Below are 71,810 nucleotides of genomic sequence, written 5' to 3'. Positions count from 1 at the left end.
CGGGCTGCAATCCGATCACGGTTTCAAACCGCGTCCTTTATTTTCTGCCTCATTCCTTTCGTTTTGCGTTGGAATCTGGCGCTGCTTGGTAGGCTTCCGAGGGAACACGAATCACGATTCCGACGCTGGAAGAAACGAGTGGCGCCCTGGTGCAAGTGTGTACTAGGCACAGTCAGGACTCCTCGATTTCGGTTCATTTTCATGTTCTCTACGTTCGGCTCGTCGTTGTTTCTAAACAATGAAAATTCTTCCGATTTTTTTCCGTTAGCCCATTCTGTGTGGATGCCATCAACAAACGCTCATTTTCAGCTGAGCAAGTGTCCCAAGACATCCAACCGCGGCCGCATGGAAGACGATTAATTTGGTGTTTGCACCACGGAATCTCCATCGAGGCTGCCTTCTTTTCGTTGCATTTCGGGCAAAGCACCTTCCGGGGTTGGAGTGTGGTGCCTTCTCGGATGGCCTTTGCTCTCTTGTCTTCCTTTCTCCGGTCTCAGCGCGGTTTCGTACCGCGGGCAAGACCACGCTGGCGTAACCGCGTCTCATCCTCACCCCCTTGGTATTTTGTTGGGCCTTGCGAACCTGCCCCAGTCGGTAGTTAGTCCTCTGGTCCTCTGGTCTCAGGTCACAACGGGAGTCGGTGCCAATGAAGAAGTCCCAGTCAAAAGCTTCTAACCCCATTGGGCAGCTCTACCTCAGAGCTGCAGTTCGGACACTTCTTAATTTCTGGGGTCTCTGTGGCGCCTGCAAGCAGCCTTTCCATTATTTAAGGTGCACGCGCCAGCACTAACGGTTTTTCCAGCCCACCTTCAGTGGTCTGTGAGTGTCAGCGATTTGCCTGCCCAGCCGACCTCTGGTAGGCTGTCAGGAGTCTCAGGCTGCAATCGGATAGCGAGTTCAAATCACGTACACCATTTTCTTCCTTGGTACTTTCCTTTTGTGGGAGGAATCCAGGTCGGCCAGGAAGGCTGAGGCAGAATTAGACACGAACCGGAGTAAAACGCTTTAAAAAGCCTTTGGCGTATCGGTGCGAGTGTGCAAAGTAATGACGCCCCAGTGTAGTGTCGTTTTTCGCGTCTTCTATGATCAGGTCATCGTCGCCCCTAAATGCTGAAAATGAGTCTGATTTCTTTCGTTAGCAGATTCCGCGCCAACTGCAGTTGGCCAATGCGCGTTTTCAGCCGGACTAGTGTCCCAAGACCTCTGACCTGGACCATCTGGAAACGTCAAATTCCGTGTTTACACCGATTATCCGTCGTGACTGCGTTTCTTTTGTTGAGAAGACATTTTGTGGACAGGATGTTCCATGTCGCCAGTGCAGTGTCGTCCTGGCTGGTCTCGCTGGCCGCCCATTTCTCCGGTCATCGTCCCTCTATGGCTTCATGTGCACTGGTCTGGCTGTCAAGAAGGAGGCTTCTGCCTGCCTGATAGCAGCGCACTCGCACCCTCCCGGTGTTAGCCCAACCTTGCATTCTTGGGAAAGTTCCTGGTTAGTCCGCCCTCCTGCTTGTGGGCACAGAGGGAGCCAGGTCAATGAAGTCCCAGGCAGAAGCATAAAAGCTTCCAGAAGTAGATCAGCTATGGAGCTGCCTCCGGTCTTTACTGGAGGGGTCGCTGCTGCTTCCATGACTTAGCCCCCAAGCGATTTCCGACAAAGCCCTCGCTTTTGGTTTACCCAACCCACCTGTCCGCAGTTCATTCCTCCAAGCCAAGTTATGATCAGCTGTCAGCAGCCCTGGGCTGGAATTCGACGGTGATTTTGTTCCACGGTGGTTTCATTTTATCGCCGGAATCAGGCTCTGACACGCAGGCTTCGCAAATTCATCTGATTTCTTTCGTTTACGGATTTTATCCGAAGTTCTGTCTGGCAAAAGAATGGTTTGAAATGGACAAGTTTACCAATTCATCCAACCTCGGCCCCTCCTGAAAGACTACGAATACCTAGGGCCAGAGGAGCCTGCAGAAGGCGCTGCTGTCTTCCCGGTGCAAGTGCTGCTCGAGCGACGGAGCCGACTTTCTGGTCCCTGCAGGTGAAGCAGGCCTGGGATTTCCCCCTTGTGGTGCCAGATGCCTAACTCCTCTGCTTCCCGTCTTTTCAGAAGACCTTGGTCCATGGCCTCTTCCTTTCTATCCAATCCTAGGAGTGATCCTCTCTGACAGAGGTGAGCCAGCAAGCCCTACTCCCTGAGCGCCTTCCACAGGAGACAGGAGAAATCCGCGACTCTTGGGAACACGGGATGACCCTGCAGAAGAAAGGTCACAGTGGAGATGAGGCATCGGACCTGTTCCAGAGCGCCCCACCAGGGCGGCGAGAAACTACGGGACACCGATAGCTGAGAAACTAACAGGAGCACCTGGGAATGCCAGCGGCCTACCGACCGCGAGTGGGGAAGAAGACTGCCAGTTTTGTTAGGTCTCCTAGAGCGCATTCATTGCCCAATACCCTGTATGCTCCATGTCTGCTACACACCGGTATTTGGCTGCAGGCGCTTCTCAGCGTTGTAGAGCGACCTCTGTGCTAGAGAATAGGCTCCTAAACTTCCGCAGCGGGTATTTTCAGTACAGTCCACGGCTTCCAAAAGAAACACACACAGAGATGTATGTACCTTCGATGGTTCCTGTCAATTTTTTTAAATAAATTAATTATTTTTTCCAGCCCTCCATGTCAATTCTTTTTGTTTTTTTCGAGACAGGGTTTCTCTGTAGCTTTTGGAGCCTGTTCTGGAACTAGCTCTTGGAGAGAGACCAGGCTGGCCTCAAACTCGCGGAGATTCGCCTGCCTCTGCCTCCCGACTGCTGGGATTAAAGGTGTGTGCCACCACGGCCAGGCTGTCTCACAGTTTTTAAAGGCACTAATTATAGTCTGGTTCATCGCTTTCTAGGATTCTTGGAAAGGTTGGGATAGGGGCAGTTCCCATTAAAACGCTCGGTCACTTTTGTTCCAAACTAGTGCCAATGCCCTGCTGTGTATTGGCAAAGAGGGAAGGACTGGTATAGCCTGGCCTGCTGGGCACCAGAGGCCTCCAGGTCAGGATGCAGCCTGGAGTGTGGTTGCTGAGTTACAAGAGGACCTGATTATAAATGACAAAGCACAAGTATTTTGTTTCCTGGATTGCTGTTGGTCCCAGTATTAAATTTCTGTATATGCCACTAATGATGGCTTCAGTCTGGAAACCACATTACTCTGAACTCAAAATCAAAGGCTCCTGGCTCCCTGGTGCACAGTGGCCAGACATTTCTGGTCAGAGAGTGGGGGGGACTCTGGAGGAGAGTGACTTCTCAGTGTGGAGATATCCGTGTGCTAATGGCCACCGGTGCCTCTTGGGTTGTGCCTGAGAGTCTTCTCAGTTTCATTTTATTTTTTATTTTTAGCTTAATGGGTTCACTTCCCCTTTTCAGAAGTAAAAATTGTCAGTAGCCAGGGGAAATCTTGGCCCCAGCACCACTAGGAGGCCTGATAGCATGGCTGTTTCTCAATCTCTCTGTGTGCTTTCAGCAGGGCAGATCAACAGCCTGTGGAAGAAATCTACAGAATTCAGGTCCCCCCATGTGGTCCACTGTCAGCAAGATCCTCGGGCAGTAACCCACAGGAGCCCCACCCTCAGTATCTATATTTTGTAGGAGCTTCTGCATCTTCTAAGTCTTAGTCATCCTAGAGTTGCCCTTTTTGCTGCTCTTTGAGTCATTTTTTCCGGTTTAACAATTTGTGGGGACCCACAGATGTGAGTCTTCTTCCACCTTGACTAGAGTTCAGAGTGTTTGAGCTTATTTTTACTTATTTACTTACTTTCAAAGTTGTTAACAGCAGGTGTGTCTACAAACAAGATATCCTTACCTAGGGTGTGGTTACTTGGTGTTTTGGACATTAAGACAGCCCATAGAGATGGATGTGGTCCACCCTGTAATCAGGGAATTCAAACCTGTTCCTGGTCCTTCATTATTACACAGGAGGTTTGACATAGGGACTGGCTTTCTACAGGATACTTGGACTAGAGTGTATTTGCTGAATATCCTGCCCAAACCATCAGAATGTTTAACTCAGGAAACAGTGACCTGAACAAGCAAGAATTGTTCTGGCTCTCCTTTGTGTTGTGTTAAAGCAGTCTTTCGACATCTCCCCCCTCCCATTTTTTTTTTTTTTGGTTTTTTCAAGACCATTTTTTTTTGTATTGGGATATATAAGCCTACAGAAAACTAACGCAGGTGGATTCAGGATTCAGGATTCAGTATTCACTGAATTGCCTTCTTGGTACTATCCTGTGTCTTTGTTTTTCTTCTGTATCTCTATCTATTCTGCCTAACTCTTAGAATCTACACAACCCTACTATGGAACATACAAACCGGTTGTAGCTGGACCCCGACAGATGTCACCCCAAGTGTGGTTTACGACAACGTTACAACTCAAACTGTTTCCTCTGATTCTACGTACTACCAAGACATATATATGTCCAACTATGTTCATAACAGCATAATTTGTAATAGCCTGGAAACAACCTAGATGACCCTCACTTGAAGAATGGATAAAGAAAATGTGGCACATTTACACATTAGAGTACTACTCAGTGGTTTAAAAAAAAATGAGGGGCTGGAGAGATGGCTCAGAAGTTAAGAGCACTGGCTGCTCTTCCAGAGGTCCTGAGTTCAATTCCCAGCAACCACATGGTGGCTGTCAACCATCTGTAATGAGGTCTGGTGCCCTCTTCTGGCCTGCAGGCACACACACTGACAGAATATTGTATACACAATAAATAAATAAACATTTAAAGAAAAGAATAAAATACATTTTTTAAAAAATAAATCAGTAGTGTTCTCTTATTCAGCAAGGTTGGGGAGAGAAACAAGCCTTTAATCCCAACATTCCAAAAGAGAAGGAAGGTAGATCTCAATGAGTTTCAGGCTAGTAGAAAGATTCTCTCTCAAATAACTAAGCAAAGACCACATGTCCTCTGGAAGAGCAGTCAGGGCTCTTAACCACTGACCATCTCTCCAACCCCATCTGTCAGTCTTTTAACAATCCACAGAAGTGAATCTTAAGGAAGTTATACATTTGAAACTTTTACTTAGATCTTAGGAAGGATTGGGATGGGTTGCACTGTTGGAGGAGGTGTGTCACTGCAGGTGGGCGTTGGGGTTTCAAAAATCCCGCACACGCCTTTAATCCCAGCACTTGGGAGGCAGAGGCAGGCGGATCTCTGTGAGTTCGAGACCAGCCTGGTCTACAAGAGCTAGTTCCAGGACAGGCTCCAAAACCACGGAGAAACCCTGACTCGAAAAACAAACAAACAAACAAACAAAAATCCCGCACAATGGCTGGGTGGTGGTGGCGCACACCTTTAATCCCAGCACTCGGGAGGCAGAGGCAGGCGGATCTCTGTGAGTTCGAGACCAGCCTGGTCTACAAGAGCTAGTTCCAGGACAGGCTCCAAAACCACAGAGAAACCCTGTCTCGAAAAACCAAAAAAAAAAAAAAAAAATCCCACACAAGTCCAGTTTGTCTCTGTCTCTCTGTCTCTGTCTGTCTCTGTCTCTGTCTGTCTGTCTCTCTGTCTCTCTGTCTCTCTCTGTGTGTGTCAGACCAGATCTAACCTCTCAGCTAGAGTGCCATGCATGTCTGCTTGCCCTCCCCTCCCCATCTTTATGGTCATGCACTCTCTGAAACTGTAAAGAAGCCTCCAAGTAAATGTTTTCTTTTATACGTTATCTAGGCAATGGCATCTTTTCACAGTAATAGAAAACTAAGACACATCCTAAAGCTATCTGTTGAACATACTGATGATGTCACTGTGAGTCTGCAAATACAGGACAACCTCTATAAAGGTGACTTTGCTGAAACAAAATAAAACCACCTGAAATTTTCAGCAGGGGTCACTGTTGCGTCGGCAATCACACAGCCTTATTTATTTAAAACAAGCTTTATTTAGTAAAACACAAATCAAATATCACTAGAAGATAACATACTGATATTGGGAGTGGACTCGAGGTCCTCTGACAGAGCAACCAGGACTCTTGACTGTTGAACCATCTCTCTCCAAGCCTCATAAATTCTTAAACCAGCCAAAGAATTTGGCCAGATTTTTACCTGTCCTTCCTTCCCTACAAAGTTATAAATTAAACTTTTTATTGACATGCATTTATTAACATGTGTTATTCAATTAATAAAACATGGTTATACCCACAATAGCCTTTGAATCCTGTTTTATTCTATTATACCATTAAAATGTAGGCAGTTTTGCTTGTTTTCTTATTTAGAATAAGGTTTCATTATTATGTAGACCAGTGGGTAGCCAGATACTCACAGATATGTATAAAGGTCGCCTTTTGTCCTCACAGCTTACTCCCTGTCCTGATAGCTGTTCCCAAATTACCACTCAGAGGCTTATATTAATTATAAATGCTTGATCTATAGCTCAGATGCAGTCAGGACACCGCGGTTCCGTTCGTTTTGGGGTTCCTCTAGTCTCAGCTCGCTGTCGTTCATAAACGCTGAAAATTCGTGGGATTTCTTTCCTCAGCAGACTCAGTGTCTACTGCCATTGGCAAAGGCACGTTTTGGCCAGGGAAGTGTCCAAGACATCTGACACCGCCCCTGGAAGACGATAACATCGGTGTTTGCCCGACCAAATCCCCACTGCAGCAGCATTTTTTGTGTTGCCCTGACTAAAAAGCACTGTCCACGACTCCAGCACTGGGCTGTCTACTGTGGCCCCTTTCTCTTTTTTCCTGGTCATGGCACTGCTGAGTGCTCTCTTGCCTTGGGAAAGACAAGCAACCAGGCCGCCCTGACTGCTTCTCACTTGCCCCTGGGTAAATGAAGAAGTCCCAACCAGAAGTCAAAAATAAATAAATAAATAAATAAATAGCCCTTCCTAAACAGTCTACAGCTCAGCTTCTCAGCTTGCCGGCTACAGACCAGACACTTCTTCACCTCTGAGATCCCTGTGGCGCCAGCACTCAGCCTAGCAGAGATTCTCCATGCACAACACCAGGGCTAGCAGTTTTCCCCGCCGATTATCCACACTCCACGCGTGTACGGGATTTGTCACCCGAGCCAACTTCTGAAGGGCTGTCAGCAGGCCCGAGCTGCAATCCGACTGCAATTTCTAACCGCATCCGTGATTTTCTGCTTTGGTCCTTTCGTTTTGGGCAGGAATCAGGCTCTACAAAGTGGCTCTTCCGCGGGATTCCACCACGGTCCCGAGGACTTGAGCAAAACGCTGCTAGAAACGGCTGACGCCCGGGTTTGAGTGTGCACCAGATGCGATTAGGACGCCGCGATTTCGTTTCGTTTTCGAGTTCTCTACACTTGGCTTTTATATCAACGCTGAAAATTCACCCGATTTCTTTCGGTAGCAGATTCAGTACCGACTGCCGTCGGCAAAGATACGTTTTTGGTCGGGCAAGTGTCCCAAGACATCCCACCTGAGCCTAATTGAAATGGACAAATTTGTTGTTTTTTCCCACAACCTAATCTCCATCGCGCCAGCGCAATGGTTTTCAGGGACATCACGGGTCAGGACTCGAGAGTGGCTTTCTCTCCGACGGCCGGCCGGCCGGCCATCTATCTCCTTTCACCGGTCACGGCGAGGCTAAGGTTCCTACGAGTGCCCTCCTGCGGGCAAGACGCCAGTCCACGCCTGCCTGACCGTTTCTCACGCTCACTGGAGCCAATGAAGACACGGGCCGGAAGCAGAAACGATTCTGACGCCAAACGCAGCTCCGCCTGCCAGACTAGTACAGTCGCTTCCAGAACACCGCCAGCCGCCGAGGTCGCTGTGGCGCGGGCACTCAAGATTCAAAATGTACTGTTTGCTTATTTTTGTAAAAAACTTATTTTGCCAAATGGTGTTGGCAATGGCCTTAAGTCTCAGCAATTGAGAGGCAGAAGCAGGTGAATCTCAGCCTATTCTTTTTAATATTTGTTTATTTATGTATTATGTATACAGTATTCTGTCTGAGTGTATGTCTGCAAGGCTGAAGAGGGCACCAGATCTAATTACAGATGGTTGTGAGCCAACATATGGTTGCCAGGAATTGAACTCAAGACCTATGGAAGAGCAGGCAATGCTCTTAACCACTAAAGCCATCTCTTCATCCCTCAACCTATTCTTTTTATTTTTTATTTTTTTAAATATTTATTTATTATGTATACAATTTTCTGTCTGTATGAATATCTGCAGTCCAGAACAGGGCACCAGACCTCATTACAGATGGCTGTGAGCCACCATGTGGTTGCCGGGAATTGAACTCAGCACCTTTGGAAGAGCAAGCAATGCTCTTAACCACTGAGCCATCTCTCCAGCCCTCAACCTATTCTTTTTAAAACAGATTGTTTCCTGATACTTAAATATTATTTTCTTTTTAAATTATCTCTGGTAAGAAATCATTGCCTTTACTGAGTATACCCAAAGGATATTAACGTCATTTCATTAGAATAATAACAAATAACAATATGTTTCATTTCTTTTCCTTTTTGTTTGTTTGTTTCGAATTGAAAACAGGGTTTCTCTCTCTGAGTGCTGGGATAAAAGGTGTGCTCCTTCAACCATGTCCTGGCTTGTTTCTTTTCTTTCTTTGTAACTTAAGGAAGTATTTTAAAGAGACCTATTTTCTTTCAGTTTATATGTAGGAGTGTTTTTCCCGCATGGATATCTGTGCACATTGTGTGTGCCCGGTGCCCACACAGGCCAGAAGAGTATTTCAGATTCGCAGGAAAATGTGGGTGCTGGGAACTAACCCTGGACCCTCTGCAAAAGCGACATATACTGAAACCTCTAAGCTATCTCACTCCAGACCCTCCAAGAGTATTTTAATTTAGTTACTTATTTGATGTGTACTAATGTTTTGCATACATGTGTTTCTGTGTACCACATGTGTGCCTGGTGCCTGCAAATCCTAAAAGAGGGTGTCTGATCTCCTGGAACTCATCAAAGAAGAGTCTCAGCATACAAATAACATATATGAATTTTAAAAATCAAAACTATGAGATGTAGGATATGAAAATAAATGTTGATTAAATACATATAAATCTATAAGTTAAATTTCCTATTCATTATGGTAATGGCAATAGACACAGTGGTAACTAACATCCTACAGCATGTTCAGCAGGTAACTTTAGAGTCATTTGGAAACCCAAGTTGGGGCTTTTTGGGGGTTGACTGTATTCAACAAACCTCAAGACTATTTGTTGCCTGATTATTTCAGATATATGCTTTTAACATTTTCTATAAAGGACAAAATAAAACTGGATTTAGAATAAAAGCATGTCTGTCTTAGTAAGTTTGTTGGCACATGGCCTTTGGTCTCAGCACTCTGAGTGCAGAGGCCAGCCTGATCTACTAGCAAGTTCCAGGACATACTTTCTGTATTTGAATAAAATTACTTTGGATGAAGATGGTTAAAAGTAGTTTTAGATGAAAACCAAATGTCTGCAGTCTAAATTACATCCTAAAATAAAGGATTGTTTTAAAAGAGAAACAGAAAAAGATATTACAGAGCTTTACCAAAATGTATTTGAAAGTTAGGATTTGAAAGTAGGACATGGTCAGGTTAGCAGGGCTTACCAGGGAGCAAGCTAGGATGTTATTGTGTCCAGAGAGTTCTCTGTAGCCTCTAGAGCACTCCAGACCCAGTGGTCATCTCTAGCCTAGTTCTGCATCTGCAAGTGTGGCCTCAGGAAGCCTCCTTTGTTTGGGTGGAGAGGTCCATTCTCAAGAGATGCTTGTCCCTGCTCCAGGTTACAGGATCTTGCCTCAAGGTATTTGCCTTCCCCTGGGGATGTTACTGGAACACTGTGCAGATCTGAAAAACTGAGACAGGCACACACTGAAGACAATGAATACTCTCTGGGTTCTGAAGTGCTGGTTTGTGGATGGGAACTCAAGTCCAAAGGACAGGACTTGAATCAACACAGTGAAAACTTACCCTGTTCTTCCTTGGCCTTAGGGATCTCAGTGAGAAACTCATCCTTCTCATGAAGGCTGACTTTTTCATGAAATCAACCTTTCAAATGAAAAGTCAGTCTTTTAAATAAATTCCTAACCTAGCTATGCAGTAATGCCCCATGATTTTGGTCCCAGCACTCAGGAGGAAGAGGCAGGAGGATCTCTGTGAGTCCAAGTCTGATGTCTAGACCAAATTCCAGGACAGCTAGTGCTACACAGAACAATCCTGTCAAGAAATAAATATCTAACCTGTCAATCATTATCACTAAAAGTCAATTTTAAAGTGTCTAAAACATTGAGGGTAACACCACCCTGTCCTGACTCCATGTTGATTTTACACAGACAGTTCTCAGCCCTCTCTATGCCACCCTTCAATGCCCACACATTTGAGATTTCCATGGCTGTGACTATGGTCCACATGTATTCACCAAAACAATTAAAGTAAACCAAAATATCACAAAACTATGGACAAGAAAGTAACTGACATAACATGTCTGGAGTGAGCATTTTAATATTACCTTGATCATTATTGAATGTTGATGTTAATTAAATATTGTTTCTGAGGTTTTTCCCATTAAAAACTCTGTACGCGTAACTTGGATTCCAAGAGATATTTCAGAGGAACAAGATTCCTGTTTATTTAGTCATCAATAAAAAGGACTTAATGCTTTTAATTGCCTTAATTAGTATGGTTGTCAAACATTGCTTTGTGAAGTTACTATTAAGCCAATCCTTAAATGAATTTTTCAACGTGTACAAAAAGATTATCATTTCAATAAAATGTCAATTTAATGGAGAGTCAATCCTTCAAAAAAAAAAAAAACCTTTAAAGAAAAACTTGAGCCGGGCGGTGGTGGCGCACGCCTTTAATCCCAGCACTCGGGAGGCAGAGGTAGGCGGATCTCTGTGAGTTCGAGACCAGCCTGGTCTACAAGAGCTAGTTCCAGGACAGGCTCCAAAACCACAGAGAAACCCTGTCTCGAAAAACCACAAAAAAAAAAAAAAAAAAAAAAAAAAACCTTGATCTGTTTCATAAAAAGTGAGTTTTTGGATGAAGAGTCATTCATTTCCAAAATCCCAAGCCCTATACTAAAGTAGATCCTTCCCATCCAAATCCTCCTTTTGCTCCAGGGGTGCAGTGTCCTCTGGGCCTGGCTGCCTCTTTATAAGGAGAACAAGGATAGATTTGCTGACCTGGAAGTAGGAAGCTCATGAGGCCTGAGCTTTAGACAAAAAAAAAAAAAAGAGGTAAGAAAGGAACCCTGATAGTAGCCTGGCAGTGGTGGCACACACCTTTAATCCCAGCACTCAGGAGGCAGAGGCAGGCTAATTTCTTAAATTAGAGACCAGCCTGGTCTACAAAATGAGTTTCAAGACAGCCAAGGCTACACAGAGAAACCCTGCCTCAATAAACAAACAGCAGCAAACAAGCATGCGTGGAAACAAATCCCAACAACATAGAACAAAACAAGGAACGTTCAGAGCATGAAAAATACTCTTCCCCAGCAAAGAGCCCCAGATTGGCTATCCAATGCCAAATGCTCAGCCTTGAACACATATACATACAAGTGGCATTATACAGACTAATCAGTTTTAATGTCTGTGTTTAGGAATACACACATAAACACACATGTATGCACACACAATAACACACATATATTTGTAACAAACAAAGAAAAAGGGCGTTATCATTGGGATAAATAGAGAGGGATGGAGAGAAAGACAGTAATTAAAGTACTAAATTCTAATTTCAAAAAGATACAAAAGTTTTAAACGTCAATATATTTGAGCCAAGCTTGATAGCACACACTTTTAATCCAAACAGCCTGGAAGCAGAGGCGGGATGATCTCTGGCAGTTCAAGGCCACCCTGTTCTACACAGCTAGTTCCAGGACAGCCATGGCTCTTTAGAGAGACACTGTCTGAAAAGAAGTAGATAAATGATAGGTGATAGACAGACAGACAGGCAGACAGACCGACAGACAGAACCAAATTCTTTTTAAATTCAGTGTTTAACTAAAGCCAGTTCTTTACATAAATGCTGGGCAGTCTTGAAAGAAAGCTTGTTCAAAAGTCACCCTTTGAATAAATGTTCATCCTTTAAATGAGGTGCTGTCCTCTTCCTAGAAAGTCTGTCGTTTAATGAAGGCCATTATTCTAATAAAAACTTGATGTCATGCGAGTAGCTCTTTTAAATGTGGTGTCCATGATTTGAAGAAAAGCAGTTTCTAAGGCCTCACGCACTACACCTTAAATCAGCGTCCTGTACTTTCACTGAAATAGAGCGATCTTAATTAACCAAAAGGTAATGCTCTCTAAAGTTTGTAAAACTGGAAAGAATAAAATGGGGCAAAACCATCCATGCAGATGCCAGAAGTCATCATTACAAAACATATATATTTTTAAAAAGGAGCTTCAAAATCACTTTAAGATGAAAACTAATCATTTTTACTGGAAATCTGTCCCAAGATAAAGGACTTTCCCAAAGAGGAAAAACACATAAGGGCACAACCAAAAAATGAACTATGTCACAGAAAAATTTATAAAATTTTAAAACTCAGGCGTTGGGTGTGTCGTCCAACACTTACCTGGTACCCGCATTTCAAGGTCTACATCACAAGGATTACTTAGTTTCTGCCAGGATCAGGCCCTGAATCAGGAAGTGGGCCTCCCAAAGATGAGATTCTGCTGCCTTTTAAACTCAGTCTGTGCTGCTTTTTCCTTTTGAAAGCTTAGTAAGTTTTTCCAGTTACTGCCAAATTCCTGCTGGATGTTGAACAACCCAGCTTGGTGAAGAAGAGGAAAGGACTGGCATAGCCTGGCCTGCAGGAACAGAGGCTGCCAGGTCGGGATGCAGCCTTGAGTGTGATTGCTGAGTCATAAGAAGACTGATTCCCAGTATTCCTCATTGTCCGCTATGTTCAGCTAGTCCGGATTTATCCCATGCTTTTTCAGACCTAGGCCAGCTGGCCTTGGTGAGATCCCAATAGAACATCCCCATTGTCTTAGTGTGTGGGTGCACCCCTCGTGGTCCTGAGTTCCTTGCTCGTGCTCCGTCTCCTTCTGCTCCTGATTTGGACCTTGAGATTTCTGTCCGGTGCTCCCGTGTGGGTCTCTGTCTCTGTGGACAATGAGGAATACTGAGAATTCAAGAACAATTGCAGTGGGTTTTTGATCCTACTGCACGTACTGGCTTTGTGGGAGCCTAGGCAGTTTGAATGCTCACCTTAGGAGACCTGGATAGAGGTGGGCAGTCCTTGGGCTTCCCACAGGTCAGGGAACCCTGATTGCTCTTCGAGCAGATGGGGGGGGGGGGGACTTGATCGGAGGAGGGGGAGGGAAATGGGAAGCGGTTGTGGGGACGAGGCAGAAATCCTTAATAAATAAATAAATTTTAAAAATAAAAAAAAATAAAAAGTGAAAAAAAAAAAAGAAGAAGACTGATTCCCATGAGCCTGCTGAGGCACACACTTTTAATCCCAGCATTCCAGAGGCAGAGGCAGGCCGATGTCTGTGAGTTCAAGACCAGCCTGGTCTACAAGAGCTAGTTCCCTGACAGTCAGGACTATTACACAGAGAAACCCTATCATGAAAAACAAACAATCAAACAAAAAAGACCTGATTCAAACAGACAAATCATAAGGATTTTGCTCCCTAGATTTCTATTGTTCGCACTATCCCATTTCTATATTCGCCCCGAAGGATGGCTCCTGTCTGGAAGCCACATTCATCCAGGCTGGAGAACAAAAACTCCTGGCTCCCGCGTGATAAAGATGCCAGATTTTTGGTAGATGGGTAGTAGAAGCCTTGCCAGCAAGGAAAGGCTGGCAACCTCCAGATTGGGCCCATTTCTCTCTGAAAATGGCCACAGTTGGCTCTTGGGCTGTGCCTGAGATTTGTTTCAGTTTTCATTTAGACTAGTGGGTGCACTTTCCTTTGCTGAAGGAAAGCGTTTTTTTTTTTTTTTGGGTGCTAGGGGTCATGCTTTCTAGATTTCTCAGTGTGTTTTCAGCAGGGCGCTGGCCTTGGCAGACAAGCTGCTGAGGACCCAGTTAGGATATCCTTTCTCTACTGACTGAGCAAGGACTGATTCTCCAGGCAGCACCCCCTCCCCTCCAGGGGCTAAGCTGCCAGGCCAGTCCACCCTGAGACAATCCACTGTAGCCCCACCTCTCTTCTTCCTGTCCTCAGCCCTGGCCTGACTTCAGTTTGTTTGCTCAACTGCTTACTGAGTGAGTCACTCCTCTTCCTAGGGCGTGTTTGCTTCCTGTTTGTAGCACTGATAAAACTGAAACCACTTTCTCTGAGCTTTCTTGAGTCCAGGAGGGGGGTTTGCAACAAATACTTAGCTAGTACTTCATTTATTTAGTAGATTGTTAAGGGCAGAGCCTCCGCACAGCAAGTTATGCCTCATCACACCTGGGCTCCTAAGGAAGCACAGCTGCTCTAAACTTTTTTGATTGTTTGTTTGGTTGTTTTGGTTTTTCGAGACAGGGTTTCTCTGTAGCTTTGGAGCCTGTCCTGGAAGAGGCTGGCCTCGAACTCACAGATATCTGCCTGCCTCTGCCTCCCGAGTAGTGGGATTAGAGGCCTGTGCCACCCGTGCCCAACTCCTAAACTCTGTAATCTAGAAAAACTGAAACAGAAACTGTGTGACTGGGGATTCAGGGCATTGCAGTTGTTGCCTCCCGCTACTGTGAGCTGTGTTTGTGCTAGGGAGCTGAGTTATGGCTCTGCTCCTTTGATCGAAGAGGCACAAGGACAGAGACCCAGCTGTCAAACTCCAAAGTCATACCAGCTGCCTTTCATGCTCATCCTAGATGTTTCAAAGTTTTATGATATCTAATGTTGTTTACAGAGCAAAGGCAGTGATCCCTGAACTCCACCTTCAGAGGAAGATGAGGAGGGGCGGCAAATTCCAGGCCTTTCACTTCATGACAGAAAGTACCAGGCCAGCACTGGCCTCCCAGACTTACTCTGGAATTTTTCATAAATACTGCATTTCATGTAGAATTCCAAAAGACCCAGGATAACCACGCTGTCACTAAACACACACATGCACACATGCACACACACACAGAGAGAACAATGCGGAATGTGTCTCCACATCTGGTCTCTGGGGCTTTATAGAGCTATAGTAGTACAAACAGCACACACTTCACTGACAACCGGACACTTGGCTAGACCTAAAGTTCCATAAACACGCACTTGTCAAAACTGGACTTGATTTTCACAATCATACAAAAAATAGACTTTTATTTCCAGGACAAGTTTTCTCGGGGTAGCATCCACTACCCTGAAAGAAGCCGACCTTGACCTCAGAGATTCACCTGCCTTTGCCTCTGGGATTAAAGTCATGCATTGCCACTGAACAGCAAAAACTAGCTTTTGAGAAATGACAAAACCTTCAACAAATGGTCCCTGGAAACTAAATACCACAAGTAGGAAGCAAGTAGATCCCTCTCGGTGTTTCCCTGGGGGACACCAGTTCACACACACCCATTCTTCCCATGAACTCCAAAACTCTATAGGTGGCAGATAAAATAACCCAAAGTGCAGGATCCCTCATGGGCTAGCACTTGCTGAGCAGGGCTTTAGCACTGAAGAAATAGTGCTACCGATGGCAAGAGGGATGTCATGAAGCTGAGAACCTCAGGTCCAGTATAGGAAATGGTCAAATGCCCACACAATGGGAAAACTCTCTGATGACTTTCATCTGGCAGAGGATTAGTGTCTACAACACACCAAGGACTCAGATTTTAAAAAATATTTTGTAAGAAACTCTTTCTCTTTACTAGTTCTAATTTCTATGTGTGTTGGTGTTTTGTGTGAATGCTGGTCTGTAGGTGGACGTCAGAAGTCCTGGACATGGAGTTACAGACAGAAGGAATCTGCCATGTGTGTTCTAGGAATTGAACCTAGGTCCCCTGTAAAGGCTGCTGGTGCTCTCACCCACTGAGCCATCTCTACAAGCCCCAGAATTCATTTGTTAAAGAAGATAACACAGAACCATTTCAGAGTATAAAACGCCCAGCAAAGGGAACAGCTGAAGTCCAGCATCAGCAGGCCAGAGACACTGGACAGGAGAGGTGGGGTCAGCCTCTAAACACACCCAGGAGACTTCTCTCAGGAAGCAAAGTTGAATTCAGGTTATTGTTCTCTTTTTTTTTAATATTTATTTTATTTATTTATTATGTATACAATATTCTGTCTGTGTGTATGCCTGCAGGTCAGAAGAGGGCGCCAGACCTCTTTACAGATGGTTGTGAGCCACCATGTGGTTGCTGGGAATTGAACCCAGGACCTTTGGAAGAGCAGGCAGTGCTCTGAACCACTGAGCCATCTCTCCAGCCCTTTTTCTCTTTTTTTTAATTGTCTCTTGATTGTTCTTTTATCCCCTTTATACCACTCTGGACAATAGTTTCTAACCAAAGAAAGATATCCTCACAACCACAACTCATATTTTCCTAAAACAGTATCCTTAAATTAAAAAAGATTTATTTTATTAATTATGTATACAGATTCTGCCTGCAGGTACCCCTGGAGGCCAGAAGAGGGCACCAGATCTCATTATAGATGTTTGTGAACCACCATGTGCTTGCTGGGAATTGAACTCAAGACCTCTGGAAGAACAGTCAGTGCTCTTAATCTCTGAGCCATCTCTCAGCCCCCTAAAACAGTATTTTTACACAAGAAAAACTCACAGTATGATCATAAGTTATATATTTTTTTCAAGAGCTCAAAAGTGGTTAAACATTTTTCTTAGTATTAATTTGCATTAATTAACACGTGTAATATCAACTTCACCCCAAAGCAATGATTCTTCTATTAACCATTGACAAATTTTAAGCAAGTCAAGCACCTTTCAGCCAGGTCTTTTGACTGGCAGGGAGCTTTCTGTGGCTCCAGTGTAGCAGATTCCTGTCCTATTGCCACTCTACCAAACCGTAAACAAGTGGTCTAGCTAACCATCTAGTTTTCTTTCTTATTTATACACAATATTTCATTTAAATTTCCTTTGGCAACTTTATTTTCTCAGTGTGCTTATCAGATCCTGTGATTCTTTCTGTAAGCTACATGGCCAAGGAACTCAGACCTAACCTTGAGTGTTGGGGTTTGGAGACATAATTGCTTTCTTTGATTGTCAACCCACTTTGCCACAGAGAGAATTTGTGTCTCTACAATGCCTAAAACTTCTTGTTCTGACTCTCCATCCTCGGAAAAACTCACACATGGAAAAGAGGAGGGTGTCTTCTTTCTGTCTCTTGTATTTTTCCTTGAAGCAACTGGCAGAGCAGCCTAAACCATGGGATATCTCCACGTGGGATGTCTCCATGCCTGAATTCCAACAGAGTTGACACATCTCCCCTCCCCCTTGCCCATTTGCTGTATAACAGCTTCTGAGGAAATAATAAAGGGCGGTTTGATCAGAAATAGTATCCTGCCATCACTTCTCCTGTCTCTTGATCTTCCATTGCTCTCCCCTAGGCTTATCAGGGACCATCTTTTCCATCCTGCTGGCCTGGATACCCCCTTCCCTTCTCCCCAGCATTAGTTCTCCTTTGCTCTCTTGATGACCACCACTGCCGCTCTGACTGGGATAACATGGATCTCAGTGGTATTAGCGCCTCTCTCAGCTGGCTAGCAACGGTGAACATAACAGTTGTGCTGCTGCCTCTGCCAATGACATGATCACTTTGCTGGACCTTTTGTTGTTTGGGTCATCCCATGTTCTCTTCCTTGATAAGTGACTTCTGCATCCTGGAGAGCACCAGCTGCCTGTCCAGAGGACCCAGGTTAAATTCCCAGCACACACTTGTCAGCTCACTACTGTGTAAATCCAATTCCAAGGCATCTGACACCCACACACAGACAAGCATTCAGGCAAAACACTAATACACATAGAAATCAAACGTAAGTGAGACAAAGAGTTTCTTTAAAAAGATTTTTTAAAGGCTGAGTGCTTTGTGGATTGTAGACACTAATACAATACCAGATGAAAAGTTATCAAAGAGTTTCTTCTGTTCGGTGGACATTAGACCACTGCCTTTGCTGGACCTGAGAATTTCAGTTTCATGATGTCCCTCTTGCAGTTGGTAGCACTATGTCTTAGTGCTGAAGTCCTGCTCAGCAAGTGCTTGCCCATGAGGGATCCTGCGAGTTTGGGGTACTTTTTCATCTGCCACCTTTAGAGTTTTGACTTCCATAGGAAGAATTGATCTGTGTTGAATGGTGCCCCTATAGGGTCATACAGAGTGAGAGCTAGGTGCATTCTGCTTGTGGCTATTCAATTTTTAAGAACCATTTGTTGAATATCATTGTGTCATTTCCCAAAAGTTCATTTTTCATTTTTTATTATTTTATTGATTTTTATTGATTTCTATATTTTTCTCTGCTCCCCTCCCTACCTCTTCTCCTCTGCTTCACACCTCTGGAAAGGTCCCCATGCTCCCAACTTACCCAGGTGATCTTGTCTTTTTCTACTTGCCATGTAGATTATAGTTATGTAAGCCTCTCAGAGTGCCCTCATTGTTGTCTAGATTCCCTAGGGTTGTGATTTGTGGGCTGGTTTCCTTTACTTTATGTTTTACAACCACTTATGAGTGAGTACATGTGATAATTATCTTTCTAGGTCTGGGTTACCTCACTCAAAATGTTTTCTAGCTCCATCCATTGCCTGCCAAATTCACCTTAACCATGACGTCTTGATATATGGTATCTGATGCAGACGGGTCCCCTTTCCTGGGCTCCAAACTCGCCTCCACAATCATCTCTGCCCTCTGACCTGGACCCATAAACATTGTCAGCTCTGAACCAGAACCCGTTCTGGGTTCGGAACACACAACTGTCCTTGGCTCCACACTCACCCCATTCACCTGTTGAGGTTTTGAACAGGTTGTCAGATCTGGACTCAATCTCTTTGTGGGATCCGGGCACGCCCCCTTGGAAAGCAGCAGATTCCAACAGTTCTATGGAAGCCCTTTCGCCCCGGTCGTCGGATCCACACTCTCCTCCTTGGTGGTCTGCAAGGGAACCTCTGCTCCATTGTCTCCATTGCTTGGGCAGCACTTGGGCGGGGAGGACAGCAGTGCCTGCACTGGGGCAGGAAGCATATCCTGCTACAGGCTCCTCCAGGCCTGGGTATTTGTAATCATGAAGGGAGGCGGGGTCAGAAAATGGCGAAATTTCAGAAAAGAGACCGCGGCCTCTTGACGTAGAGTATCCGGGTGCAGACTCGCCCCCGTCGTCCCGATCGCCGGCTCCGCACTCGTCCCCTAGGTCATCTTCTGCGGACCCGTACCCACCATACGCTCCAACCCTCCACCACACCCCGGACCGGTACTCGGCTGCTCGCTGGCATCAATCGTCAGCTGCAGACTCGCACCGGTCCACGTCGTCGGTTTGGTCGTGCGGATCGAACCCCGCAGCAGCCTTACATACAGAGTTTGATTCAGGTCTCTAAACGAAAGGACAGTGGCAGAAAATCACGAACGCCCTTTGAAAATCACCGTCGGATTGTGGCTCGGGCGAGCCGACGTCCGATGGGAATTCGGCTCCGCGCACGAATCCGCGCACTCGCGGACAGCGACACAGTGGTCGGGGAACCCCTTAGTGCTAGCTCCGTGCCCCGGGAATCGCCTTGACGCTGAGTTCCGGGGCCACAGCGACGCCAGCGGCCGGCGGTGCAGCCGGCATGCTGAACTGCGTTTGGCGTCAGTAGCGTTTCTGCTTCTGCCTGGGTCTTCTCCTTTGACTCCGGTGAGAGTGAGAAACGGTCGTCCCGCGGTGGACCCGCCGCATCGTCCCGCGGTGGATCCGTCGCGTCGTCCGGGCGTCCGGACGAGACTCGTCACAGTTGTCCAGCGGTGGACTCGCCGCATGGTCCCACGGTATCCCACACTAGACCCGCCGCATTGTCCCGCGGTGGACCTGCCGAGTCGTCCCAAGGTCCGGATCGGACCCTTTATCGTTTTTCGGCGGTCCTGACGGGACACGCTGAGTTCCGGCGCCACAGCGACACCAGCGGCCGGCGGTGCAGCCGGCATGCTCAACTGCGTTTGGCGTCAGTAGCGTTTCTGCTTCTGCTTGGGTCTTCTCCTTTGGCTCTGGTGACAGTGAGAAATGGTCGGGTAGCCCTGGCCGGGCATTTGACCGCAGTGGGGCCACGCGGAGGGTCCTTAGCTGCGTCGCGACTAAAAAAGGAGGCGACGAAAAAGGCCGTCGGAGACAGGGCCATACTCGAGTCCTGAGTCCAGAATGTCCCCAACACCGTTGGCGCTGGGAATGCACCGCCGGCGAGAAGGAGATTCGGCGCGGGGGAGGGTGCGGGGGTGGGGGGTTGCGCAAACACCGAATCCGTCGTCTTCCACGCGGTTCTAGTCGGATGCCTTGGAACCCTTGCCCGACCAAAACGTGTCTTTGCCCACGGAAGCTGGCACTTAATCTGCTACGGAACGGGATCGGGTGAAGTTACAGTGGCGTGTATAGAAACCACAGAGAACCGAACGTAGAGGACGCGAACACGGGAAAGAAACCACGTCCTCCTGACCGCTATAGGGTGCGAACTGACACCATGGCATCAGAGGGTTCTTGCACTGCACCGTTTGTCTCCCGTCGAAGGGAACGCGGTAGGGATGGAATTCCGCAGCAACCGTGGAAAACTGCAGGATGGGGCGCTGTGCACCGCAAAGTGGCACTTGGTCCAGTGCCTGACTCTCAGGGACGCTGGCTGCAAGGAAGTGGCAGGCCTGCAGCTTTGGGTTTGAACTGAGGACTGGCATCAACAGCCTTTCTGCTATTGGCTAGCACTTCCTCATCACTCCTCCCCCCCCCCCCCCGCCTCCAAAACTCCACAGCACACCAGACCCCGGTGGTGCCTACCCACCGCTTTCACCTGTGGATCTGAGGACAGACCACCCTTTTCTCCACACCAGCCTTTCCAGGAATCCTAGAAATATGAGCTTCGGGGTGGGTGTGGTCAGTACCTTTGAGAATTGGCGCGGTTACAACCAAGTAAATTACGTTTATGTATTAAGTAATTAAGAATTGACACTGACCACCGAAAACACATTGATGTGTTTATTTTGAGAGGAACCGGCTGCACTGAAGACAACCTGGCTAGGTTTTAGGCAAGGATCTTCTTGGCATAGAGCTCACTTTGAAATGCTGGAAATCTCGCGGAGCTCTCTAAGGGTCCCTGCTCTGGAACACCGGTGTGCAGCAGCTACACAGCACAGCAGGCAGCATATTAGGCAACGAACGCTCTCCGGAAATGCACCCGTCGTCGGCATCGTCGTCGGCGGCGTCGTCGTCGGCATCGTCGTCGGCGTCGTCGTCGGCGTCGTCGTCGGCCTAGGCGTCGTCTGCAGCCTGGAACCCCGTCGTTGGCTCCATCCTCGCCCCCACCGTCGGCTTTGGCGGACCCGCACAGGTCGGCGGCGGCGGCTGCAGATTCGCACACCACGTCGTCGGCTCCGGCCTCGGCCTCGGCCTCGCCCGCGTCGATGTCGGCTCTGCACTGGCCCCCGTGGTGGTCTGCTCCAGAACCGGTGCTCCGTCGTCGTCTCCATCGCTTGAGCAGCACTTGCAGCGGGAGGACAGCAGAGCTTGCACTGTAGCAGGCAGCAGAGCCTGCTACAGGCTCCTCCAAGCCTGGGTATTTATAGTCTTGAAGGAAGGCGGGGTCAGAAAATTGGGACTTTTCAGAATAGAAACCGCAGCCACTTGACCTAAGGTATGGTGTACAGACTCACCCCCTTCGTCCCCGTCGCCGGCTCCGCACTCGTCCCCTCGGTCGCTCATCTGTTGCGGACCCATACCCACCGTACGCCCCCGTCCCCCAGCACCTCGGACCGGTCCTCGGCTGCGCGCTGGCCCAAATCCTCGGCCGCGGACTCGCACCGGTCCACGTCGTCGGATTGGCCGTTCGGATCGAATTCCGCAGCAGCCTTACATACAGAGTTTGATACCGGTCTCTAAACGAAAGGACAGTGGCAGCAAATCAAGGACGCCGTTTGAAAATCACCGTCGGATTGCAGCTCGGGCGAGCCGACGTCCGATGGGAATTCGGCTCCGCGCACGAATCCGCGCACTCGCGGACAGCGACACAGTGGTCGGGGAACCCCTTAGTGCTAGCTCCGCGCCTTGGGAATCGCAGTGAAGCTGAGTTCCGGCGCCACAGCGACGCCAGCGGCCGGCGGTGCAGCCGGCATGCCGAGCTGCGTTTGGTGTCAGTAGCGTTTCTGCTTCTGCCTGGGTCTTCTCCTTTGGCTCCGGTGAGAGTGAGAAACGGTCGTCCCTCGGTGGACCGGTCGCGTCGGCCCTCGGTCCGTACTGGACCGGTCCGCGTTGTCCCGCGGTGGACCCGCCGCATCGTCCCGTGGTCCGGACAGGACCCGTCAGCGTCGTCCCCGCCCCGTCGCCTGGCGGTAGGGACTGGAAACCTCCGCGTCGACCTGTCTGGACAGTGGGACGACGCGGACCGGTCCCGTCCTGATCGCCCGAAGAGAGGGACGGGTCACGTCCTGACAGCGGGACGACGGGGATCGGTCCCGTCCTGCCGACGCGACGAGTCGGCTGCATTGGATACTGGACTAGAGGTTGCGGTTTCTTTTTTGAAATTTCGCAATTTTCTGACCCCGCCTTCCTTCAAGACTACAAATACCCAGGCTGGAAAGGGCTCTTCTGCCTGCCCTTGCGCATGCGCTGCTGTCCTCCCGGTGCAAGTGCTGCTGGAGTGATGGTGTGGATGACAGAGCAGCGGGTCCCGAGCAGACGACAGAGGCAAGTGCAGAGCCGAAGATGGGGCCAATTCCGGAGTCTTCTACTGGGACAAGTCCCATTTCGACCACGGGACTACTGGGAGGAGTCCGTTCCTACGACGGGACGATGGGGACAGGACCCATCCCGACGAAGGGACGACGGGTACTGGTTCCGTCTCAACCACGGGACGTCGAGGTCTGGTCAGGTCCCGACCACAGGACGACCGGAACGACGAGACGACAGGGACCATTCCCGTTCCGACGACGGGGAGAAGGGGACCGGTTCCATTACGAGGACGAGACGACAGGGATCATTCCCGTTCCGACCATTCCGGATCCCATGTCTGCGGAGAGTCTGCAGCAGACCGAGCGGCGGCCGTGGCCGGAGCCGACGACGTGTGCGAGTGTGCAGCCCACGAGGGCTCCGAGTCCGGAGCCGGCAACGGGTTCGAGTACGGACCCGAGGACGGAGGTCCAGTCTGCAGACGACGTCGTGTCCGAGTCCGGAATGCATTCCTTGCCTAATACTCTGCATTTAGTGTGGCTGCTGCTAACCGGTGTCCCACAGCAGAGCGCCTTAGAGAGCTCCAGGAGACTTTCAGCGTTTGAAAGTGGGTTCCGTGACAAGATGATCCTTGCCTAAACCTCTTCAGTCGTCGCAGCCGGTTCGGTCTTCAGTGCAGCCGGTTTCTTCCAAAAATAAACACGTCAATGTGCTTTCGGTGGTCCGTGTCAATTCTTAATTACTTAATACATAAACGTAATTTACTTGGTTGTACCCGCGCCGGTTTTCAAAGGTACTGACCTGACGACACCCCGAAGTCGACGTTTCTAGGATTCCTGGACATGCTGGTATGGGGACCACGTGGTCAATCCTCAGGCCCTTGGGTGAACGGGGTGGGTAGGCGCCGCTGGGATCTGGGGACAGGGGCCATGAAGAAGTGCTAGCCAATCAATAGCAGAAAGACTATTGATGCCAGTCCTCAGCTATGCCTCCAAGCTGCAGGCCAGTCAAATCTTTGCAGCTGGGGTCACTGTGAGGCAGGCACTGGACCAAGTGCCACTTCCCTGTGCCCTATCGTGCAGTTTCCCAAGGTTGCTGAGGAATTCCATCCGTATCGCGATCCCGACGATGGGAGACAAATGGTGCAGAGCAAGAAACATCTGCTGCCCGCGCGGGCCAGTCCGCACCCTATAACGTTCAGGAGTCCGCGGTTTCTTTCGTGTTTGCGTCCTCTACGTTCGGTTCGTTCTCCTTTATATAAACGCTGTAAATTCACACGATTCCTTTCCATAGCGATTCAGTGCCAACTTTCGTGGGAAAAAAAAAACCATTTGGTCGGGAAAGGGTCCTAAAACATTTTGGTCGGGAAAGGGTCCTAAAACATCCGACCCTCACCGAAAGAAGACGATGGATTCGGTGTCTGCACCTCCGAATCTCCGTTGTCCCTGCGTTCCATTCCTCGCGCGGAAGGTTTTCGGGAGACTTTCAGTTGTCTGGACTCGAGTATGGCCTTGTCTATGCCGGCCTTCTCCTTTTATTCTCTTTTAGAGGTCGCGACGCAGCTAAGGTTCCTATGAGTGCCCCTACTGCGGGCAAGACGACAGATAAAGCCTGCCTGACCTTTTCTCACTCTCACTGGAGCCAATGGGGAAGACTCGGGCAGAAGCAGAAAAGCCTCTGAAGCCAAAGGCAGCTTGGCCTGCCAGCTGCATTCCGGACACCTCTGTACAGCCAGCCGCTGGGGTCGCTGTGGCCCAGGCACTCTGCTTGGCAAGGATTCGCATTCTGGGTGCTCAAAGCTAGCTTTGGGTTACTTGGCCCCTGTGGCACTTTCCGCCAGGGCGGTGTTTCTTCCACCTAGGCGACTTCCAATCCGGTGTCAGCTCGCCCATGCTGCAAATGGACCGCGATTTTCAAACCGCCTTTGCGATTTTTGGCAAGTGTCCATTCGTTTTGAGAGTGGGTGCACGGAGCTAGCGCTATGGGTTTTCCGGCTCCTGCTCCGCTGTCCGCGAGTGCCACGATTCATCCACCGAGTCGATGTCAGCAAGCTCGAGCTGCAGTCCAACCGCGATTTCAAACCGCATCCGTTATTTTCTCCGTAGCTTCTTTCGTTTTTCAGACTGAATCAGGCTCTGCCAGGCAGGCTGCTGCGGGATTCCACCTGAACCACGAACCGCAGTCACGACTACCTGAGCAAACCGCTGCGAGAACTGTCTGAGGCCCCAGGGCGAGTCCACACCAGATGAGGTCTCAGGATGCCCCGGGTTGAATTCGTTTTTTGCATCCTCTACACTCGGCTAGCCACAGTTTGTATAAACGCTAACATTCACCCGATTTCTTCCGGTAGCAGAATCAGTACCGACTGCCATAGGCCAAGATACGTTTTGACCGGTCAAGTGTCCTAAGACTTCCGACCAGAACCCAATGGAAAAGGACAAATTTGGTGTGTCCTCCCCACCCGCCCCCCGGCAACCTAATCTCCATCGCCTGACGGTCCTTTCACTGCACCAAAGGTTTTCAGGACATCACGGGTCAGTACTGGAGAATGGCCTTCTCTCCGACGGCCGGCCATCTCTCTCTTTCATCACTCACGGCGCAGCTAAGGTCCCTAACGAGTGCCCCTACTGTGGTCAAGACGCCGGACCACGCCTGCCTGAGGGCTTCTGGATCGCAGGGCAGACAGGGAAGAAGTCCCAGTAAGCAGCTCCGCCTCTGAGCTGCAGTCCGGACTCGTCTTTACCGCTGGCGTCGCTGTGGCGCTGGTGCACGAAGCCAGCGCTAGGGGTTTCCGGGGTCCTGCTCCGCTGTCTACTAGTGCCAGGATTCATCCACCTAGTCAACTTCTGATCGAAAGTCAGCAGGCCGGGACTGCAATCAGACTGCCATTTTGAACCACATCGGTGATTTTCTTCACAGCTTCTTTCGTTTTTCAGACTGAATCAGACTCTGCCAGGCAGGCTGCCTTGGGATTCGCCCCGAGCCAGGAACCACTAACCGGACGATGTGAGCAAACATGCTGAAAGAGATGGCTTTGCCCTGTTGCAAGCGTGCAGTGGTGCAGTCAGGACGCCGCGGTTCTGGTTCCTTATGGGATCCTCTATTGTCAGCTCAAGGTCGTTTTCTTTAGATAGCCGATACCGAAGCGAAGCCGTCGGCAAATGCTCATTTTTTGCCGGGCAAGTGTCCCAAGACTTTTGACCCTGGCCCCCTGGAAGACGACAAATTCGGGGTTTGTACCAGTGAATATTTGTCCCTTTCGCTGCGCCACGGTTTTCGGCGACAGCACGGTCCAAGGCTCGAATATGGCTCTCTCTTGATGGCCATCTCCAGCTCGAGGTCCTTTCTCCATAAGCAGCGCTGGTAAGGCCCAGGCTAAGGCTCCTACCGCGGCCAAGAAACCAGACCATGAAAGTCGGCCTCTGAGATTTGGTCTGGCCTTGAGAACCTCTCTCAGTCCACAGTTGGTTAGACAGCCCTGGGGTCCAAGGTGGTGGGTGGGAAGAGGAGCAGATGCAGCTAATGGGGAAGTGTGTGCTTGCAGGCAAAAGCTCTTCAGACAACATTCCACAGCTCACTCTCCTACCTGAGGACCCAAACATTTTTCACCTCAGGGAGAGACAGAACTTGGCCTCTGGGCTATTCTGATACCCAAAGCCAGCTCTATGGCTTTCTGGACCCATGTTCAGCCAGTATTATAGCTTCCTTCTCTGATTTCGGATAGGCTGCCAGCAAGCTTGGACTGTGTTCCTTTTGTGATGCCCATGGTTAGTGCTCTCAGGAACTGCTGTCTGGAATTGCCATTCCCTTGTTGTTCTTCCTGGATCCACCACAGGCCAGTTTTCTTACCGCTGGCAACACCCTGGACCACGCTGACCTGAGGGCTTCTCTCTCACACTCTGCGGATTTTGCTCTCTCTTTGTGATCCAGGACAAGTGCATAGTTATTTTGCCAGCCCATCTTTCCCATCATTGGGAGGGAACAGTGGGAGCTGGGGCTCTTGAAGGTGGGTATCAGAAAGCTATATAGTTCATAGAGAGAACCTTAACTCCACCCCCAGCTGCAGGCAGTTTCTTGATTCACTGGTATTTATTTGGCTTGGCTATCAGCATCCCATGGAGTAGTTGAATTTTCAACTCTGTAATTTAGGAAACACTGTGTTAGGTTTGTATTTTTTATGATTTTTAATATTCTAAATCATCTGGTTGGTATATGTATCCACCTGGATTTGGTCGAGGCTGATGTTGGTCTTTTTAGTTTGTATTTTACCTGTCTCTGGATGTCTGAATAGCACTTGCATGTCCAACGTTCTTGAAGGCCAGAGAAACAACAGACCCCAGAGATACTTAAACAATGATGTTATTTGCAGCCTCATTTGCAAAAGCTATGTGATATAACCAAGGAAAACATCCAGCAATGTGAAGACTGTGTGGGGAACAGACATGAAAGCATTGTTGCCCTTCACCAAGAAGAATGAAGTCATGTGGTCTGCAGAGAGACACCTGAGCCTGGAGATAATCACACCAAAGTGATGGGGGAGAGTCCATGATGGCAGAGAGAAGCAATAGCTGAGAGAGCTCATATCTTGATCAGACACCAGAAAGTAAGTAAAGGGAGAGGGGAGTGGAGAAAGGCGGGGGGGGGGGGGGCAAAGAGAAAGCGACTGGGGGGAGGTGGGAGAACCTACTCCTTAAGTTCATAATCGGGGTCTTTTGAGATCTGAACTTTCATACACAATGATATATTTCCTCCAAAAACTTCACACCTCCGTATTCTTACAAAAGTACCACCAACTAGGAATGAAGCATTCAAACATGAGCCTTAGGACCGCCTTCAGTAAAACCATCACCAGATGAGTTATGAACAAAGGACCCAAATACTTTACCAGTGACAAGGCACCCCATGCTGATGCCCTAGCAGTTGAAATGAGGGTGTATATGTTGGTGGGTGCAGTGGGCAGACCACCACATCTGGGCTGCCTGGATCTCATGCTGCCAAGCCTTCAGGCTGTGAGGATGGGATCTGTCCCCTTGAGATTCTGCTGGGGCAGCATGAGACAGAAATGTTCTGGTCACATGGATGGAAGGTTTTTCTTTTAATTTGTGACCAGAAGCAGACTATTGATTGCACAGCGCAGAGATCTTTTTGGAGGGATTCCACATGAGGCTCCTTTAGTTCACAGAGCTCACCTTAGTAATCTCAGAGCCAGAGTCCAGGAGTTCTCTTCAAGATGACTTTTCTGAATGCCCAGCTGCAGCTCCTCTCAGCCCCCTTCTCTCGCCTAAGCTTCTCTGATCTCTGCTTGAATGGAGGACATTGTCATGAGATTTCAAAGTTCTTCATGGAAGATCACTCCAGAGTGCTTTAGGATCTGTTGATGGACAGGTGATCTGTGCTCTCACTTGCTGACAGCCCAACCCTCCCCATTCCTTTGTGAGTTCAGATTCCATCACACTCAAGAGCACTAGAGAGCTTGGGAAATCCCATTCATAGGTGAAACTACCCAACACCCATTGGCTTTAAGACACATCTTCTTCTGCACAGTTCATGTCGGAGAGATGAGACTTATGGATGTCCACTGAATAAATCGAAGGTAAGAAAAAAAATTTCCTGTATGGTGTTGCGCATCTTTTTATTCCAGCACTCAAAGGGGAGAGGCAGATGGATTCTCTGAATTCAAGATCAGCCTGTTCTACAAAGTGAGTTCCAAGACAGCTAGGGCTGTCACACAGAGAAACCCTGTCTCAACAAACCAAAAACAAACTAACACAATAATAAATTAAGAAATGAAATTAATAAGCAAAAAAGATCCTAGGTACTTTTGACTCAGTGCAGCGATAAATTCATAAGTACTCATTAATACTTATGTATTTGGAGACCCATGAAACAAATTTTACAAAACCTTAAAATAAGTTGAGCACAACATTAAGAAGTACACCACCTTGAAGAGAAATAAAGCAGAATAATTGAGATATTTAAATACTTTATGGAACGTACTGTTTGCTTAATTTATTTATTTATTTATTTATTTATTTATTTTGGTTTTTCGAGACAGGGTTTCTCTGTGGTTTTGGAGCCTGTCCTGGAACTAGCTCTTGTAGACCAGGCTGGTCTCGAACTCACAGAGATCCGCCTGCCTCTGCCTCCCGAGTGCTGGGATTAAAGGCGTGCGCCACCACGGCCCGGCCTGTTTGCTTATTTTAAAAAAAAGAAAACAAATTATTTTGCAAAATAGTGTTGGCAATGGCCTTTAGTCTCAGCAATTGAGATTCAGAGGCAGGTGAATCTCAGCCTATTCTTTTTAAAACAGATTGTTTCCTGATACTTAAATGCTATTTCCTTTTTTTTTTTTTTGACAGGGTTTCTCTGAAGTTTGTGGTGCCTGTCCTGGAACTAGCCCTTGTAGACCAGGCTGGCCTCGAACTCACAGAGATCCGCCTGCCTCTGCCTCCCCAGTGCTGGGATTAAAGGCATGTGCCACCACCGCCCGGCCGTTATTTCCTTTTTAAATTATCTGTGGTAAAAAAAAAAAAATCATTGCCTTTACTGAGTATACCCAAAGGATATTACAGTCATTTCATTAGAATAATAACAAATAACAATTTGTTTCATTTCTTTTCCTTTTTGTTTATTTGTTTGTTTTGAATTGAAGACAAGGTTTCTCTCTCTGAGTGCTGGGATAAAAGGTGTGCTCCTTCAACCACCTCCTGGCTTGTTTCTTTTCTTTCTTTGTAACTTAAGGAAGTATTTTAAAGAGACCTATTTTCTTTCAGTTTATATGTAGGAGTGTTTTTCCCGCATGGATATCTGTGCACATTGTGTGTGCCCGGTGCCCACACAGGCCAGAAGAGTATTTCAGATTCCCCAAAAAATGTGGGTGCTGGGAACTAACCCTGGACCCTCTGCAAAAGCGACATATACTGAAACCTCTAAGCTATCTCTCTCCAGACCCTCCAAGAGTATTTTAATTTAGTTACTTATTTGATGTGTACTTGTGTTTTGCATACATGTGTTTCTGTGTACCACATGTGTGCCTGGTGCCTGCAAATCCTAAAAGAGGGTGTCTGATCTCCTGGAACTCATCAAAGAAGAGTCTCAGCATACAAATAACATATATGAATTTTAAAAATCAAAACTATAAGATGTAGGATATGGAAAATAAATGTTTATTAAATACATATAAATCTATATGTTAAATTTCCTCTTCATTATGGTAATGGCAATAGACACAGTGGTAACTAACATCCTACAGCATGTTCAGCAGGTAACTTTAGAGTCATTTGGAAGCCCAAGTTGGGGCTTTTTGGGGGTTGACTGTATTCAACAAACCTCAAGACTATTTGTTGCCTGATTATTTCAGATCTATGCTTTTAACATTTTCTATAAAGGACAAAATAAAATTGGATTTAGAATAAAAGCATGTCTGTCTTAGTAAGTTTGTTGTCACATGGCCTTGGTCTCAGCACTCTGAGTGCAGAGGCCAGCCTGATCTACTAGCCTGTTCCAGGACATACGTTCTGTGTTCGAATAAAATTACTTTGGATGAAGATGGTTAAAAGTAGTTTTAGATGAAAACCAAATGTCTGCAGTCTAAATTACACCCTAAAATAAAGGATTGTTTTAAAAGAGAAACAGAAGGGGGCAGGAGAGATGGCTCAGAGGTTAAGAGCATTTCCTGCTCTTCCAAAGGTCCTGAGTTCAATTTCCAGCAACCACATGGTAGCTGACAACCATTTGTAATGGGGTCTAGTGCCCTCTTCTGGTATGCAGGCATATACACAGACAGAATATTGTATAACTAATAAATAAGTAAATAAATAAATATTTAAAAAATAAAAGAGAAACAGAAAAGGATATTACAGAGCTTTACCAAAATGTATATGAAAGTTAAGATCTGAAAGTAGGACATGGTCAGGTTAGCAGGGCTTACCAGGGAGCAAGCTAGGATGTTATTGTATCCAGAGAGTTCTCTGCAGCCTCTAGAGCACTCCAGACCCAGTGGTCATCTCTAGCCTAGTTTTGCATCTGCAAGTGTGGCCTCAGGAAGCCTCCTTTGTTTGGGTGGAGAGTTCCATTCTCAAGAGATGCTTGTCCCTGCTCCAGGTTACAGGATCTTGCCTCAAGGCATTTGCCTTCCCCTGGGGATGTTACTGGAACACTGTGCAGATCTGAAAAACTGAGACAGGCACACACTGAAGACAATGACTACTCTCTGGGTTCTGAAGTGCTGGTGTGTGGATGGGAACTCAAGTACAAAGACAGGACTTGAATCAACACAATGAAAACTTACCCTGTTCTTCCTTGGCCTAGGGATCTCAGTGAGAAACTCATCCTTCTCATGAAGGCTGACTTTTTCATGAAATCAACCTTTCAAATGAAAAGTCATTTTTTTAAAATAAATTCCTAACCTAGTCTTCCAGTAGTTTCCCATGCTTTTGGTCCCAGCGCTCAGGAAGAAGAGGCAAGAGGATCTCTGTGAGTTCAAGTCTGATGTCCAGATCAAGTTCCAGGACAGCTAGTGCTATACAGAGCAATCCTGTCGAGAATTAAATAAATAAATATTTAACCTGTCGATTATTTTCACGAAAAGTCAATTTTTAAGGGTATTAAATGTTAAGGGTAACACCACCCTGTCCTGACTCCATGTTGATTTTACACAGACAGTTCTCAGCCCTCTCTATGCCACCCTTCAATGCCCACACATTTGAGATTTCCATGGCTGTGACTATGGTCCACATGTATTCACCAAAACAATTAAAGTAAACCAAAATATCACAAAACTATGGACAAGAAAGTAACTGATATAACCTGTCAGGAGTGAGCATTTTAATATTACCCTGATCATTATCGAATGTTGATGTTAATTAAATATTGTTTCTGAGGTTTTTCCCATTAAAAACTCTGTACGCGTAACTTGGATTCCAAGAGATATTTCAGAGGCACAAGATTCCTGTTTATCTAGCCATCAATAAAGAGGACTTAATGCTTTTAATTGCCTTAATTAGTATGGTTGTCAAACATTGCTTTGTGGAGTTACTATTAAGTCAATCCTTAAATGAATTTTCAACGTGTACAAAAAGATTATCATTTCAATAAAATATCCATTTAATGGAGAGTCAATCCTTCAAATAAAAAAAACAACATCTAATGAAAAACTTGAACTGTTCCATAAAAAGTGAGTTTTTGGATAAAGAGTCATTTATTTCCAAAATCCCAAGCCCTATACTAAAGTAGATCCTTCCCATCCAAATCCTCCTTTTGCTCCAGGGGTGCAGTGTCCTCTGGGCCTGGCTGCCTCTTTATAAGGAGAACAAGGATAGATTTGCTGACCTGGAAGTAGGAAGCGCATGAGGCCTGAGCTTTAGACAAAAAAAAAAACACCTGTAAGAAAGGAACCCTGAGGGCTGGAGAGATGGCTCAGAGGTTAAGAACATTGCCTGCTCTTCCAAAGGTCCTGAGTTCAATTCCCAGCAACCACATGGTGGCTCACAACCATCTGTAATGGAGTCTGGTGTCCTCTTCTGGCCTGAAGGCATACACACAGACTGAATATTGTATACATAATAAATAAATAAATATTTAAAAAAAAAAGAAACCCTGATAGTAGCCTGGCAGTGGTGGCACACACCTTTAATCCCAGCACTCAGGAAACAGAGGCAGGCTAATTTTTTTTAACTCGAGACCAACCAGGTCTACAGAGTAAGTTTCAAGACAACCAGGGCTACACAGAAAAAATCCTGCCTCAATAAACAAACAGCAGCAAACAAGCATGCGTGGGAACAAATCCCAACCACATAGAACAAAACAAGGAACATGCAGAGCATGAAAAATACTCTTCCACAGCAAAGAGCCCCAGATTGGCTATCCAATGCCAAATGCTCAGTCTTGAACACACACACACACACACACACACACATACACAAGTGACACTAGACAAACTAATCAGTTTTAATGTCTGTGTTTAGGAATACACACATAAACACACATGTATGCACACACAATAACACACATATATGTGTAATAAACAAAGAAAAAGGGCATCATCATTGGGATACATAGAGGGGGTTGGAGAGAAAGACAGTAATTAAATAAAGTAACTAAATTCTAATTTCAAAAAGATACAAAAGTTTTAAACGTCAATATTTTTGAGCCAAGCTTGATAGCACACACTTTTAATCCAAACAACCTGGAAGCAGAGGCAGGACGATCTCTGGCAGTTCGAAGCCAGCCTGGTCTACACAGCTAGTTCCAGGACAGCCATGGCTCTTTAGAGAGACACTGTCTGAAAATAAGTAGATAAATGATAGGTGATAGACAGACAGACAGACAGACAGACAAAACCAAATACTTTAAATTCAGTGTTAAACTAAAGCCAGTTCTTTACACAAATGCTGGGCAGTCTTGAAAGGAAGCTCCTTCACCAAGTATCACCCTTTGAATAAATGTTCATCCTTTAGATGAGGTGCTGTCCTCTTCCTAGACAGTCTGTCGTTTAATGTAGGCCATTATTCCAATAAAAACTCGATGTCATTCGAATAGATCTTTTCAATGTGGTGTCCATGATTTGAAGAAAAGCAGTTTCTTTTTTTTTTTAATTTTATTTATTATGTATACAACATTCTGCCTCCATGTATGCCTGCAGGCAAGAGGGCACCAGATCTCATTACAGATGGTTGTGAGCTACCATGTGGTTGATGGGAATTGAACTCAGGTCCTCTGGAAGAACAGTCAGTGCTCTTAACTGCTGAGCCATCTCTCCAGCCCCGAAAAGCAGTTTCTAAGGCCTCACACACTAGACCTTAAATCAGCGTCCTGTACTTTCACTGAAATAGAGCGATCTTAATTAACCAAAAGGTAATGCTCTCTAAAGTTTGTCAAACTGGAAAGAATAAAATGGAGCAAAACCATCCATGCAGATGCCAGAAGTCATCATTACAAAACATATATATTTTTAAAAAGGAGCTTCAAAATCACTTTAAGATGAAAACTAATCATTTTTACTGGAAATCTGTCCCAAGATAAAGGACTTTCCCAAAGAGGAAAAACACATAAGGGCACAACCAAAAAATGAACTATGTCACAGAAAAATTTATAAAATTTTAAAACTCAGGCGTTGGGTGTGTCGTCCAACACTTACCTGGTACCAGCATTTCAATGTCTACATCACAAGGATTACTTAGTTTCTGCCAGGATCAGGCCCTGAATCAGGAAGTGGGCCTCCCAAAGATGAGATTCTGCTGCCTTTTAAACTCAGTCTATGCTGCTTTTTCCTTTTGAAAGCTTAGTAAGTTTTTCCAGTTACTGCCAAATTCCTGCTGGATGTTGAACAACCCAGCTTGGTTAAGAAGAGGAAAGGACTGGCATAGCCTGGCCTGCAGGAACAGAGGCTTCCAGGTCGGGATGCAGCCTTGAGTGTGATTGCTGAGTCATAAGAAGACTGATTACACCAGGTTGCTGTGGTGCATACTTTTAATCCCAGCATTCCAGAGGCAGAGGCAGGCCGATGTCTGTGAGTTCAAGACCAGCCTGGTCTACAAGAGCTAGTTCCCTGACAGTCAGGACTATTACACAGAGAAACCCTATCATGAAAAACAAACAATCAAACAAAAAAGACCTGATTCAAACAGACAAATCATAAGGATTTTGCTCCCTGGATTTCTATTGGTCGCACTATCCCATTTCTGTATTAGCCCCTAAGGATGGCTCCTGTCTGGAAGCCACATTCATCCAGGCTGGAGAACAAAAGCTCCTGGCTCCCGCGTGATAAAGATGCCAGATTTTTGGTAGATGGGTAGTAGAAGCCTTGCCAGCAAGGAAAGGCTGGCAACCTCCAGATTGGGCCCATTTCTCTCTGAAAATGGCCACAGTTGGCTCTTGGGCTGTGCCTGAGATTTGTTTCAGTTTTCATTTAGACTAGTGGGTGCACTTTCCCTTGCTGAAGGAAAGCGGTTTTTTGGGGTGCCATGGGTCATGCTTTCTAGATTTCTCAGTGTGTTTTCAGCAGGGCGCTGGCCTTGGCAGACAAGCTGCTGAGGACCCAGTTAGGATATCCTTTTCTCTGCTGGTCTGAGCAAGGACTGATTCTCCAGGCAGCACCCCCTCCCCTCCAGGGGCTAAGCTGCCAGGCCTGTCCATCCTGAGACAATCCACTGTAGCCCCACCTCTCTTCTTCCTGTCCTCAGCCCTGGCCTGACTTCAGTTTGTTTGCTCAACTGCTGACTGAGTGAGTCACTCCTCTTCCTAGGGCGTGTTTGCTTCCTGTTTGTAGCACTGATAAAACTGAAACCACTTTCTCTGAGCTTTCTTGAGTCCAGGAGGGGGTTTGCAAACAAGCACTTAGCTAGTACTTCATTTATTTAGTAGATTGTTAAGGGCAGAGCCTCGGCACAGCAAGTTATGCCTCATCACACCTGGGCTCCTAAGGAAGGAAGCACAGCTGTCCTAAACTTTTTTGATTGTTTGTTTGTTCGTTTGGGTTTTTCGAGACAGGGTTTCTCTGTAGCTTTGGAGCCTGTCCTGGAAGAGGCTGGCCTCGAACTCACAGATATCTGCCTGCCTCTGCCTCCCGAGTAGTGGGATTAGAGGCCTGTGCCACCCGTGCCCAACTCCTAAACTCTGTAATCTAGAAAAACTGAAATAGAAACTGTGTGGATGGGAATTCGGGGCATTGCAGTTGTTGCCTCCGGCTACTGTGAGCTGTGTTTGTGCTAGGGAGCTGAGTTATGGCTCTGCTCCTTTGATCAAAGAGGCACAAGGACAGAGACCCAGTTGTCAAACTCCAAAGTCATACCAGCTGCCTTTCATGCTCATCCTAGATGTTTCAAAGTTTTATGATATCTAATGTTGTTTACAGAGCAAAGGCAGTGATCCCTGAACTCCACCTTCAGAGGAAGATGAGGAGGGGCGGCAAATTCCAGGCCTTTCACCTCAGGACAGAAAGTACCAGGTCAGGGGCTGGAGAGATGGCTCAGTGGTTAAGAGCATTGCCTGCTCTTCCAAAGGTCCTGAGTTCAATTCCCAGCAACCACATGGTGGCTCACAACCATCTGTAAAGAGGTCTGGCGCCCTCTTCTGGCCTTCAGGCATACAGACAGAATATTGTATACATAATAAATAAATAAATAAATAAATATTTAAAAAAAAAAAAAAGTACCAGGTCAGCACTGGCCTCCCAGACTTACTCTGGAATTTTTCATAAATACTGCAATTCATGTAGAATTCCAAATGACCCAGGATAACCACGCTGTCACTAAACACACACATGCACACATGCACACACACACAGAGAGAACAATGCGGAATGTGTCTCCACATCTGGTCTCTGGGGCTTTATAGAGCTATAGTAGTACAAACAGCACACACTTCACTGACAACCGGACACTTGGCTAGACCTAAAGTTCCATAAACACGCACTTGTCAAAACTGGACTTGATTTTCACAATCATACAAAAAATAGACTTTTATTTCCAGGACAAGTTTTCTCGGGGTCGCATCCACTACCCTGAAAGAAGCCGACCTTGACCTCAGAGATTCACCTGCCTTTGCCTCTGGGATTAAAGTCATGCATTGCCACTGAACAGCAAAAACTAGCTTTTGAGAAATGACAAAACCTTCAACAAATGGTACCTGGAAACTAAATACCACAAGTAGGAAGCAAGTAGATCCCTCTTGGTGTTTCCCTGGGGGACACCAGTTCACACACACCCATTCTTCCCATGAACTCCAAAACTCTATAGGTGGCAGATAAAATAACCCAAAGTGCAGGATCCCTCATGGGCTAGCACTTGCTGAGCAGGGCTTTAGCACTGAAGAAATAGTGCTACCGATGGCAAGAGGGATGTCATGAAGCTGAGAACCTCAGGTCCAGTATAGGAAATGGTCAAATGCCCAAACAATGGGAAAACTCTTTGATGACTTTCATCTGGCAGAGGATTATTGTCTACAACACACCAAGGACTCAGATTTTAAAAAATATTTTGTAAGAAACTCTTTCTCTTTACTAGTTCTAATTTCTATGTGTGTTGGTGTTTTGTGTGAATGCTGGTCTGTAGGTGGACGTCAGAAGTCCTGGACATGGAGTTACAGACAGAAGGAAGCTGCCATATGTGTTCTAGGAATTGAATCTAGGTCCCCTGTAAAGGCTGCTGGTGTTCTCACCCACTGAGCCATCTCTACAAGCCCCAGAATTCATTTGTTAAAGAAGATAACACAGAACCATTTCAGACTATAAAAGGTCCAGCAAAGCGAACGGCTGAAGTCCAGCATCAGCAGGCCAGAGACACTGGACAGGAGAGGTGGGGTCAGCCTCTAAACACACCCAGGAGACTTCTCTCAGGAAGCAAAGTTGAATTCAGGTTATTGTTCTCTTTTTTTTTTAATATTTATTTTATTTATTTATTATGTATACAATATTCTGTCTGTGTGTATGCCTGCAGGTCAGAAGAGGGCGCCAGACCTCTTTACAGATGGTTGTGAGCCACCATGTGGTTGCTGGGAATTGAACCCAGGACCTTTGGAAGAGCAGGCAGTGCTCTGAACCACTGAGCCATCTCTCCAGCCCTTTTTCTCTTTTTTTTAATTGTCTCTTGATTGTTCTTTTATCCCCTTTATACCACTCTGGACAATAGTTTCTAACCAAAGAAAGATATCCTCACAACCACAACTCATATTTTCCTAAAACAGTATCCTTAAATTAAAAAAGATTTATTTTATTAATTATGTATACAGATTCTGCCTGCAGGTACCCCTGGAGGCCAGAAGAGGGCACCAGATCTCATTATAGATGTTTGTGAACCACCATGTGCTTGCTGGGAATTGAACTCAAGACCTCTGGAAGAACAGTCAGTGCTCTTAATCTCTGAGCCATCTCTCAGCCCCCTAAAACAGTATTTTTACACAAGAAAAACTCACAGTATGATCATAAGTTATATATTTTTTTCAAGAGCTCAAAAGTGGTTAAACATTTTTCTTAGTATTAATTTGCATTAATTAACACGTGTAATATCAACTTCACCCCAAAGCAATGATTCTTCTATTAACCATTGACAAATTTTAAGCAAGTCAAGCACCTTTCAGCCAGGTCTTTTGACTGGCAGGGAGCTTTCTGTGGCTCCAGTGTAGCAGATTCCTGTCCTATTGCCACTCTACCAAACCGTAAACAAGTGGTCTAGCTAACCATCTAGTTTTCTTTCTTATTTATACACAATATTTCATTTAAATTTCCTTTGGCAACTTTATTTTCTCAGTGTGCTTATCAGATCCTGTGATTCTTTCTGTAAGCTACATGGCCAAGGAACTCAGACCTAACCTTGAGTGTTGGGGTTTGGAGACATAATTGCTTTCTTTGATTGTCAACCCACTTTGCCACAGAGAGAATTTGTGTCTCTACAATGCCTAAAACTTCTTGTTCTGACTCTCCATCCTCGGAAAAACTCACACATGGAAAAGAGGAGGGTGTCTTCTTTCTGTCTCTTGTATTTTTCCTTGAAGCAACTGGCAGAGCAGCCTAAACCATGGGATATCTCCACGTGGGATGTCTCCATGCCTGAATTCCAACAGAGTTGACACATCTCCCCTCCCCCTTGCCCATTTGCTGTATAACAGCTTCTGAGGAAATAATAAAGGGCGGTTTGATCAGAAATAGTATCCTGCCATCACTTCTCCTGTCTCTTGATCTTCCATTGCTCTCCCCTAGGCTTATCAGGGACCATCTTTTCCATCCTGCTGGCCTGGATACCCCCTTCCCTTCTCCCCAGCATTAGTTCTCCTTTGCTCTCTTGATGACCACCACTGCCGCTCTGACTGGGATAACATGGATCTCAGTGGTATTAGCGCCTCTCTCAGCTGGCTAGCAACGGTGAACATAACAGTTGTGCTGCTGCCTCTGCCAATGACATGATCACTTTGCTGGACCTTTTGTTGTTTGGGTCATCCCATGTTCTCTTCCTTGATAAGTGACTTCTGCATCCTGGAGAGCACCAGCTGCCTGTCCAGAGGACCCAGGTTAAATTCCCAGCACACACTTGTCAGCTCACTACTGTGTAAATCCAATTCCAAGGCATCTGACACCCACACACAGACAAGCATTCAGGCAAAACACTAATACACATAGAAATCAAACGTAAGTGAGACAAAGAGTTTCTTTAAAAAGATTTTTTAAAGGCTGAGTGCTTTGTGGATTGTAGACACTAATACAATACCAGATGAAAAGTTATCAAAGAGTTTCTTCTGTTCGGTGGACATTAGACCACTGCCTTTGCTGGACCTGAGAATTTCAGTTTCATGATGTCCCTCTTGCAGTTGGTAGCACTATGTCTTAGTGCTGAAGTCCTGCTCAGCAAGTGCTTGCCCATGAGGGATCCTGCGAGTTTGGGGTACTTTTTCATCTGCCACCTTTAGAGTTTTGACTTCCATAGGAAGAATTGATCTGTGTTGAATGGTGCCCCTATAGGGTCATACAGAGTGAGAGCTAGGTGCATTCTGCTTGTGGCTATTCAATTTTTAAGAACCATTTGTTGAATATCATTGTGTCATTTCCCAAAAGTTCATTTTTCATTTTTTATTATTTTATTGATTTTTATTGATTTCTATATTTTTCTCTGCTCCCCTCCCTACCTCTTCTCCTCTGCTTCACACCTCTGGAAAGGTCCCCATGCTCCCAACTTACCCAGGTGATCTTGTCTTTTTCTACTTGCCATGTAGATTATAGTTATGTAAGCCTCTCAGAGTGCCCTCATTGTTGTCTAGATTCCCTAGGGTTGTGATTTGTGGGCTGGTTTCCTTTACTTTATGTTTTACAACCACTTATGAGTGAGTACATGTGATAATTATCTTTCTAGGTCTGGGTTACCTCACTCAAAATGTTTTCTAGCTCCATCCATTGCCTGCCAAATTCACCTTAACCATGACGTCTTGATATATGGTATCTGATGCAGACGGGTCCCCTTTCCTGGGCTCCAAACTCGCCTCCACAATCATCTCTGCCCTCTGACCTGGACCCATAAACATTGTCAGCTCTGAACCAGAACCCGTTCTGGGTTCGGAACACACAACTGTCCTTGGCTCCACACTCACCCCATTCACCTGTTGAGGTTTTGAACAGGTTGTCAGATCTGGACTCAATCTCTTTGTGGGATCCGGGCACGCCCCCTTGGAAAGCAGCAGATTCCAACAGTTCTATGGAAGCCCTTTCGCCCCGGTCGTCGGATCCACACTCTCCTCCTTGGTGGTCTGCAAGGGAACCTCTGCTCCATTGTCTCCATTGCTTGGGCAGCACTTGGGCGGGGAGGACAGCAGTGCCTGCACTGGGGCAGGAAGCATATCCTGCTACAGGCTCCTCCAGGCCTGGGTATTTGTAATCATGAAGGGAGGCGGGGTCAGAAAATGGCGAAATTTCAGAAAAGAGACCGCGGCCTCTTGACGTAGAGTATCCGGGTGCAGACTCGCCCCCGTCGTCCCGATCGCCGGCTCCGCACTCGTCCCCTAGGTCATCTTCTGCGGACCCGTACCCACCATACGCTCCAACCCTCCACCACACCCCGGACCGGTACTCGGCTGCTCGCTGGCATCAATCGTCAGCTGCAGACTCGCACCGGTCCACGTCGTCGGTTTGGTCGTGCGGATCGAACCCCGCAGCAGCCTTACATACAGAGTTTGATTCAGGTCTCTAAACGAAAGGACAGTGGCAGAAAATCACGAACGCCCTTTGAAAATCACCGTCGGATTGTGGCTCGGGCGAGCCGACGTCCGATGGGAATTCGGCTCCGCGCACGAATCCGCGCACTCGCGGACAGCGACACAGTGGTCGGGGAACCCCTTAGTGCTAGCTCCGTGCCCCGGGAATCGCCTTGACGCTGAGTTCCGGGGCCACAGCGACGCCAGCGGCCGGCGGTGCAGCCGGCATGCTGAACTGCGTTTGGCGTCAGTAGCGTTTCTGCTTCTGCCTGGGTCTTCTCCTTTGACTCCGGTGAGAGTGAGAAACGGTCGTCCCGCGGTGGACCCGCCGCATCGTCCCGCGGTGGATCCGTCGCGTCGTCCGGGCGTCCGGACGAGACTCGTCACAGTTGTCCAGCGGTGGACTCGCCGCATGGTCCCACGGTATCCCACACTAGACCCGCCGCATTGTCCCGCGGTGGACCTGCCGAGTCGTCCCAAGGTCCGGATCGGACCCTTTATCGTTTTTCGGCGGTCCTGACGGGACACGCTGAGTTCCGGCGCCACAGCGACACCAGCGGCCGGCGGTGCAGCCGGCATGCTCAACTGCGTTTGGCGTCAGTAGCGTTTCTGCTTCTGCTTGGGTCTTCTCCTTTGGCTCTGGTGACAGTGAGAAATGGTCGGGTAGCCCTGGCCGGGCATTTGACCGCAGTGGGGCCACGCGGAGGGTCCTTAGCTGCGTCGCGACTAAAAAAGGAGGCGACGAAAAAGGCCGTCGGAGACAGGGCCATACTCGAGTCCTGAGTCCAGAATGTCCCCAACACCGTTGGCGCTGGGAATGCACCGCCGGCGAGAAGGAGATTCGGCGCGGGGGAGGGTGCGGGGGTGGGGGGTTGCGCAAACACCGAATCCGTCGTCTTCCACGCGGTTCTAGTCGGATGCCTTGGAACCCTTGCCCGACCAAAACGTGTCTTTGCCCACGGAAGCTGGCACTTAATCTGCTACGGAACGGGATCGGGTGAAGTTACAGTGGCGTGTATAGAAACCACAGAGAACCGAACGTAGAGGACGCGAACACGGGAAAGAAACCACGTCCTCCTGACCGCTATAGGGTGCGAACTGACACCATGGCATCAGAGGGTTCTTGCACTGCACCGTTTGTCTCCCGTCGAAGGGAACGCGGTAGGGATGGAATTCCGCAGCAACCGTGGAAAACTGCAGGATGGGGCGCTGTGCACCGCAAAGTGGCACTTGGTCCAGTGCCTGACTCTCAGGGACGCTGGCTGCAAGGAAGTGGCAGGCCTGCAGCTTTGGGTTTGAACTGAGGACTGGCATCAACAGCCTTTCTGCTATTGGCTAGCACTTCCTCATCACTCCTCCCCCCCCCCCCCCCCGCCTCCAAAACTCCACAGCACACCAGACCCCGGTGGTGCCTACCCACCGCTTTCACCTGTGGATCTGAGGACAGACCACCCTTTTCTCCACACCAGCCTTTCCAGGAATCCTAGAAATATGAGCTTCGGGGTGGGTGTGGTCAGTACCTTTGAGAATTGGCGCGGTTACAACCAAGTAAATTACGTTTATGTATTAAGTAATTAAGAATTGACACTGACCACCGAAAACACATTGATGTGTTTATTTTGAGAGGAACCGGCTGCACTGAAGACAACCTGGCTAGGTTTTAGGCAAGGATCTTCTTGGCATAGAGCTCACTTTGAAATGCTGGAAATCTCGCGGAGCTCTCTAAGGGTCCCTGCTCTGGAACACCGGTGTGCAGCAGCTACACAGCACAGCAGGCAGCATATTAGGCAACGAACGCTCTCCGGAAATGCACCCGTCGTCGGCATCGTCGTCGGCGGCGTCGTCGTCGGCATCGTCGTCGGCGTCGTCGTCGGCCTAGGCTTCGTCTGCAGCCTGGAACCCCGTCGTTGGCTCCATCCTCGCCCCCACCGTCGGCTTTGGCGGACCCGCACAGGTCGGCGGCGGCGGCTGCAGATTCGCACATCACGTCGTCGGCTCCGGCCTCGGCCTCGGCCTCGCCCGCGTCGATGTCGGCTCTGCACTGGCCCCCGTGGTGGTCTGCTCCAGAACCGGTGCTCCGTCGTCGTCTCCATCGCTTGAGCAGCACTTGCAGCGGGAGGACAGCAGAGCTTGCACTGTAGCAGGCAGCAGAGCCTGCTACAGGCTCCTCCAAGCCTGGGTATTTATAGTCTTGAAGGAAGGCGGGGTCAGAAAATTGGGACTTTTCAGAATAGAAACCGCAGCCACTTGACCTAAGGTATGGTGTACAGACTCACCCCCTTCGTCCCCGTCGCCGGCTCCGCACTCGTCCCCTCGGTCGCTCATCTGTTGCGGACCCATACCCACCGTACGCCCCCGTCCCCCAGCACCTCGGACCGGTCCTCGGCTGCGCGCTGGCCCAAATCCTCGGCTGCGGACTCGCACCGGTCCACGTCGTCGGATTGGCCATGCGGATCGAATTCCGCAGCAGCCTTACATACAGAGTTTGATACCGGTCTTTAAACGAAAGGACAGTGGCAGTAAATCAAGGACGCCTTTTGAAAATCACCGTCGGATTGCAGCTCGGACGAGCAGACGTCCGATGGGAATTCGGCTCCGTGCACGAATCCGCGCACTCGCGGACAGCGACACAGTGGTCGGGGAACCCCTTAGTGCTAGCTCCGTGCCCCGGGAATCGCCTTGACGCTGAGTTCCGGCGCCACAGCGACGCCAGCGGCCGGCGGTGCAGCCGGCATGCTGAACTGCGTTTGGTGTCAGTAGCGTTTCTGCTTCTGCCTGGGTCTTCTCCTTTGGCTCCGGTGAGAGTGAGAAACGGTCGTCCCGGGGTGGACCCGCCGCATCGTCCCGCGGTGGACTCGCCGCGTCGTCCGTGCGTCCGGACGGGACCCGTCACCGTTGTCCAGCGGTGGACCTGCCGCATGGTCCCACGGTTTCCCACGGTAGACCCGACGCGTTGTCCTGCGGTGGACACGCCGCCTTATCCCGCGGTCCGCACGGGACTTGTCACCGTGTCCCGCAGTGGACCCGCCACATGGTCCCGCGATGGACCTGCCGCAACTTTAAGGCGTCCGGACGGGACTCGTCCGCGTCGTCCCGCGGTGGAACCGCCTCGTCGTCCCATAGTCCGGACCAGACCCTTTAGCTTTTTCCGGCGGTCAGGACGGGACACGCTGAGTTCGGGTGCCACAGGAACGCCAGCGGCCGGCGGTGCAGCCGGCCTGCTCAACTGCGTTTGGCGTCAGTAGCGTTTCTGCTTCTGCCTGGGTCTTCTCCTTTGACTCCGGTGAGAGTGAGAAAAGGTCGTCCCGCTGTGGACCCGTCGCGTCTTCCCGCGGTCCGGACGGGACTCGTCACCGTTGTCCCGCGATGAACCCGCCACATGGTCCCATGGTGTCCCACGGTAGACCCGCCGCGTTGTCCCGCGGTGGACCTGCCGAGTCGTCCGGCGGTCCGGACGGAACCCATCCTCGTCTTTCCGCGGTGGACCCGCCGCATGGTCCCGCGATGGACCTGCCGCGTCGTCCCGAGGTCCGGACCGGGCCGTTTAGCGTTGTCCGGTGGTCCGGACGGGACCCGCCCGCGTCCTCTCGCGGTGGACCTGCCGAATCGTCCCGTGGTGGATCCGCCGCGTCTTCCCGCGGTCCGAAAGGGACCAGTCCGCGTCGTCCCGCCGTAGACCCGCCGCATGGTCCCACGATAGACCCGCTGCGTTGTCCCGCGGTGGACCTGCTGAGTCGTCCTCGGTCCGGACAGGACCCTTTCTCGTCGTCCCGCGGTCCGGACGGGACCCGTTAGCGACGTCCCGCGGTGGACTCGCCGCGTCGTCCCGCTGTCCGGACGAGGCGGGTCCACCGCGGGGACGATGCGGAGGGTCCCGTCCGGACCGTGGGACGACTCGGATGGGTCCCGTCCGGATCGCGGGACGACGGGGATTGGTCCTGTCCGGACCGCGGGACGACGGGTCCAGTCCAGTCCTGCTGATGCGAAGAGTCTGCTGCACCGGATACGGGACTAGAGGTTTCGTTTTTTTTTTTTTTTTTTTTGAAATTTCACAATTTTCTGACCCCGCCTTCCTTCAAGACTACAAATACCCTGGCTGGAGCAGCTTGTAAAAAGCTGTTCTGCTTGCCCCTGTGCATGCTCTGCTGTCCTCCCGGTGCAAGTGCTGCTGGAGCAATGGTCTGGATGACAGAGCAGCGGGTCCTGAGCGGACAACGGGAGCGAGTGCAGGGCCGAAGATGGGGCCAACTCCGGAGTCTTCTCCTGGGACGAGTCCCGTTCCGAGGACGGGACGATTGGGATGAGTACGTCCAGAGGACGGGACGATGGGGACGAGACGTGTCCCGACGACAGGACTACCGGTACCGGTCCAGTTCCGACCACTGGACGATGAGGTCTGGTCCAGTCCCGACCACAGGACGACGGGAACTTGTCTACTTCTGACGACGAGACGACGGGGACCATTCCCGTTCCGACGACGGTGAGAAGGGGACCGGTTCCGTTACGACAAGACGACAGGGATCATTCCCGTTTTGACCATTCCGGATCCCATGTCTGCGGAGAGTCTGCAGCAGACCGAGCGGCGGCCGTGGCCGGAGCCGACGACGTGTGCGAGTGTGCAGCCCACAACGGCTCCGGGTCGGGAACCGACGACGGTTTCCAGTACGGACCCGAGGACGGAGGTCCAGTCTGCAGACGACGTCATGTCCGAATCCGGAATGCATTACTTGCCCAATATTCTGCATTTCGTGTGGCTGCTGCTTGCCGGTGTTCCACAGCAGAGCGCCTTAGAGAGCTCCAGGAGACATTCAGCGTTTGAAAGTGAGTTCCGTGCCAAGATGATTCTTGCCTAAACCTCTTCAGTCGTCGCAGCCGGTTCGGTCTTCAGTGCAGCCGGTTTCTTCCAAAAATAAACACGTCAATGTGCTTTCGGTGGTCCGTGTCAATTCTTAATTACTTAATACATAAACGTAATTTACTTGGTTGTACCCGCGCCGGTTTTCAAAGGTACTGACCTGACGACACCCCGAAGTCGACGTTTCTAGGATTCCTGGACATGCTGGTATGGGGACCACGTGGTCAATCCTCAGGCCCTTGGGTGAACGGGGTGGGTAGGCGCCGCTGGGATCTGGGGACAGGGGCCATGAGGAAGTGCTAGCCAATCAATAGCAGAAAGACTATTGATGCCAGTCCTCAGCTATGCCTCCAAGCTGCAGGCCAGTCAAATCTTTGCAGCTGGGGTCACTGTGAGGCAGGCACTGGACCAAGTGCCACTTCCCTGTGCCCTATCGTGCAGTTTCCCCTAAGGACCCGCGGCACGTCCACCGCAGGACGAACGTTTTTCCTCACCAGAGTCAAAGGAGAAGACCCAGGCAGAAACAGAAACGCTACTGACACCAAACGCAGCTCAGCATGCCGGCTGCACCGCCAGCCGCTGGCGTCGCTGTGGCGCCCGAACTCAGCGTGTTCGTCCCGACGGCCGGAAAACGCTAAAGGGTTTGGTCCGGACCTCGGGACGACTCGGCAGGTCCACCGCGGACAACGCGGCGGGTCTACCGTGGGATACCGTGGGACCATGCGGCGGGTCCACCGCGGGACGACGTTGACTGGTCCCGTCCGGAACGCGGGAAGACGCAGCGGGTCCACCGCGGGACAACGCTGCAGGTCCACCGCGGGACTACGCGGACGGTTCGGGAATGGACCAACGGACAACGGTGACGGGTCCCTTCCGGACCTCGGGACGACGCGGCGGGTTCACCGCGGGACGACGCCGATGCGTCCCGTCCGTACCGCCGGACGACTCGGCAGGTCCACCGCGGGACAACTCGGCGTGTCTACTGTGGGAAACCGTGGGATCATGCGGCGGGTCCACCGCTGGACAACGGTGACGGGTCCCGTCCGGACGCCCCGACGACGGGGTAAATTCACCGCGGGACGATGGGGCGGGTCCACCGCGGGACGATGCGGGGGGTCCACCGCGGGACAACCCGGCAGGTCCACAGCGGGACCATGCGGCGGGTCCACCACGGGACGACGCGGATGATTCCCGTCCGGACCGCCAGACGACTCGGCAGGTCCACCGCGGGACAACGCGGCGGGTCTACCGTGGAAAACCGTGGGACCATGCGGCGAGTCCACCGTGGGATGACGTTGACGGGTCCCGTCCGGACCGCGGGAGGACGCGTTGGGTCCACCGCGGGACGATGCGGTCGGGTCCAGTCTAGACGGCTGAACAACGGTGACCGCTCACGTCCGGAACTCGGGACGACGCGGCGGTATCGCCGCGGAACGACGCTAACGAGTCCCATCTGGACCGAAGGGCGACGCGGCGGATCCACCGCGGGACGACCTTTTCTCACTCTCACCGGAGACAAAGGAGAAGACCCAGGCAGAAACAGAAACGCTACTGACGCCAAACGCAGTTGAGCATGCCGGCTGCACCGCCGGCCGCTGGCGTCGCTGTGGCGCCGGAACTCAGCGTGTCCCGTCAGGACCGCCGGAAAACGATAAAGGGTCCGATCCGGACCTTGGGACGACGAGGCGGTTCCACCGCAGGACGACGCGGACGGGTCCCGTCCGGACGCCCGGACGATGCGGTAGGTCCATCGCGGGACCATGTGGCGGGTCCACCGCGGGACACGGTGACGGGTCCCCTGCGGACCGGGGGGATGAGGCGGCGTGTTCACCGCGAGACCGTGCGGCGGGTCCACCGCGAGACTGTGCGGCGGGTGCACTGCCGGGCGACGTGGATGGGTCCCGTCCGGACCGCCGGACGACTCGGCATGTCCACCGCGGGACAACGCGGCGGGTCTACCGTGGGAAACCGTGGGACCATGCGGCGAGTCCACCGCTGGACAACGGTGACGGGTCCCGTCCGGACGCCCGGACGATGCGGCGGGTCCACCGCGGGACGACCGTTTCTCACTCTCACCGGAGTCAAAGGAGAAGACCCAGGCAGAAGCAGAAACGCTACTGACGCCAAACGCAGTTCAGCATGCCGGCTGCACCGCCGGCCGCTGGCGTCGCTGTTTTGCCAGAACTCAGCGTCAAGGCGATTCCGGGGCTTGGAGCTAGCACTAAGAGGTTCCCCGACCACTGTGTCGCTGTCCGCGAGTGCGCGGATTCGTGCGCGGAGCCGAATTCCCATCGGACGTCGGCTCGCCGGAGCTGCAATCCGACGGTGATTTTCAAAGGGCGTTCGTGATTTTCTGCCACTGTCCTTTCGTTTAGAGACCTGAATCAAACTCTGTATGTAAGGCTGCTGCGGGGTTCGATCCGCACGACCAAACCGACGACGTGGACTGGTGCGAGTCTGCAGCTGACGATTGACGCCAGCGAGCAGCCGAGTACCGGCCCGGGGTGTGGTGGAGGGTGGGAGCATATGGTGGGTACGGGTCCGCAGCAGATGACCGACGGGACGGGTGCGGAGCCGGCGATCGGGACGACGGGGGCGAGTCTGCGCCGGATACTGTACGTCTAGAGGCCGCGGTTTCTTTTCTGAAATTTCGCCATTTTCTGACCCCGCCTCCCTTCATGACTACAAATACCCAGGCCTGGAGGAGCCTGTAGCAGGATATGCTTCCTGCGCCAGTGCAGGCACTGCTGTCCTCCCCGCCCAAGTGCTGCCCAAGCGATGGAGACAATGGAGCAGAGGTTCCCTTGCAGACCACCAAGGAGGAGAGTGCGGATCCGACGACAGGGGCGAAATCGCTTCCATAGAACTGTTGGAATCTGCTGCTTACTAAGGGGGCGTGCCCGGATCCGACCAAGGGTTTGAGTCCAGATCTGACGCAAAACCGCAACAGGTGAATGGGGTGAGTGTGCAGCCAAGGACAGGTGTGTGTTCCGAACCCAGAAAGGGTTCTGGTCCAGAGCTGACAATGTTTATGGGTCCAGAGCAGAGGGCAGAGATGATTGTGGAGCCTATGATGGAGGCGAGGTTGGAGCCCAGGAACGGGGACCCGTCTGCGTCAGATACCATATATCAAGACGTCATGGTTTTTTTTTTTTTTGGTTTTTTTTTGTTTGTTTGTTTGTTTTCGAGACAGGGTTTCTCTGTGGCTTTGGAGCCTGTCCTGGAACTAGCTCTGTAGACCAGGCTGGTCTCGAACTCACAGAGATCCACCTGAAGACATCATGGTTAAGGTGAATTTGGCAGGCAATGGATGGAGCTAGAAAACATCATTTTGAATGAGGTAACCCAGACCTAGAAAGATAATCATCACATGTACTCACTCATAAGTGGTTGTAAAACATAAAGTAAAGGAAACCAGCCCACAAATCACAACCCTAGGGAATCTAGACAACAATGAGGGCACTCTGAGAGGCTTACATAACTATAATCTACATGGCAAGTAGAAAAAGACAAGATCACCTGGGTAAGTTGGGAGCATGGGGACCTTTCCAGAGGTGTGAAGCAGAGGAGAAGAGGTAGGGAGGGGAGCAGAGAAAAATATAGAAATCAATAAAAATCAATAAAATAATAAAAAATGAAAAATGAACTTTTGGGAAATGACACAATGATATTCAACAAATGGTTCTTAAAAATTGAATAGCCACAAGCAGAATGCACCTAGCTCTCACTCTGTATGACCCTATAGGGGCACCATTCAACACAGATCAATTCTTCCTATGGAAGTCAAAACTCTAAAGGTGGCAGATGAAAAAGTACCCCAAACTCGCAGGATCCCTCATGGGCAAGCACTTGCTGAGCAGGACTTCAGCACTAAGACATAGTGCTACCAACTGCAAGAGGGACATCATGAAACTGAAATTCTCAGGTCCAGCAAAGGCAGTGGTCTAATGTCCACCGAACAGAAGAAACTCTTTGATAACTTTTCATCTGGTATTGTATTAGTGTCTACAATCCACAAAGCACTCAGCCTTTAAAAAATCTTTTTAAAGAAACTCTTTGTCTCACTTACGTTTGATTTCTATGTGTATTAGTGTTTTGCCTGAATGCTTGTCTGTGTGTGGGTGTCAGATGCCCTGGAATTGGATTTACACAGTAGTGAGCTGACAAGTGTGTGCTGGGAATTTAACCTGGGTCCTCTGGACAGGCAGCTGGTGCTCTCCAGGATGCAGAAGTCACTTATCAAGGAAGAGAACATGGGATGACCCAAACAACAAAAGGTCCAGCAAAGTGATCATGTCATTGGCAGAGGCAGCAGCACAACTGTTATGTTCACCGTTGCTAGCCAGCTGAGAGAGGCGCTAATACCACTGAGATCCATGTTATCCCAGTCAGAGCGGCAGTGGTGGTCATCAAGAGAGCAAAGGAGAACTAATGCTGGGGAGAAGGGAAGGGGGTATCCAGGTCAGCAGGATGGAAAAGATGGTCCCTGATAAGCCTAGGGGAGAGCAATGGAAGAGCAAGAGACAGGAGAAGTGATGGCAGGACACTATTTCTGATCAAACCGCCCTTTATTATTTCCTCAGAAGCTGTTATACAGCAAATGGGCAAGGGGGAGGGGAGATGTGTCAACTCTGTTGGAATTCAGGCATGGAGACATCCCACGTGGAGATATCCCATGGTTTAGGCTGCTCTGCCAGTTGCTTCAAGGAAAAATACAAGGGACAGAAAGAAGACACCCTCCTCTTTTCCATGTGTGAGTTTTTCCGAGGATGGAGAGTCAGAACAAGAAGTTTCAGGCATTGTAGAGACACAAATTCTCTCTGTGGCAAAGTGGGTTGACAATCAAAGAAAGCAATTATGTCTCCAAACCCCAACACTCAAGGTTAGGTCTGAGTTCCTTGGCCATGTAGCTTACAGAAAGAATCACAGGATCTGATAAGCACACTGAGAAAATAAAGTTGCCAAAGGAAATTTAAATGAAATATTGTGTATAAATAAGAAAGAAAACTAGATGGTTAGCTAGACCACTTGTTTACGGTTTGGTAGAGTGGCAATAGGACAGGAATCTGCTACACTGGAGCCACAGGAAGCTCCCTGCCAGTCAAAAGACCTGGCTGAAAGGTGCTTGACTGGCTTAAAATTTGTCACCGGTTAATAGAAGAATCATTGCTTTGGGGTGAAGTTGATATTACATGTGTTAATTAATGCAAATTAATACTAAGAAAAATGTTTAACCACTTGTGGGCTCCTGAAAAAAAATATATAACTTATGATCATACTGTGAGTTTTCTTGTGTAAAAATACTGTTTTAGGGGGCTGAGAGATGGCTCAGAGATTAAGAGCACTGACTGTTCTTCCAGAGGTCTTGAGTTCAATTCCCAGCAAGGACATGGTGGTTCACAAACATCTATAATGAGATCTGGTGCCCTCTTCTGGCCTTCAGGGGTACCTGCAGGCAGATGCTGTGTACATAATTAATAAAATAAATCTTTTTTTAAAAAGGATACTGTTTTAGGAAAATATGAGTTGTGGTTGTGAGGTTATCTTTCTTTGGTTAGAAACTATTGTCCAGAGTGGTATAAAGGGGATAAAAGAACAATCAAGAGACAATTAAAAGAAAGAGAAAAATAACCCGAATTGAACTTTGTTCCCTGAGAGAAGTCTCCTGGGTGTGTTTAGAGGCTGACCCCACCTCTCCTGTCCAGTGTCTCTGGCCTGCTGATGCTGGACTTCAGCCGTTCGCTTTGCTGGACCTTTTATAGTCTGAAATGGTTCTGTGTTATCTTCTTTAACAAATGAATTCTGGGGCTTGTAGAGATGGCTCAGTGGGTGAGAACACCAGCAGCCTTTACAGGGGACCTAGATTCAATTCCTAGAACACATATGGCAGCTTCCTTCTGTCTGTAACTCCATGTCCAGGACTTCTGACGTCCACCTACAGACCAGCATTCACACAAAACACCAACACACATAGAAATTAGAACTAGTAAAGAGAAAGAGTTTCTTACAAAATATTTTTTAAAATCTGAGTCCTTGGTGTGTTGTAGACAATAATCCTCTGCCAGATGAAAGTCATCAAAGAGTTTTCCCATTGTGTGGGCATTTGACCATTTCCTATACTGGACCTGAGGTTCTCAGCTTCATGACATCCCTCTTGCCATCGGTAGCACTATTTCTTCAGTGCTAAAGCCCTGCTCAGCAAGTGCTAGCCCATGAGGGATCCTGCACTTTGGGTTATTTTATCTGCCACCTATAGAGTTTTGGAGTTCATGGGAAGAATGGGTGTGTGTTAACTGGTGTCCCCCAGGGAAACACCAAGAGGGATCTACTTGCTTCCTACTTGTGGTATTTAGTTTCCAGGTACCATTTGTTGAAGGTTTTGTCATTTCTCAAAAGCTAGTTTTTGCTGTTCAGTGGCAATGCATGACTTTAATCCCAGAGGCAAAGGCAGGTGAATCTCTGAGGTCAAGGTCGGCTTCTTTCAGGGTAGTGGATGCGACCCCGAGAAAACTTGTCCTGGAAATAAAAGTCTATTTTTTGTATGATTGTGAAAATCAAGTCCAGTTTTGACAAGTGCGTGTTTATGGAACTTTAGGTCTAGCCAAGTGTCCGGTTGTCAGTGAAGTGTGTGCTGTTTGTACTACTATAGCTCTATAAAGCCCCAGAGACCAGATGTGGAGACACATTCCGCATTGTTCTCTCTGTGTGTGTGTGCATGTGTGCATGTGTGTGTTTAGTGACAGCGTGGTTATCCTGGGTCATTTGGAATTCTACATGAATTGCAGTATTTATGAAAAATTCCAGAGTAAGTCTGGGAGGCCAGTGCTGACCTGGTACTTTTTTTTTTTTTTAAATATTTATTTATTTATTTATTTATTATGTATACAATATTCTGTCTGTATGCCTGAAGGCCAGAAGAGGGCGCCAGACCTCTTTACAGATGGTTGTGAGCCACCATGTGGTTGCTGGGAATTGAACTCAGGACCTTTGGAAGAGCAGGCAATGCTCTTAACCACTGAGCCATCTCTCCAGCCCCTGACCTGGTACTTTCTGTCCTGAGGTGAAAGGCCTGGAATTTGCCGCCCCTCCTCATCTTCCTCTGAAGGTGGAGTTCAGGGATCACTGCCTTTGCTCTGTAAACAACATTAGATATCATAAAACTTTGAAACATCTAGGATGAGCATGAAAGGCAGCTGGTATGACTTTGGAGTTTGACAACTGGGTCTCTGTCCTTGTGCCTCTTTGATCAAAGGAGCAGAGCCATAACTCAGCTCCCTAGCACAAACACAGCTCACAGTAGCCGGAGGCAACAACTGCAATGCCCCGAATTCCCATCCACACAGTTTCTATTTCAGTTTTTCTAGATTACAGAGTTTAGGAGTTGGGCACGGGTGGCACAGGCCTCTAATCCCACTACTCGGGAGGCAGAGGCAGGCAGATATCTGTGAGTTCGAGGCCAGCCTCTTCCAGGACAGGCTCCAAAGCTACAGAGAAACCCTGTCTCGAAAAACCCAAACGAACAAACAAACAATCAAAAAAGTTTAGGACAGCTGTGCTTCCTTCCTTAGGAGCCCAGGTGTGATGAGGCATAACTTGCTGTGCCGAGGCTCTGCCCTTAACAATCTACTAAATAAATGAAGTACTAGCTAAGTGCTTGTTTGCAAACCCCCTCCTGGACTCAAGAAAGCTCAGAGAAAGTGGTTTCAGTTTTATCAGTGCTACAAACAGGAAGCAAACACGCCCTAGGAAGAGGAGTGACTCACTCAGTCAGCAGTTGAGCAAACAAACTGAAGTCAGGCCAGGGCTGAGGACAGGAAGAAGAGAGGTGGGGCTACAGTGGATTGTCTCAGGATGGACAGGCCTGGCAGCTTAGCCCCTGGAGGGGAGGGGGTGCTGCCTGGAGAATCAGTCCTTGCTCAGACCAGCAGAGAAAAGGATATCCTAACTGGGTCCTCAGCAGCTTGTCTGCCAAGGCCAGCGCCCTGCTGAAAACACACTGAGAAATCTAGAAAGCATGACCCATGGCACCCCAAAAAACCGCTTTCCTTCAGCAAGGGAAAGTGCACCCACTAGTCTAAATGAAAACTGAAACAAATCTCAGGCACAGCCCAAGAGCCAACTGTGGCCATTTTCAGAGAGAAATGGGCCCAATCTGGAGGTTGCCAGCCTTTCCTTGCTGGCAAGGCTTCTACTACCCATCTACCAAAAATCTGGCATCTTTATCACGCGGGAGCCAGGAGCTTTTGTTCTCCAGCCTGGATGAATGTGGCTTCCAGACAGGAGCCATCCTTAGGGGCTAATACAGAAATGGGATAGTGCGACCAATAGAAATCCAGGGAGCAAAATCCTTATGATTTGTCTGTTTGAATCAGGTCTTTTTTGTTTGATTGTTTGTTTTTCATGATAGGGTTTCTCTGTGTAATAGTCCTGACTGTCAGGGAACTAGCTCTTGTAGACCAGGCTGGTCTTGAACTCACAGACATCGGCCTGCCTCTGCCTCTGGAATGCTGGGATTAAAAGTATGCACCACAGCAACCTGGTGTAATCAGTCTTCTTATGACTCAGCAATCACACTCAAGGCTGCATCCCGACCTGGAAGCCTCTGTTCCTGCAGGCCAGGCTATGCCAGTCCTTTCCTCTTCTTAACCAAGCTGGGTTGTTCAACATCCAGCAGGAATTTGGCAGTAACTGGAAAAACTTACTAAGCTTTCAAAAGGAAAAAGCAGCATAGACTGAGTTTAAAAGGCAGCAGAATCTCATCTTTGGGAGGCCCACTTCCTGATTCAGGGCCTGATCCTGGCAGAAACTAAGTAATCCTTGTGATGTAGACATTGAAATGCTGGTACCAGGTAAGTGTTGGACGACACACCCAACGCCTGAGTTTTAAAATTTTATAAATTTTTCTGTGACATAGTTCATTTTTTGGTTGTGCCCTTATGTGTTTTTCCTCTTTGGGAAAGTCCTTTATCTTGGGACAGATTTCCAGTAAAAATGATTAGTTTTCATCTTAAAGTGATTTTGAAGCTCCTTTTTAAAAATATATATGTTTTGTAATGATGACTTCTGGCATCTGCATGGATGGTTTTGCTCCATTTTATTCTTTCCAGTTTGACAAACTTTAGAGAGCATTACCTTTTGGTTAATTAAGATCGCTCTATTTCAGTGAAAGTACAGGACGCTGATTTAAGGTCTAGTGTGTGAGGCCTTAGAAACTGCTTTTCGGGGCTGGAGAGATGGCTCAGCAGTTAAGAGCACTGACTGTTCTTCCAGAGGACCTGAGTTCAATTCCCATCAACCACATGGTAGCTCACAACCATCTGTAATGAGATCTGGTGCCCTCTTGCCTGCAGGCATACATGGAGGCAGAATGTTGTATACATAATAAATAAAATTAAAAAAAAAAAGAAACTGCTTTTCTTCAAATCATGGACACCACATTGAAAAGATCTATTCGAATGACATCGAGTTTTTATTGGAATAATGGCCTACATTAAACGACAGACTTTCTAGGAAGAGGACAGCACCTCATCTAAAGGATGAACATTTATTCAAAGGGTGATACTTGGTGAAGGAGCTTCCTTTCAAGACTGCCCAGCATTTGTGTAAAGAACTGGCTTTAGTTTAACACTGAATTTAAAGTATTTGGTTTTGTCTGTCTGTCTGTCTGTCTGTCTATCACCTATCATTTATCTACTTATTTTCAGACAGTGTCTCTCTAAAGAGCCATGGCTGTCCTGGAACTAGCTGTGTAGACCAGGCTGGCTTTGAACTGCCAGAGATCGTCCTGCCTCTGCTTCCAGGTTGTTTGGATTAAAAGTGTGTGCTATCAAGCTTGGCTCAAAAATATTGACGTTTAAAACTTTTGTATCTTTTTGAAATTAGAATTTAGTTACTTTATTTAATTACTGTCTTTCTCTCCAACCCCCTCTATGTATCCCAATGATGATGCCCTTTTTCTTTGTTTATTACACATATATGTGTGTTATTGTGTGTGCATACATGTGTGTTTATGTGTGTATTCCTAAACACAGACATTAAAACTGATTAGTTTGTCTAGTGTCACTTGTGTATGTGTGTGTGTGTGTGTGTGTGTGTGTGTGTGTGTTCAAGACTGAGCATTTGGCATTGGATAGCCAATCTGGGGCTCTTTGCTGTGGAAGAGTATTTTTCATGCTCTGCATGTTCCTTGTTTTGTTCTATGTGGTTGGGATTTGTTCCCACGCATGCTTGTTTGCTGCTGTTTGTTTATTGAGGCAGGATTTTTTCTGTGTAGCCCTGGTTGTCTTGAAACTTACTCTGTAGACCTGGTTGGTCTCGAGTTAAAAAAAATTAGCCTGCCTCTGTTTCCTGAGTGCTGGGATTAAAGGTGTGTGCCACCACTGCCAGGCTACTATCAGGGTTCCTTTTTTTTTTAAATATTTATTTATTTATTATGTATACAATATTCAGTCTGTGTGTATGCCTTCAGGCCAGAAGAGGACACCAGACTCCATTACAGATGGTTGTGAGCCACCATGTGGTTGCTGGGAATTGAACTCAGGACCTTTGGAAGAGCAGGCAATGTTCTTAACCTCTGAGCCATCTCTCCAGCCCTCAGGGTTCCTTTCTTACAGGTGTTTTTTTTTTTGTCTAAAGCTCAGGCCTCATGCGCTTCCTACTTCCAGGTCAGCAAATCTATCCTTGTTCTCCTTATAAAGAGGCAGCCAGGCCCAGAGGACACTGCACCCCTGGAGCAAAAGGAGGATTTGGATGGGAAGGATCTACTTTAGTATAGGGCTTGGGATTTTGGAAATAAATGACTCTTTATCCAAAAACTCACTTTTTATGGAACAGTTCAAGTTTTTCATTAGATGTTGTTTTTTTTATTTGAAGGATTGACTCTCCATTAAATGGATATTTTATTGAAATGATAATCTTTTTGTACACGTTGAAAATTCATTTAAGGATTGACTTAATAGTAACTCCACAAAGCAATGTTTGACAACCATACTAATTAAGGCAATTAAAAGCATTAAGTCCTCTTTATTGATGGCTAGATAAACAGGAATCTTGTGCCTCTGAAATATCTCTTGGAATCCAAGTTACGCGTACAGAGTTTTTAATGGGAAAAACCTCAGAAACAATATTTAATTAACATCAACATTCGATAATGATCAGGGTAATATTAAAATGCTCACTCCTGACAGGTTATATCAGTTACTTTCTTGTCCATAGTTTTGTGATATTTTGGTTTACTTTAATTGTTTTGGTGAATACATGTGGACCATAGTCACAGCCATGGAAATCTCAAATGTGTGGGCATTGAAGGGTGGCATAGAGAGGGCTGAGAACTGTCTGTGTAAAATCAACATGGAGTCAGGACAGGGTGGTGTTACCCTTAACATTTAATACCCTTAAAAATTGACTTTTCGTGAAAATAATCGACAGGTTAAATATTTATTTATTTAATTCTCGACAGGATTGCTCTGTATAGCACTAGCTGTCCTGGAACTTGATCTGGACATCAGACTTGAACTCACAGAGATCCTCTTGCCTCTTCTTCCTGAGCGCTGGGACCAAAAGCATGGGAAACTACTGGAAGACTAGGTTAGGAATTTATTTTAAAAAAATGACTTTTCATTTGAAAGGTTGATTTCATGAAAAAGTCCGCCTTCATGAGAAGGATGAGTTTCTCACTGAGATCCCTAAGGCCAAGGAAGAACAGGGTAAGTTTTCATTGTGTTGATTCAAGTCCTGTCTTTGGACTTGAGTTCCCATCCACACACCAGCACTTCAGAACCCAGAGAGTAGTCATTGTCTTCAGTGTGTGCCTGTCTCAGTTTTTCAGATCTGCACAGTGTTCCAGTAACATCCCCAGGGGAAGGCAAATGCCTTGAGGCAAGATCCTGTAACCTGGAGCAGGGACAAGCATCTCTTGAGAATGGAACTCTCCACCCAAACAAAGGAGGCTTCCTGAGGCCACACTTGCAGATGCAAAACTAGGCTAGAGATGACCACTGGGTCTGGAGTGCTCTAGAGGCTGCAGAGAACTCTCTGGATACAATAACATCCTAGCTTGCTCCCTGGTAAGCCCTGCTAACCTGACCATGTCCTACTTTCAGATCTTAACTTTCATATACATTTTGGTAAAGCTCTGTAATATCCTTTTCTGTTTCTCTTTTATTTTTTTAAATATTTATTTATTTACTTATTTATTAGTTATACAATATTCTGTCTGTGTATATGCCTGCATACCAGAAGAGGGCACTAGACCCCATTACAAATGGTTGTCAGCTACCATGTGGTTGCTGGAAATTGAACTCAGGACCTTTGGAAGAGCAGGAAATGCTCTTAACCTCTGAGCCATCTCTCCTGCCCCCTTCTGTTTCTCTTTTAAAACAATCCTTTATTTTAGGGTGTAATTTAGACTGCAGACATTTGGTTTTCATCTAAAACTACTTTTAACCATCTTCATCCAAAGTAATTTTATTCGAACACAGAACGTATGTCCTGGAACAGGCTAGTAGATCAGGCTGGCCTCTGCACTCAGAGTGCTGAGACCAAGGCCATGTGACAACAAACTTACTAAGACAGACATGCTTTTATTCTAAATCCAATTTTATTTTGTCCTTTATAGAAAATGTTAAAAGCATAGATCTGAAATAATCAGGCAACAAATAGTCTTGAGGTTTGTTGAATACAGTCAACCCCCAAAAAGCCCCAACTTGGGTTTCCAAATGACTCTAAAGTTACCTGCTGAACATGCTGTAGGATGTTAGTTACCACTGTGTCTATTGCCATTACCATAATGAAGAGGAAATTTAACATACAGATTTATATGTATTTAATAAACATTTATTTTCCATATCCTACATCTTATAGTTTTGATTTTTAAAATTCATATATGTTATTTGTATGCTGAGACTCTTCTTTGATGAGTTCCAGGAGATCAGACACCCTCTTTTAGGATTTGCAGGCACCAGGCACACATGTGGTACACAGAAACACATGTATGCAAAACACAAGTACACATCAAATAAGTAACTAAATTAAAATACTCTTGGAGGGTCTGGAGAGAGATAGCTTAGAGGTTTCAGTATATGTCGCTTTTGCAGAGGGTCCAGGGTTAGTTCCCAGCACCCACATTTTTTTGGGAATCTGAAATACTCTTCTGGCCTGTGTGGGCACCGGGCACACACAATGTGCACAGATATCCATGCGGGAAAAACACTCCTACATATAAACTGAAAGAAAATAGGTCTCTTTAAAATACTTCCTTAAGTTACAAAGAAAGAAAAGAAACAAGCCAGGAGGTGGTTGAAGGAGCACACCTTTTATCCCAGCACTCAGAGAGAGAAACCTTGTCTTCAATTCAAAACAAACAAATAAACAAAAAGGAAAAGAAATGAAACAAATTGTTATTTGTTATTATTCTAATGAAATGACTGTAATATCCTTTGGGTATACTCAGTAAAGGCAATGATTTTTTTTTTTTTTACCACAGATAATTTAAAAAGGAAATAACGGCCGGGCGGTGGTGGCACATGCCTTTAATCCCAGCACTGGGGAGGCAGAGGCAGGCGGATCTCTGTGAGTTCGAGGCCAGCCTGGTCTACAAGGGCTAGTTCCAGGACAGGCACCACAAACTTCAGAGAAACCCTGTCAAAAAAAAAAAAAAAAGGAAATAGCATTTAAGTATCAGGAAACAATCTGTTTTAAAAAGAATAGGCTGAGATTCACCTGCCTCTGAATCTCAATTGCTGAGACTAAAGGCCATTGCCAACACTATTTTGCAAAATAATTTGTTTTCTTTTTTTTAAAATAAGCAAACAGGCCGGGCCGTGGTGGCGCACGCCTTTAATCCCAGCACTCGGGAGGCAGAGGCAGGCGGATCTCTGTGAGTTCGAGACCAGCCTGGTCTACAAGAGCTAGTTCCAGGACAGGCTCCAAAACCACAGAGAAACCCTGTCTCGAAAAACCAAAATAAATAAATAAATAAATAAATAAATAAATAAAGCAAACAGTACGTTCCATAAAGTATTTAAATATCTCAATTATTCTGCTTTATTTCTCTTCAAGGTGGTGTACTTCTTAATGTTGTGCTCAACTTATTTTAAGGTTTTGTAAAATTTGTTTCATGGGTCTCCAAATACATAAGTATTAATGAGTACTTATGAATTTATCGCTGCACTGAGTCAAAAGTACCTAGGATCTTTTTTGCTTATTAATTTCATTTCTTAATTTATTATTGTGTTAGTTTGTTTTTGGTTTGTTGAGACAGGGTTTCTCTGTGTGACAGCCCTAGCTGTCTTGGAACTCACTTTGTAGAACAGGCTGATCTTGAATTCAGAGAATCCATCTGCCTCTCCCCTTTGAGTGCTGGAATAAAAAGATGCGCAACACCATACAGGAAATTTTTTTTCTTACCTTCGATTTATTCAGTGGACATCCATAAGTCTCATCTCTCCGACATGAACTGTGCAGAAGAAGATGTGTCTTAAAGCCAATGGGTGTTGGGTAGTTTCACCTATGAATGGGATTTCCCAAGCTCTCTAGTGCTCTTGAGTGTGATGGAATCTGAACTCACAAAGGAATGGAGAGGGTTGGGCTGTCAGCAAGTGAGAGCACAGATCACCTGTCCATCAACAGATCCTAAAGCACTCTGGAGTGATCTTCCATGAAGAACTTTGAAATCTCATGACAATGTCCTCCATTCAAGCAGAGATCAGAGAAGCTTAGGCGAGAGAAGGGGGCTGAGAGGAGCTGCAGCTGGGCATTCAGAAAAGTCATCTTGAAGAGAACTCCTGGACTCTGGCTCTGAGATTACTAAGGTGAGCTCTGTGAACTAAAGGAGCCTCATGTGGAATCCCTCCAAAAAGATCTCTGCGCTGTGCAATCAATAGTCTGCTTCTGGTCACAAATTAAAAGAAAAACCTTCCATCCATGTGACCAGAACATTTCTGTCTCATGCTGCCCCAGCAGAATCTCAAGGGGACAGATCCCATCCTCACAGCCTGAAGGCTTGGCAGCATGAGATCCAGGCAGCCCAGATGTGGTGGTCTGCCCACTGCACCCACCAACATATACACCCTCATTTCAACTGCTAGGGCATCAGCATGGGGTGCCTTGTCACTGGTAAAGTATTTGGGTCCTTTGTTCATAACTCATCTGGTGATGGTTTTACTGAAGGCGGTCCTAAGGCTCATGTTTGAATGCTTCATTCCTAGTTGGTGGTACTTTTGTAAGAATACGGAGGTGTGAAGTTTTTGGAGGAAATATATCATTGTGTATGAAAGTTCAGATCTCAAAAGACCCCGATTATGAACTTAAGGAGTAGGTTCTCCCACCTCCCCCCAGTCGCTTTCTCTTTGCCCCCCCCCCCGCCTTTCTCCACTCCCCTCTCCCTTTACTTACTTTCTGGTGTCTGATCAAGATATGAGCTCTCTCAGCTATTGCTTCTCTCTGCCATCATGGACTCTCCCCCATCACTTTGGTGTGATTATCTCCAGGCTCAGGTGTCTCTCTGCAGACCACATGACTTCATCCTTCTTGGTGAAGGGCAACAATGCTTTCATGTCTGTTCCCCACACAGTCTTCACATTGCTGGATGTTTTCCTTGGTTATATCACATAGCTTTTGCAAATGAGGCTGCAAATAACATCATTGTTTAAGTATCTCTGGGGTCTGTTGTTTCTCTGGCCTTCAAGAACGTTGGACATGCAAGTGCTATTCAGACATCCAGAGACAGGTAAAATACAAACTAAAAAGACCAACATCAGCCTCGACCAAATCCAGGTGGATACATATACCAACCAGATGATTTAGAATATTAAAAATCATAAAAAATACAAACCTAACACAGTGTTTCCTAAATTACAGAGTTGAAAATTCAACTACTCCATGGGATGCTGATAGCCAAGCCAAATAAATACCAGTGAATCAAGAAACTGCCTGCAGCTGGGGGTGGAGTTAAGGTTCTCTCTATGAACTATATAGCTTTCTGATACCCACCTTCAAGAGCCCCAGCTCCCACTGTTCCCTCCCAATGATGGGAAAGATGGGCTGGCAAAATAACTATGCACTTGTCCTGGATCACAAAGAGAGAGCAAAATCCGCAGAGTGTGAGAGAGAAGCCCTCAGGTCAGCGTGGTCCAGGGTGTTGCCAGCGGTAAGAAAACTGGCCTGTGGTGGATCCAGGAAGAACAACAAGGGAATGGCAATTCCAGACAGCAGTTCCTGAGAGCACTAACCATGGGCATCACAAAAGGAACACAGTCCAAGCTTGCTGGCAGCCTATCCGAAATCAGAGAAGGAAGCTATAATACTGGCTGAACATGGGTCCAGAAAGCCATAGAGCTGGCTTTGGGTATCAGAATAGCCCAGAGGCCAAGTTCTGTCTCTCCCTGAGGTGAAAAATGTTTGGGTCCTCAGGTAGGAGAGTGAGCTGTGGAATGTTGTCTGAAGAGCTTTTGCCTGCAAGCACACACTTCCCCATTAGCTGCATCTGCTCCTCTTCCCACCCACCACCTTGGACCCCAGGGCTGTCTAACCAACTGTGGACTGAGAGAGGTTCTCAAGGCCAGACCAAATCTCAGAGGCCGACTTTCATGGTCTGGTTTCTTGGCCGCGGTAGGAGCCTTAGCCTGGGCCTTACCAGCGCTGCTTATGGAGAAAGGACCTCGAGCTGGAGATGGCCATCAAGAGAGAGCCATATTCGAGCCTTGGACCGTGCTGTCGCCGAAAACCGTGGCGCAGCGAAAGGGACAAATATTCACTGGTACAAACCCCGAATTTGTCGTCTTCCAGGGGGCCAGGGTCAAAAGTCTTGGGACACTTGCCCGGCAAAAAATGAGCATTTGCCGACGGCTTCGCTTCGGTATCGGCTATCTAAAGAAAACGACCTTGAGCTGACAATAGAGGATCCCATAAGGAACCAGAACCGCGGCGTCCTGACTGCACCACTGCACGCTTGCAACAGGGCAAAGCCATCTCTTTCAGCATGTTTGCTCACATCGTCCGGTTAGTGGTTCCTGGCTCGGGGCGAATCCCAAGGCAGCCTGCCTGGCAGAGTCTGATTCAGTCTGAAAAACGAAAGAAGCTGTGAAGAAAATCACCGATGTGGTTCAAAATGGCAGTCTGATTGCAGTCCCGGCCTGCTGACTTTCGATCAGAAGTTGACTAGGTGGATGAATCCTGGCACTAGTAGACAGCGGAGCAGGACCCCGGAAACCCCTAGCGCTGGCTTCGTGCACCAGCGCCACAGCGACGCCAGCGGTAAAGACGAGTCCGGACTGCAGCTCAGAGGCGGAGCTGCTTACTGGGACTTCTTCCCTGTCTGCCCTGCGATCCAGAAGCCCTCAGGCAGGCGTGGTCCGGCGTCTTGACCACAGTAGGGGCACTCGTTAGGGACCTTAGCTGCGCCGTGAGTGATGAAAGAGAGAGATGGCCGGCCGTCGGAGAGAAGGCCATTCTCCAGTACTGACCCGTGATGTCCTGAAAACCTTTGGTGCAGTGAAAGGACCGTCAGGCGATGGAGATTAGGTTGCCGGGGGGGCGGGTGGGGAGGACACACCAAATTTGTCCTTTTCCATTGGGTTCTGGTCGGAAGTCTTAGGACACTTGACCGGTCAAAACGTATCTTGGCCTATGGCAGTCGGTACTGATTCTGCTACCGGAAGAAATCGGGTGAATGTTAGCGTTTATACAAACTGTGGCTAGCCGAGTGTAGAGGATGCAAAAAACGAATTCAACCCGGGGCATCCTGAGACCTCATCTGGTGTGGACTCGCCCTGGGGCCTCAGACAGTTCTCGCAGCGGTTTGCTCAGGTAGTCGTGACTGCGGTTCGTGGTTCAGGTGGAATCCCGCAGCAGCCTGCCTGGCAGAGCCTGATTCAGTCTGAAAAACGAAAGAAGCTACGGAGAAAATAACGGATGCGGTTTGAAATCGCGGTTGGACTGCAGCTCGAGCTTGCTGACATCCGATCGGAAGTCGACTCGGTGGATGAATCGTGGCACTCGCGGACAGCGGAGCAGGAGCCGGAAAACCCATAGCGCTAGCTCCGTGCACCCACTCTCAAAACGAATGGACACTTGCCAAAAATCGCAAAGGCGGTTTGAAAATCGCGGTCCATTTGCAGCATGGGCGAGCTGACACCGGATTGGAAGTCGCCTAGGTGGAAGAAACACCGCCCTGGCGGAAAGTGCCACAGGGGCCAAGTAACCCAAAGCTAGCTTTGAGCACCCAGAATGCGAATCCTTGCCAAGCAGAGTGCCTGGGCCACAGCGACCCCAGCGGCTGGCTGTACAGAGGTGTCCGGAATGCAGCTGGCAGGCCAAGCTGCCTTTGGCTTCAGAGGCTTTTCTGCTTCTGCCCGAGTCTTCCCCATTGGCTCCAGTGAGAGTGAGAAAAGGTCAGGCAGGCTTTGTCTGTCGTCTTGCCCGCAGTAGGGGCACTCATAGGAACCGTAGCTGCGTCGCGACCTCTAAAAGAGAATAAAAGGAGAAGGCCGGCATAGACAAGGCCATACTCGAGTCCAGACAACTGAAAGTCTCCCGAAAACCTTCCGCGCGAGGAATGGAACGCAGGGACAACGGAGATTCGGAGGTGCAGACACCGAATCCATCGTCTTCTTTCGGTGAGGGTCGGATGTTTTAGGACCCTTTCCCGACCAAAATGTTTTAGGACCCTTTCCCGACCAAATGGTTTTTTTTTTTTCCCACGAAAGTTGGCACTGAATCGCTATGGAAAGGAATCGTGTGAATTTACAGCGTTTATATAAAGGAGAACGAACCGAACGTAGAGGACGCAAACACGAAAGAAACCGCGGACTCCTGAACGTTATAGGGTGCGGACTGGCCCGCGCGGGCAGCAGATGTTTCTTGCTCTGCACCATTTGTCTCCCATCGTCGGGATCGCGATACGGATGGAATTCCTCAGCAACCTTGGGAAACTGCACGATAGGGCACAGGGAAGTGGCACTTGGTCCAGTGCCTGCCTCACAGTGACCCCAGCTGCAAAGATTTGACTGGCCTGCAGCTTGGAGGCATAGCTGAGGACTGGCATCAATAGTCTTTCTGCTATTGATTGGCTAGCACTTCCTCATGGCCCCTGTCCCCAGATCCCAGCGGCGCCTACCCACCCCGTTCACCCAAGGGCCTGAGGATTGACCACGTGGTCCCCATACCAGCATGTCCAGGAATCCTAGAAACGTCGACTTCGGGGTGTCGTCAGGTCAGTACCTTTGAAAACCGGCGCGGGTACAACCAAGTAAATTACGTTTATGTATTAAGTAATTAAGAATTGACACGGACCACCGAAAGCACATTGACGTGTTTATTTTTGGAAGAAACCGGCTGCACTGAAGACCGAACCGGCTGCGACGACTGAAGAGGTTTAGGCAAGGATCATCTTGTCACGGAACCCACTTTCAAACGCTGAAAGTCTCCTGGAGCTCTCTAAGGCGCTCTGCTGTGGGACACCGGCAAGCAGCAGCCACACTAAATGCAGAGTATTAGGCAAGGAATGCATTCCGGACTCGGACACGACGTCGTCTGCAGACTGGACCTCTGTCCTCGGGTCCGTACTCGAACCCGTTGCCGGCTCCGGACTCGGAGCCGTCGTGGGCTGCACACTCGCACACGTCGTCGGCTCCGGCCACGGCCGCCGCTCGGTCTGCTGCAGACTCACCGCAGACATGGGATCCGGAATGGTCGGAACGGGAATGGTCCCTGTCGTCTCGTCGTTCCGGTCGTCCTGTGGTCGGGACCTGACCAGACCTCGACGTCCCGTGGTTGAGACGGAACCAGTACCCGTCGTCCCTTCGTCGGGATGGGTCCCGTCCCCATCGTCCCGTCGTAGGAACGGACTCCTCCCAGTAGTCCCGTGGTCGAAACGGGACTTGTCCCAGTAGAAGACTCCGGAATTGGCCCCATCTTCGGCTCTGCACTTGCCTCTGTCGTCTGCTCGGGACCCGCTGCTCTGTCATCCACACCATCACTCCAGCAGCACTTGCACCGGGAGGACAGCAGCGCATGCGCAAGGGCAGGCAGAAGAGCCCTTTCCAGCCTGGGTATTTGTAGTCTTGAAGGAAGGCGGGGTCAGAAAATTGCGAAATTTCAAAAAAGAAACCGCAACCTCTAGTCCGGTATCCAATGCAGCCGACTCGTCGCGTCGGCAGGACGGGACCGATCCCCGTCGTCCCGCTGTCAGGACGTGACCCGTCCCTCTCTTCGGGCGATCAGGACGGGACCGGTCCGCGTCGTCCCACGGTCCAGACAGGTCGACGCGGAGGTTTCCAGTCCCTACCGCCAGGCGACGGGGCGGGGACGACGCTGACGGGTCCTGTCCGGACCACGGGACGATGCGGCGGGTCCACCGCGGGACAATGCGGACCGGTCCAGTACGGACCGAGGGCCGACGCGACCGGTCCACCGAGGGACGACCGTTTCTCACTCTCACCGGAGCCAAAGGAGAAGACCCAGGCAGAAGCAGAAACGCTACTGACACCAAACGCAGCTCGGCATGCCGGCTGCACCGCCGGCCGCTGGCGTCGCTGTGGCGCCGGAACTCAGCTTCACTGCGATTCCCAAGGCGCGGAGCTAGCACTAAGGGGTTCCCCGACCACTGTGTCGCTGTCCGCGAGTGCGCGGATTCGTGCGCGGAGCCGAATTCCCATCGGACGTCGGCTCGCCCGAGCTGCAATCCGACGGTGATTTTCAAACGGCGTCCTTGATTTGCTGCCACTGTCCTTTCGTTTAGAGACCGGTATCAAACTCTGTATGTAAGGCTGCTGCGGAATTCGATCCGAACGGCCAATCCGACGACGTGGACCGGTGCGAGTCCACGGCCGAGGATTTGGGCCAGCGCGCAGCCGAGGACCGGTCCGAGGTGCTGGGGGACGGGGGCGTACGGTGGGTATGGGTCCTCAACAGATGGGCGACCGAGGGGACGAGTGCGGAGCCGGCGACGGGGACGAAGGGGGTGAGTCTGTACACCATACCTTAGGTCAAGTGGCTGCGGTTTCTATTCTGAAAAGTCCCAATTTTCTGACCCCGCCTTCCTTCAAGACTATAAATACCCAGGCTTGGAGGAGCCTGTAGCAGGCTCTGCTGCCTGCTACAGTGCAAGCTCTGCTGTCCTCCCGCTGCAAGTGCTGCTCAAGCGATGGAGACGACGACGGAGCACCGGTTCTGGAGCAGACCACCACGGGGGCCAGTGCAGAGCCGACATCGACGCGGGCGAGGCCGAGGCCGAGGCCGGAGCCGACGACGTGATGTGCGAATCTGCAGCCGCCGCCGCCGACCTGTGCGGGTCCGCCAAAGCCGACGGTGGGGGCGAGGATGGAGCCAACGACGGGGTTCCAGGCTGCAGACGAAGCCTAGGCCGACGACGACGCCGACGACGATGCCGACGACGACGCCGCCGACGACGATGCCGACGACGGGTGCATTTCCGGAGAGCGTTCGTTGCCTAATATGCTGCCTGCTGTGCTGTGTAGCTGCTGCACACCGGTGTTCCAGAGCAGGGACCCTTAGAGAGCTCCGCGAGATTTCCAGCATTTCAAAGTGAGCTCTATGCCAAGAAGATCCTTGCCTAAAACCTAGCCAGGTTGTCTTCAGTGCAGCCGGTTCCTCTCAAAATAAACACATCAATGTGTTTTCGGTGGTCAGTGTCAATTCTTAATTACTTAATACATAAACGTAATTTACTTGGTTGTAACCGCGCCAATTCTCAAAGGTACTGACCACACCCACCCCGAAGCTCATATTTCTAGGATTCCTGGAAAGGCTGGTGTGGAGAAAAGGGTGGTCTGTCCTCAGATCCACAGGTGAAAGCGGTGGGTAGGCACCACCGGGGTCTGGTGTGCTGTGGAGTTTTGGAGGCGGGGGGGGGGGGGAGGAGTGATGAGGAAGTGCTAGCCAATAGCAGAAAGGCTGTTGATGCCAGTCCTCAGTTCAAACCCAAAGCTGCAGGCCTGCCACTTCCTTGCAGCCAGCGTCCCTGAGAGTCAGGCACTGGACCAAGTGCCACTTTGCGGTGCACAGCGCCCCATCCTGCAGTTTTCCACGGTTGCTGCGGAATTCCATCCCTACCGCGTTCCCTTCGACGGGAGACAAACGGTGCAGTGCAAGAACCCTCTGATGCCATGGTGTCAGTTCGCACCCTATAGCGGTCAGGAGGACGCGGTTTCTTTCCCGTGTTCGCGTCCTCTACGTTCGGTTCTCTGTGGTTTCTATACACGCCACTGTAACTTCACCCGATCCCGTTCCGTAGCAGATTAAGTGCCAGCTTCCGTGGGCAAAGACACGTTTTGGTCGGGCAAGGGTTCCAAGGCATCCGACTAGAACCGCGTGGAAGACGACGGATTCGGTGTTTGCGCAACCCCCCACCCCCGCAGCCTCCCCCGCGCCGAATCTCCTTCTCGCCGGCGGTGCATTCCCAGCGCCAACGGTGTGGGGGACATTCTGGACTCAGGACTCGAGTATGGCCCTGTCTCCGACGGCCTTTTTCGTCGCCTCCTTTTTTAGTCGCGACGCAGCTAAGGACCCTCCGCGTGGCCCCACTGCGGTCAAATGCCCGGCCAGGGCTACCCGACCATTTCTCACTGTCACCAGAGCCAAAGGAGAAGACCCAAGCAGAAGCAGAAACGCTACTGACGCCAAACGCAGTTGAGCATGCCGGCTGCACCGCCGGCCGCTGGTGTCGCTGTGGCGCCGGAACTCAGTGTGTCCGGTCAGGACCGCCGAAAAACGATAAAGGGTCCGATCCGGACCTTGGGACGACTCGGCAGGTCCACCGCGGGACAATGCGGCGGGTCTAGCGTGGGATACCGTGGGACCATGCGGCGAGTCCACCGCTGGACAACGGTGACGAGTCCCGTCCGGACGCCCGGACGACGCGACGGATCCACCGCGGGACGATGCGGCGGGTCCACCGCGGGACGACCGTTTCTCACTCTCACCGGAGTCAAAGGAGAAGACCCAGGCAGAAGCAGAAACGCTACTGACGCCAAACGCAGTTCAGCATGCCGGCTGCACCGCCGGCCGCTGGCGTCGCTGTGGCCCCGGAACTCAGCGTCAAGGCGATTCCCGGGGCACGGAGCTAGCACTAAGGGGTTCCCCGACCACTGTGTCGCTGTCCGCGAGTGCGCGGATTCGTGCGCGGAGCCGAATTCCCATCGGACGTCGGCTCGCCCGAGCCACAATCCGACGGTGATTTTCAAAGGGCGTTCGTGATTTTCTGCCACTGTCCTTTCGTTTAGAGACCTGAATCAAACTCTGTATGTAAGGCTGCTGCGTGGTTCGATCCGCACGACCAAACCGACGACGTGGACCGGTGCGAGTCTGCAGCTGACGATTGATGCCAGCGAGCAGCCGAGTACCGGTCCGGGGTGTGGTGGAGGGTTGGAGCGTATGGTGGGTACGGGTCCGCAGAAGATGACCTAGGGGACGAGTGCGGAGCCGGCGATCGGGACGACGGGGGCGAGTCTGCACCCGGATACTCTACGTCAAGAGGCCGCGGTCTCTTTTCTGAAATTTCGCCATTTTCTGACCCCGCCTCCCTTCATGATTACAAATACCCAGGCCTGGAGGAGCCTGTAGCAGGATATGCTTCCTGCCCCAGTGCAGGCACTGCTGTCCTCCCCGCCCAAGTGCTGCCCAAGCAATGGAGACAATGGAGCAGAGGTTCCCTTGCAGACCACCAAGGAGGAGAGTGTGGATCCGACGACCGGGGCGAAAGGGCTTCCATAGAACTGTTGGAATCTGCTGCTTTCCAAGGGGGCGTGCCCGGATCCCACAAAGAGATTGAGTCCAGATCTGACAACCTGTTCAAAACCTCAACAGGTGAATGGGGTGAGTGTGGAGCCAAGGACAGTTGTGTGTTCCGAACCCAGAACGGGTTCTGGTTCAGAGCTGACAATGTTTATGGGTCCAGGTCAGAGGGCAGAGATGATTGTGGAGGCGAGTTTGGAGCCCAGGAAAGGGGACCCGTCTGCATCAGATACCATATATCAAGACGTCATGGTTAAGGTGAATTTGGCAGGCAATGGATGGAGCTAGAAAACATTTTGAGTGAGGTAACCCAGACCTAGAAAGATAATTATCACATGTACTCACTCATAAGTGGTTGTAAAACATGAAGTAAAGGAAACCAGCTTACAAATCACAACCCTAGGGAATCTAGACAACAATGAGGGCACTCTGAGAGGCTTACATAACTATAATCTACATGGCAAGTAGAAAAAGACAAGATCACCTGGGTAAGTTGGGAGCATGGGGACCTTTCCAGAGGTGTGAAGCAGAGGAGAAGAGGTAGGGAGGGGAGCAGAGAAAAATATAGAAATCAATAAAAATCAATAAAATAATAAAAAATGAAAAATAAACTTTTGGGAAATGACACAATGATATTCAACAAATGGTTCTTAAAAATTGAATAGCCATGGTTCAGCCCCCCAAAAAAAAAAATTGAATAGCCACAAGCAGAATGCACCTAGCTCTCACTCTGTATGACCCTATAGGGGCACCATTCAACACAGATCAATTCTTCCTATGGAAGTCAAAACTCTAAAGGTGGCAGATGAAAAAGTACCCCAAACTCGCAGGATCCCTCATGGGCAAGCACTTGCTGAGCAGGACTTCAGCACTAAGACATAGTGCTACCAACTGCAAGAGGGACATCATGAAACTGAAATTCTCAGGTCCAGCAAAGGCAGTGGTCTAATGTCCACCGAACAGAAGAAACTCTTTGATAACTTTTCATCTGGTATTGTATTAGTGTCTACAATCCACAAAGCACTCAGCCTTTAAAAAATCTTTTTAAAGAAACTCTTTGTCTCACTTACGTTTGATTTCTATGTGTATTAGTGTTTTGCCTGAATGCTTGTCTGTGTGTGGGTGTCAGATGCCTTGGAATTGGATTTACACAGTAGTGAGCTGACAAGTGTGTGCTGGGAATTTAACCTGGGTCCTCTGGACAGGCAGCTGGTGCTCTCCAGGATGCAGAAGTCACTTATCAAGGAAGAGAACATGGGATGACCCAAACAACAAAAGGTCCAGCAAAGTGATCATGTCATTGGCAGAGGCAGCAGCACAACTGTTATGTTCACCGTTGCTAGCCAGCTGAGAGAGGCGCTAATACCACTGAGATCCATGTTATCCCAGTCAGAGCGGCAGTGGTGGTCATCAAGAGAACAAAGGAGAACTAATGCTGGGGAGAAGGGAAGGGGGTATCCAGGCCAGCAGGATGGAAAAGATGGTCCCTGATAAGCCTAGGGGAGAGCAATGGAAGATCAAGAGACAGGAGAAGTGATGGCAGGATACTATTTCTGATCAAACCGCCCTTTATTATTTCCTCAGAAGCTGTTATACAGCAAATGGGCAAGGGGGAGGGGAGATGTGTCAACTCTGTTGGAATTCAGGCATGGAGACATCCCACGTGGAGATATCCCATGGTTTAGGCTGCTCTGCCAGTTGCTTCAAGGAAAAATACAAGAGACAGAAAGAAGACACCCTCCTCTTTTCCATGTGTGAGTTTTTCCGAGGATGGAGAGTCAGAACAAGAAGTTTTAGGCATTGTAGAGACACAAATTCTCTCTGTGGCAAAGTGGGTTGACAATCAAAGAAAGCAATTATGTCTCCAAACCCCAACACTCAAGGTTAGGTCTGAGTTCCTTGGCCATGTAGCTTACAGAAAGAATCACAGGATCTGATAAGCACACTGAGAAAATAAAGTTGCCAAAGGAAATTTAAATGAAATATTGTGTATAAATAAGAAAGAAAACTAGATGGTTAGCTAGACCACTTGTTTACGGTTTGGTAGAGTGGCAATAGGACAGGAATCTGCTACACTGGAGCCACAGAAAGCTCCCTGCCAGTCAAAAGACCTGGCTGAAAGGTGCTTGACTTGCTTAAAATTTGTCAATGGTTAATAGAAGAATCATTGCTTTGGGGTGAAGTTGATATTACACGTGTTAATTAATGCAAATTAATACTAAGAAAAATGTTTAACCACTTTTGAGCTCTTGAAAAAAATATATAACTTATGATCATACTGTGAGTTTTTCTTGTGTAAAAATACTGTTTTAGGGGGCTGAGAGATGGCTCAGAGATTAAGAGCACTGACTGTTCTTCCAGAGGTCTTGAGTTCAATTCCCAGCAAGCACATGGTGGTTCACAAACATCTATAATGAGATCTGGTGCCCTCTTCTGGCCTCCAGGGGTACCTGCAGGCAGAATCTGTATACATAATTAATAAAATAAATCTTTTTTAATTTAAGGATACTGTTTTAGGAAAATATGAGTTGTGGTTGTGAGGATATCTTTCTTTGGTTAGAAACTATTGTCCAGAGTGGTATAAAGGGGATAAAAGAACAATCAAGAGACAATTAAAAAAAAGAGAAAAAGGGCTGGAGAGATGGCTCAGTGGTTCAGAGCACTGCCTGCTCTTCCAAAGGTCCTGGGTTCAATTCCCAGCAACCACATGGTGGCTCACAACCATCTGTAAAGAGGTCTGGCGCCCTCTTCTGACCTGCAGGCATACACACAGACAGAATATTGTATACATAATAAATAAATAAAATAAATATTAAAAAAAAAAG

General features: G+C 48.7%; 1 protein-coding gene across 1 annotated transcript; it reads left to right on the top strand.

The window, feature by feature from the left end:
• Positions 1-22,539: 22,539 nt before the first annotated feature.
• Positions 22,540-23,531, top strand: LOC121444563. Its single transcript, XM_041646395.1, has 2 exons — positions 22,540-22,937; positions 22,970-23,531. The coding sequence occupies exons 1-2, from the start codon at positions 22,642-22,644 to the stop codon at positions 23,343-23,345; spliced, it is 672 nt and encodes a 223-aa protein (XP_041502329.1). The 5' UTR covers positions 22,540-22,641; the 3' UTR covers positions 23,346-23,531.
• Positions 23,532-71,810: the final 48,279 nt, after the last annotated feature.

Source organism: Microtus oregoni, unplaced genomic scaffold, assembly GCF_018167655.1.
Source record: "Microtus oregoni isolate MIOR12 unplaced genomic scaffold, Mior012 000132F_ref0000261, whole genome shotgun sequence".
Taxonomy (NCBI): Eukaryota; Metazoa; Chordata; class Mammalia; order Rodentia; family Cricetidae; genus Microtus; species Microtus oregoni.
Note: the sequence above shows the minus strand (reverse complement) of the source record. Positions and strands in the feature narration are given on the sequence as shown.

What these genes read in the sequence shown, in the direction of transcription:
- LOC121444563 (XM_041646395.1), top strand. Translation starts at nt 22,642, where the DNA reads ATGCGCTGCTGTCCTCCCGGTGCAAGTGCTGCTGGAGTGATGGTGTGG. An exon ending in ACAGGACGACCGGAACGACG is followed by an intron (nt 22,938 to 22,969) that starts AGACGACAGGGA and finishes GTTCCGACGACG; the next exon opens with GGGAGAAGGGGACCGGTTCC.